Source organism: Corapipo altera, unplaced genomic scaffold, assembly GCF_003945725.1.
Source record: "Corapipo altera isolate COAL_440 unplaced genomic scaffold, ASM394572v1 22b, whole genome shotgun sequence".
In the NCBI taxonomy this organism is placed as follows: Eukaryota; Metazoa; Chordata; class Aves; order Passeriformes; family Pipridae; genus Corapipo; species Corapipo altera.
Window position 1 is genome coordinate 22,515,262 of NW_020884876.1, and position 72,089 is coordinate 22,587,350.

Genomic DNA, 72,089 nt, shown 5'->3' on the forward strand with positions numbered 1-72,089 from the left:
GAGGAAGACGTGATAGTGGCCAGGGTCCCGGTACAAAAGGGCTTCTGCATCTTTATACATGACTATTGCAGCAGTTGCCTCAAAAGTCAAGTTCCAAAGTCTTGAAATTGCAGGATATTTAGGATCCCTAAGGCTGGTAAAAAGGGACTAAGGCTTTTCACTGGTCTGAATCCAGTCCACCTTAGTACTGAGGAGTGCCTGAAAGTTAATCCCATGATGAATGGTCTTCACAAAGTTGGCTGGTTCTGGTCCACATCAAAATTGGCATTAAACAGCAGTCTCAATAAAAGATCAGAGCCAACTTAGGCTATCACCCTTGCAGATTGTGTTTGGGGTGCATTCCTGAGGCTCTGGGGGAGGCTTCTAATGCCACTAACTTCTTTCCTTTTCACATGCACAGAGATAAAGATGGCAAGTTATCAGAGAATGAAGCAATAACACCAAGTGTGTCCTGAAGACTAATGGAACAGTGTAGGCATCACCCTGAAATAACAAGATAAAATTACTCTCAATAAGACAAAACCACAATAAATGTTAAGAAGGCATAGGCTTCCCCTAATTAATCCCATTCTGAATAACTTTTTATTTTTTCTATAATTTTTTAAAATGTTTTCATTCTGAAAGAGTGAAAAATTTTTGCCTGAAAGATAAACCTCTGCAAAGCTGCAAGTTTCTGCAAAAGTGACTTAAAATTAGATGTGTCATGCAGTTCTATGAGTAGAGAACATTGCATCGCCTGTGTCCATTTTGAATTAGCATGAATCATTCCTCACTTGCTTACAATAAATATGGCTTTAGAGAATTGAAATGTAAACTTTAATAAAGTCAAGATTTACTGAACTAAACAAATTCATTTTCTCCCTTGATCTTTAAAATTGCCCATAGTTTTCTTACTTTGGACTTGTCAAGCTTTTCTCCCACTATGTTTTACAGCTTAATATATCACAAGTTAATTTCATTTTTAAAAGTCAGAGTACACCAATTTAAGGTCAATACTAAGTTTGCTACATACCCAGAAATTCTGATAATTTAAAAAGTTTTTTTGGTGAAGAAAATTTAGCCTAAAAAACCTCAAGGATTCAACTATTTTAGTTCAACACACTTGCATGTAAAGCCTGAGAATAACATCTTGGCAACCAATTTAAAAACATAGTGAAGCCATGGTTAATATTTCTATACAAACAAGCAGCAACCTTCATAACAGTCATTTAAATGTGCACAAAAAGGAGAACATGGCTTTTACTGGTTTGTGGGAACGTATAACTAAAACAATACATAAAAACTTACTGTATTCAAGGTTGGATCTACCTGTGAGCTACAGCAGATAATCCTCATTAGAACAGATTCTCTGAGTGGAGAACAAGAACCCCATATCTGCAATGCTGAGCCAACACATTATGCACTGTGACTTCATGAAACCAGTGGATCTGTCAACACACATGATATCAGTCAACTGAAACCAGAACTGTGCATTCTCTTCTCTTAAAGAAAGAGGGACATCAGGGATTTTGTTTGTTTGTTTGTTTTATTTTATAAATCAATAGCTTTATAAACATACAAATAAACCAAATATATTATATTTGTGTTGAAATATCATTTCAAGGTTTTACATTAAAGATTATTTTGAATTTAGAGCTGAATTTAGGAAACATTTAAAAGTCCAAACAGTATAATTACAAATAATAGGTTTCGCAATCTTATTCTTTAAAGAATACTGTCAACTTAAAATTAGATCCTTGGACTTAAGAAAAGCAAAGTAAACAAAAATCCAGGATAGAATAATAAACTAATTTTTAAGGAGTCTGAAACATCTTTATTTAGTCAGATTTCAAAGTTACAAATCTTTATTTCCTTTGATTGGGGAAACTTCCAACTAAATGTTGACTGTCATTCAACACACTACTTGGATTTTAAGCTCACAAACATACTTCAACAGAGAAACTCAAAGTGCAGGGATTAAAGTCTTTTTACTGTGTAACTCTTATGGAAACAAAATGCTTTTCTAAACTGGGGCCTTTACAGCTGGACTCTCTTCCCATCAAAATACACAAGATCAATGAATTGAAGGACGGGAATCCAAACTAGATTCTTTTAACAATGTTAATTAAATTAAACTATACTGAACTTAAAATCAAATCTACCAAATACTAATGATTCAACACGGTGGTTTCCTCCTCCTGAGCACAGTTTAGTGTGCCAACATTTCTAAACCATTTCTCTTTCCGTGGAAATACCCTTGTTGCCACTCACACAGGAGAATGAGTCTTCATAGCTGTTGGTTCCAACTAACCTCTGGAAATGCCTATTTTACAAGTTTATTCTGAATTCAGAATGAATGTGATTAGAAAACAGACTCAACAATTCAAAACCACCTGCAAAAATCACTTTAGAAGACAAAGACAACCATCTACACAGCAGAGGATTATAATTTTTGTAATTCTGACACCTTGGACTCAATGTTCTTACCATTTACACCAACATAAATCAGAACTAGCTTCACAAAGTTACTCAAGTGTGTTACTGTTTTAGATAAGAGGTAAGAGCCTTTCAATACTCTTTCCCATGTTGGCTTACAGAGCTGGTATAAAAATTACAGCATCCCATACGTTTCTGGGAGGATTCAAAAAACCCCAGAAAAGCAGGATAGCAAACACACAAATTAATAATATTTGCCACTATTAACCAGCTAATGAATTACAAGGAACACTAGTGGTAGGCACTGTAGCAGAGTTTAAAGGAGGTGTCCAATAGTTACAGTAGTAGGCTTCAAAGACAGAGAACTGAGAGGTACCATACAAATAATAAAAACATTATTAGTAATTTAGCTGATTTCCAGATGTCTTCTAAAATGTTCTGAAAATGGCACAGGAATTCAAGACAAGTGCTGAAAATCACTTAACATCACAGAATATTCTGAGTTGGAAAGGACCCACAATGATCATAGAGTCCAACTATTACGTGAATGGCCCTACGGGGATCAAAACCACAACCTTGGCATTCTTAGCACCATGCTCTGACCAACTGAGCTAATCTTATGTTAAACAGTTAAGCTACAACTCTGTATACAACAGAGTTTTATAAGAGAGTTAGTTTTTAGTAAATAACTGGAAGGGAACAGTAGCTGTTAGAAAGACAGTTACAAGAAAAATTGGTTTAGTTTTCCAATTGTTCCCTTGAATTTAACAGGCAGCAAAAATCAGCTGAGTGGAAGTCAGTCCAAACTGAGGTGGTTTTTTTGGTTTTTTGACCCACTCCTCCTGTTCTTTTGGAACAGCAACTGGCTGCACTTCTGTCCTCTCACTGTCCTACATAAAGGACCAGGTTTTGATGCCAGACACACTTTTGTGAGGCCAGGACAGCTCCAGTACCTTCCTCTTCACAGGGCTGAAAGGAGACACAGACCCACCTCCTCGGTCCAGAGACAATCCTGTTACGCTCTGAGGGACCAGTGTATACTGGGAAATAAAATGGAAGAATCACCTTTTCCCTCAAATGTTGCCCACCATTAATAACATATGCCCACAAATCATCCTACAGCACACCAAACCCGAGAAATGCAAGATCCCATTTGGTGCTTGCTCACGGAAGCAGATACAAGAACATCTCAGGTGAAGTCCAGGAAGTTACACTGGCCTGTCAGCAGCACTGAGGAGAGGAATATAGTGTCCATGAACAGTATTTTAATAAAAACATTAATTTTGAACTAATTTTTCTGCATCATCTTCCATTTCTGTTTCTCTGTAGCTGCCCTTGTGACCCATTTTCTAGGCAGTTTCTAGACTCTGTGTGTGTGTGTGAAGACCACTACTCACAACAAGCTCCATTAAGAAAATATTTATCACTCATAAATCACTCACTTGTCTATTTTCCCCTCAGTGTCCTTGTAACAGGCAGTTAATGAAATTAGCAGCAGTGATGTTTATAGAGTATTCATTGCCAACACATTGCTCATAGTAACTCTTCCAAGCAGAGATGACAGGGAAGGAGTGGCAAGGACTTCTCTAGTTGGTTTTGATTTGTGGGGTTTTTTTCAAAAGCAAATTTTCGTGAAAAAATGAGTATTGTTTCAGTGTTTTGTGAGTTCCCATTCTCTGCTGACTTCCTTCTTTTCCCACTCAAACCCAGGCTGCTTCTAGTCTGGCTGCATCAGCAGGCTGGCTGGGGTAAGAGTGCAGGGCTCCCTTTCCAGCAGGGGCTTGGGATGGATGCTCCAGGGAATCTGGGGAGGGCCCTTCGCCACTCCCAGGGGCTGGCATGATTTCTGACCAACAGGAACGTCTTTCTGATGTCCTTGTTCTCTCTTCTCTTCTGTCAAAGTCTCTGCTTCTTTGTCATATGTTATAGGCTGTTCTTCCGCTGGAGGAAAGATGGATATGTATTACTGAAAGCCATTTGAGAAGATTCACCACAATTAAGCTAAAAGAAAAGTAATGACAGCTTTGAGAGAAGAAAGCTATGAAAGAAAGCACAGAATCAGGTCCAGAAAATTGCAATACCAACTCATGTCAAAGAACATAAAAACAAGCAAAGTCAAGAACTTGCTTCTGATTTTAAGAAATTACTTGTCCTAGGTTTTTGTGGTTTTCCCTTTTAATTCGTAACAGGGAAAGGCATGCCCATAACAGGAAGACTACCCACCTGGCACAATTAAAGTCCCCACTTCAAAGTCAAAGGATCTTGGAATTATTCTCTGGCATGGTATAAGAACTTCCTTTAACATGTTACCAAAAATCCAGATTAATCACCAGTCTTTTTGTCTAAGGTGGTTGAATCACTTTTGCTAAAATTTTCAGGTAAAAATCAGACACCTATCATGGGAAATTTCTGTTCCAATAGCTGCATCTGATAAAACTATAAATGAAAACAGAGTCTCCTAACAGGAAACATCAGTCTTCCTGTGCTGGACAGTACAGTTCTAAACATGTTCACAATATTAGTCCAACTAAGTAAATGTGAGGCATATTTTCTACTGATGAATAAAGGGACTACCCAATGTTTAAGGACAGGATTGGGAATTTTGAAAATCTTGCAAGATGTCTGCCCATTCAAGTATCCTCAAACATTTGTCTTTGTGTATTTCTAAGTGACTGAGGCAAACTGGCTTCTCCAGTAACTTCTGCACTAAGGAGATATATATGGTAAATAAGATAAAGGGTTAAGGATATCAGTCTTTCTCCATCAGTTTTCATCATTTGAGCATTAAGTGATTCAGTTGCCACCTATAAGGCAATATTTCCTAAAATTCAGAATGGTCCACCTGGTAACTTGTGGGCCATGGAAGCCTGTTGTGTGCTTCATGCTACCTGCTGTCTCTGGGCGAGGGATGGGAGGCACATCTTGTTCATTCATCTCATTTTTGTTTAAGCACCAAACACAACCCAAGCAGTCAAACATCTATTTAACACAAAAAGCAGAACTGCAGTTGCTGCCGCAGGAGTCGTCCTGGACTGCTCATACATTTTCAGTTATCCTGCCTGAATTAATAAGGGTTGTCAAAGTATACTGTTTCGCAGATATACATTACCCAACAGTAAAATGGGCTTAACTTCACTTGCAAACCTGTGAAGGTCTACATGGATGCAAAAATCCAATATTATTCTATCACAAGAGGTATCTGGCTTCTTCTGAGTGTGAAAGCACTATTGTAGTGTGGTTTCTCATGACTAATCTGCAAAGTGAAGGACTGAATAGTCCTTAACAGCAATACAAACATAGCACCTGCTGTGCACAGCAGCTTTAAACAGGCTAGAAATAAAATTTTGATTTCTCCATCTCCTTTATCTGCCATTGGTCCTGCTGGTACAAGGTGAGGAGAGACCTAATAAGGTAGGTAATCCTACTCACCAGATTCTGAAGGACAGGCAGGATGAGGATCTGCTGTCTCACACTCAATTAGATCAACCACTTTAGTCTCCAGAGAACTGTTACACTCCTTAACAACCGCAAACTGCAAATACATACAATATGCACAAAATATGCAGAGCCCAAATTAATATAAAATGCACTGGTTTTCTGAAACCCAAGAGGCAAACTGGAAGGGCCACACACCCAACCACAGAACAGGGAAAAAGGTCATCCTGGCTTCTGGGATAGCCCTTCCCCTGCAGATAATTAAACATTTGAGTTGATGACAACCTCAGTCTTTCTTTGGAAAGCACACAGTCCCAGTCCAGTAAAGAACTACCAACTCTCTTGCCTTGCAAATCAACACTTCCAGGTGCAAGAACAAAAGCTCATGAAAATCAACCCTCTCCATAGTACTGAGGGCCATTTTTAAAGTATTAAAAAGATCTGCAGGAATCCAGACAGCAGGAAATCATCAAACAGAGGGAAAGAAGTGAGTTTCCCTTTCTGGCTCTCAACACCACCTGGGGGTGTGTGGTTCCATCATCCCACAGTGACCGTGAAATCAGAAGATGAGACCCTCTGGGGAAACATGCTGAAAAGACCAGGGGGAAAACAGAAAAAACAGAGGTAAAGGAAAGCAATGTGAAGCACTATGCTGAAATTGTACAGGGAGAAAGAGGAAAACCCAGTAAAGGGGTGATGTTTAAAGAACAGAGACAAGGAAGAGAAAATATCTGTAAATAAGATGTTCCAACAGAAGACAGATTTGGGGGTCCTGGTGGATAACTGGTGGATTTATGTGGATAGTGTATAGATGTAGCAGGTATGCCTATTTAGGCGTCAGTTCATTTACATAAAATCTGTAGGCTTACATCTGCTAACCCACATATGACAGACTGAGCTCTGCAAAATATCTGTGCAGCACAAAACACTTGGATGAAAAGTCTGTGAACAGCACCAAAATCCAGGCACATGCAGGAGTTTACCGAGGCTTATATATCAGTAGGACTACCCTGGCTTATGGAACTTCAATATGAACCTGGAAAATATATGTAGGCGTACCCCTTGCTAAAGGTACTCTCACCCGGCAGAACAGAAGTGAACGGAAAAGTGAATGACACCTGGAAAATTTATAGGTATAGTTTCAGTATCACAGTACCTAACACTTGATATGTGTGATAGCACAAAAGCTCTACATTAACCCAGATGGACAAGAACAAGAAAGTCTTTTCACTCTCTCTCACCAGCCTCACAAAGGAGCAGTAGCGCTGTGGACTACCAAATGAGTGAAATTCATGAGTTCTTCACAGTTACTGCATACACATCATCCAGTCCCAATATGAAGTCCTTCATTAAGATCATTAATATTGAGTAGATCAATAGCACCCAAAAACTATTTCAGCACCTTAGGAGTTGAGGACATATAGAGTTTTCTGTCCCCGATGTAGTATAATCTCTTTTTTTACATAAAGCTCTCCAGTAATCCACTTGCCGTGAACAGTAGAAACGGACAACTTCCCTGCTTCCACTGTTTTTTGGCAACTCTACAGTTTCTAACCTGACTGCATTCATGCATGAAGCCCTGGTGAACTTAACAATTAATGGCTATATCAGCACAGAGAAAATCACATGCATGAAACCAGAGGAATCCATTACTGTGTAAGCAGCAATAATCAGCAAGGGGTCAGTGATTTCCTCTTCCAGTCTGACACAAGCCATTTGCAGTAAATTACTTTATTAATGGATTTGATATCTTCCAGTGCATGCTGAAATAAAACACGAGTGTGTAATAGATGACTAGGTTAGATTTGTTTTTGTTGGTTCAGTCCATTGCTTAGCTGTTTAACTACCCCTATATTCAGCAAAAATGTCACTGGCAACTCGCATTAACTACAGGGTCAACAGCAGGTGGGGACAGAGCTGATGGGCATCAGGCCTCCTAAAGCACTGCTCCCAGGCAACAAGCTGTTCTCAGACCCAACAAATGTTTCTGATTTTCCCAACCTCAGGTATTTTGCAAGCTGTGGATATTGCCTCTGCTGTGAACAAATGATGACATTGCCATGATTCAGCACATTTGCTATCCAGTACCTGGAGGAAAAATACTGATAATAAAAGATCCACCAGAGTATGCAGTTGAGACCAGCTAAGGAACAATACGTCATAATCAGGGTCAAGTCAATTCAGCGCTACTGACATATGTTTGATAGTGTCTTCCAGTGGCTACCCAGTCACAATTCCTGCCAGAAACTACCTAAACTGCTTGTGAGGCCATTCTGAAAAAGGAATCTCAGACCAGGCATAGAAGTGGCCACAGATGCAAGTTATGTCACTTGTCAGCTTCAAGTTCCAATTGCAATCACCCAGCAGTGTAATGTCATTCTAATGCCAGTGAGAATCATGACCTTAGACCAGATTTTATGGGGCCAAATGCAGCTTAAAAAATGACAAAAGAAAGAGTCGTGTACAACCAGAGCATGGTGGCATTTTTACCTACACCAGTGTAAAGTTAGTATTTCATATATCCTTCCAAACTATCCAGTAAAATCTTGGTTGTTTTTCTCTGCAAGGTAGCAGCTTCTAATACAGAACATTTAATTTTATCAACCTCCAAAATAAAGTTCAACATCTCATGTAGCACAAACAGTACTTGGCTTCCAAGAAGCCTTTTTTACAGAGGGCATACTTTCCTGTGAAAATAACTCTGTGATATGCCATGTCATCACATTGCCATTTCCTTAATTTAGAACACAGTTCCCCAACTGTTGTATTCAAAGCTAACAATAACACTGGCTAATGGTTGCAATACATCCAGGCAGCTGTGAACTTTGAGGGATAACAATGAGGTAAGATGAACTAGGGTTCACAGCAAAGCACTTGATGACTCTAGCAGTTATTTAATGTATTTAAGATGTGAATTATTTGATGGATAATCTCAAGTGGATCCCTAACACTCTTTGATCCTTCCTGATTCCCTTTCCACTCCACATTAATATAGTTACCAGAGACTTGTTGCTAGTAGGTGTCACGTTCTCATTGTCAGCACGGCTGCTGGCATCTCTTATCGCTTCTGCATAGAGATTCTTCTTATACAAATTTTGACTTCTGCAACAGAACAAAAGATGAAGTAAATTATTTTGCTTTGGGAAGAACAGAAGATGCTTTTTTTCACATGTTATTCTGTCAGTATTTACAGAAGGGACATATATTTTTTTTCTTTTATTAGTTTGAAAGGCTGCATTACTCTTACCACAATTTCAATTACCACACAGTGGTTAAAACAAACAGCTTGTCAAAAACAAAAGTCAGTAAGAAGTGAACAAATATTTGTTCTAATGTGCCATCTGTAAAGGATCATTCATTAGAATGAACAATAGGCCTCATAATTTTAACTAGAGCCTTCCATTTTCTTATATTATTCTATCTATAACACATTCTTCTTATAAAGATTTGTTTCAGCCAATACAATGAAGAGCATTTGTGAGTGAAGCTCAGAAATAAAAATTGGACTGTCTTTCTGTACACTATTGGTAGTTACAGTTACGAAAGTCGCTTCTGTATTCATCTGCACCATTCATGAAAAGCAACAGTTTCAGATGTTACTGTGAAATAGACAAACTGAAAGTCTCAAAAAGTTTGGAACTAAGACCTTCCAGAAAAAATGCATGACCAACAGAATTAGTGCAAAGGAAAAAAGCCATGAGTACAATTTGGAGATGGCAAAGGTGAGAACAGTAAGCTCTAAATGGCTAGTTTCAGAAATTCAAAAATTGTTATTTTTCCAGTTAGACAGCAATCACTTATAAGGCAGTATTAAAAGCCCATATAGGCCCAAATATAAAATTTTGTTTTACCCTGCTTGAGATCCAAATCAATACATCTTTACTCAGTTTGCAAACATGTTTTTTGTCCTCCTAAGAGACAGCTAACAAAATTAATATTACACTCTTCAGACTCTGGAAGTCTTAGGTTACAATATCCTTTTACTTGATCTATTTTTAATAAAATATCATAGACATGCACCAAAGAAAACAGGAATTCTCCTTTTCTTTAGGAATTTTCCTTTTCTGTCTATATAACTTTTATATACTAACTGGGAAAGGGCATACGTCATAATTATCATATGTTGCTCCCTTCATGAAAATACTATGTAAATGTATTTTGCTTTTTTACTGGAAATATGAAAGGCCTGTTTCCAGCCTTGATATCCTCCCAGATTCTCTATAACATATTTCTGTATATTCAAATGTAAAAAAAAAGGTAATTTTCTCCTGTAGAGGATAAGACAGGGACTGTTAATATGAAACCAAACAGGTGTCGGATCTGACGGTGTATCTACAGAGCAGAATGCTGAGAAATAGGGCAAATTAGTCCATTTTGACTTTTTCTGACATCGTGGCAAGGCTGCTGTTCATGTTTTGCTGCTTGGATTCTGCATTGCAGCTCGCAGTGCTTACAAAATTTGTTACTCAAGAATTGTAAAATCCATTGCACAGAGCTCACACACAGGCACAGTCTTGACAGGGTGCTCGGCTCAAGAGGATCACTAATTCTGCATCTTACTGTAGAGTGCCCAGAGTAACAGATGCCAGATAGACTTGGTGGGCATGGGTGTCTTCGGGTTCAACTGAGCACAAGCAGATGGGGCAGTGGAATCTAGTTAACTGAGCACGGGCAAGAGGCAGAGAATTTCTCAATCCTAATCCCAGTCCTACTGTCTATTTCTGTGTAGCCTTGGCCAGTTGAGGTGGAAGAATTGTCAGTGTTAAATCTGTGATTCAGATTTATTTTTTTAGGTGGGGGGAAGTGTTATTTCCTTGCCTCCCAAGGAAGATAAGAAACTTTGTGTATTATGCAGTCAGACTACCTAAATCTAATATTAAGAAAAACATGATGCTGTTCTGCAGACAATAGTCATTGAACAAATCAACATAATAATTCAGTAATACTCAGCCTTCAGTTCACACATTTTTCAAATTGGCAGATGCGGACCTCCAGCTTCATTTCCTTCAATTAAAGGGAGATAGTCATCTCCATTTTACAGGGGAAAGAATAGGACTATTACAGACTTAATCACTACATTTCAAAATATAGTAGATTATGTGAAAAAGTGATATAGGAATTTCAACCCAAATACTGGCTTCCAGACTCCAGTTAAATAGGGATTTTAGATCAGTGGTTTAATTTTGATCTAGTTATGCTAGTAAAAGCTGCAGTTCAAATTCAGTCGAGCGTGTAATTAAAAAGTTGTTGTTGTGGTAAATAGTTGTATTGATCAAAAGCATTTAGCAAGAAAGAAGCATAAATCTGGAAGAGAGAGGAAGGAAGAAATTTTATATCTTCACACCTTAAAATGAGTCATATTCTGGCTATTTGTCATGATGGAATATATGAAATATATGGGAAATATAAGAATCTCACAATTTTTCTGTTCTATATGTATCCACTGATTCAAATGTGAATTACAGGTTATGAGAACAAACCACGCTGCATTTAGCTTTAATTCTGAACCTCTATCACTAGTTAATAGAATATAAGAAACATTGGCAGCTTCTCTACTTTTATGGACTAAATATGTCAAGAACCATTAATTAAGAATGAAAAACATTAGCTTCCATAGTTAACTTCTTTTGTCGCTTAACTTTTTATGTCTAGGAAAGTCTAATTTTAAAATTGATCTAAACCACAAACAAAAATCCTACCACAGATGGCAGGTCAGCATGCAGCAGGAGACTCTTGATTTGGTTGCCGTCTGGCTTTTTTAGTGTTTACTTTTAAATATAAATATGCATTTAAGCAAGCCTCAGAGAACAGCTGCCTGCCAAGGTCATGGCCAAAAGACTGTAACTTATTAAATGCTTAATACTTTCCAGTCTAAGGGACATCGATGACATTTAATTTCACATCAGAGCGGGTTCTTAAATAGTGACTGTAGGGATTCTTTTATCACAAGAAGAAACCCAAACCTGCACAATTTATAACAGCCATGGAAAATGCCAGGGAGTACTTTTACAACAGATGTGCTTAGGTTCACATCCCCGATTTTACTCTTTCTACTGCCAGGAAAATTGTTTTCATGTTCATTGGTAGAATAATCAGTGTGGAAGTTTGCTTTGGAAGGTTAATAAGCTACTTTTCTCAATGGCAAGGAAACTTTCAGGTGCCACTCTACACTGAACAAAAGCAAACTAATGAGATAGGTGGCAGTTAAGAGCCAAACCCTATCATGACAGTTTCAGACATCCAGAGCTCTTAAGGGAAACCAAGGAAGAAGCAGATAGCATGTTCCTGAACTCTCTCATCAACAAAAATTATGGCTCTTCTGCAAACCTAATGAGGTCTATTCCTCTTCCCTCCAGACCCATGTTGCTCACTAACACCAATGTGGGTCCTGCAGGCAAGGACGTGCCAGAACTTTCTGCATTGTTCATACAACCAATAACTGCAAAGCAAAATAATAGAGAGCTTGATATGGTGCTTTCCATCAGCTGAGGAACAGCTCACGTTCTTCACCATGAGCACTCTGTGAAAGTCAGCAGCAACTCAGCCCCTGTGCCGCATGATCACAGCACGTGTTTGGAAGCACTACCTGTGGCAGTAGGCAGCCAGGAACCCCAGAAGCAGCAGAAGGACCAGCACAGCTACACACACTGTGATGGTGATATTCCGCATCTTCACCCGCTCGGCATGCTGCTGCTCCCACCACTCCAGGTCACTGAACTGGCACCGCTCCCCAACGTAGCCCGTCACACAGCTGCCAAAGGAAATGAGCACACTTTGTAACTGGTGGCAGTGGAAAAACCCCACATCATCACTTCAGTGACCTTGCATATTGATTTACCACTGGCAACTGCTATAGAAATATCTGGTTGAATTTAGTAGCTGTGAAGACAAAAAGACTTTGAAGGAATGCTGTCAAAACCAGTATAATTCAGTATTACAAGTATTTTTTTTTACTGTCATTGAATCACCTACAGAATTATACAGAGAGATTACAATTTTCAGATTCCAATGGGTAAAAAATAGGAAAAAAATAATTTTCTCTTAAATCCTACTGTATGGTTAGTGTTTCCCTAAGATTTTCCATTTAACTGCTTCCAGCAGCAAGCTCTCTTTTCTTTCAAGTAGGCAATATAGGACTTACTCATATTTTCAGAGTGATTTGGTTAAAGGAATTGAATTTTAATCTTAATCTTTAAAATGAAAGGTAAATTAAAGTGTTTCTAAAAATCCCTCATATGGGTTAGAAATATCCTTGAAATTTAGTTTTACTACAAGGTTCTTCTGTAGGTAGTTTTTGTTTATCTGTTTGATTTTACCATTGTAAAACACAACATAGAAATATCTTATCAATGCATCAAACCCTCAAATTAAAATTACTAGAAAGTGAGGAATACATCAAAAAGAATTCCAGCCTAGTTTTACTGTGCAAGACGAGACACATAAATAATAAATGGAAAAAAATTAAAAGTCTACTAAATTTGTAACAATCTCTCAGCAACATGGGCTCAACTCCCAATTAGACAGTTCTTACTGGTCTAATTTTACTTAAGTTCAGGGGCTAGTCAAACAAGCAAGAGAAACAGGATTTAACCAGCAGCAGCTTTTACCTAATATTCTGAAATTATTATGTCTGCATTCATTATTAAATCAGGCACAAGTACTCTCATTCTGTCACAATTTAGAATGCATACGTGCTGCAAGGCAGAAAAAAGGCTAAGTTTTTAACATTAGATCACGATGAATTCCAAATATGATGGAAGATCTACTTTCTACTGTAAGATCTTTTATTAATAAAAATACAAATCACATTTGGTATGTGATTTCTGCTAGATATTTTTGCTAAATAACATTTTTCTATTACTTCCTTTTGCTGGTTAGTATATGAGAGCCTACATGAATGAATGCTGCCATCTAGTGAGAATTCAGCAAGGTCAGAAGCCAGCAAGGTCCACATACAAAGCCTGGCCCCCAAGAGCATGGCTAAGTATGGTCACTCCTTAATTTTTTTAACTGCTTCCACTTCTAGAACTGAATAATATGTACGTTTGGATTCTTATTATGCACTAACACCTAACAAATAAAAGAAAAGAATATGTGATCCAATTTGAAAGTCCTGCAGTTTTGTACTCTTTAGTTTCAATAGAAGAAATGAGATGAAAAAAAAAGGAGACAGTTTTCAATGCCTCTAAAATTTACACTAAAAATTCACAACAGATACTTGGGATGACCATGAGTCCATCTCATGTAATGTCTTTGGTGAGCTTAGGAAATCCATGGCACAAAGCACCTACTTCATTCCCTTGTATGTACATGGGATACATTCTTTTCATATTTTTGCAGGTACAGAGGTCTGTAGGCAATGGAGAGCACTCATATTTAAAAATAAGAAAGCCTAGGATGTGCCATTGCTTGCAGGAATGGACTGGCACAGGGGTTCCTGCAGTGCAGTACAAGGAAGACCTGGGGGAGTGGTGGGTCAAAGAAACTCTTCAGCACAATGCTTGCTCTCCTCACTCCAGAGTTATACCAGGACCACCTGAATTACTGAGACACAGAGGGAGATTTGCCTACTATGGAACAGCATCCATCTCCTGCACAGGTCCTCATTTACCAGATGAGACCTGAGGGGAGGAGGCAGGCATTGGATTTGTCCCCCATTTATGCTTGATTTTGAAGAAAGATACAGTACAGATTCAAATATAGTCAAGTTACAGACTTGAACAGCAGCATTAAAGGTTTTGAAGAAATGATTAGCCCATAGGACTAGGCTGCCACATTGAACAGGCTAAGGCTGATTTCCAGAGAGTTGAAATGATTCTGCTTCCTTTTATCAGGCCTGCAGTTGGGGAACCTAGACTTAGGCCTCACAAAAATATTGAGGGGAGAAGTAGGTCTCATTTTTGAGGTCTCATTTCTACCCTCCCTGATTTTAAGAAGGCTGTTATGTTGTATCCTTTCTGCCGAGGACCATGACTCTTCAAACTGTAAGGGAAGATGCTGACACCACTTCTGGTCTCCTGTCTCAATCAGAGAAGAAAAGTCAGAGATGTCCTCTTCCACCCCACTGAATGCTACACATGAGCAGCAAGACCAACAGCACAATACGTACAGGAGAGACAGCAAGCACCTCTTTTATAATGCCATGAGCACTAATCACTTAATAGCTTACCTCCCATTTCCAAAGTAAAGAATCAAGTCCGTAGGGAGCAAATCCAATCCTACTATTAGTTGCAATGGGTGTGAACAGAATGGCCAGGTACTGAAACTTACAGTGATCACTTATAGAAAAGAGGAAAGTCTAATTCTATTTGCTAGCATGAACAGATAATATGGACATACTCTTCACTGCCTGCACTTAATTAAGGGTAGCACCATAAGGATGCCATTCATTAGAACAAAACCTACAAATTTCTGTACTTACTTGCAGGCATAGTCTTGTAGATCAGAAACATAATTACACACTCCACCATGAAGGCAATATGACTCGTACGAAGGAGGGCATCCTACAATATCACCTTGCACAGCGTGTGTAGAGTATTCATTGCTGACAACAGTTGGGGGAACAGTAGTTTCTGAAACAGAGGATTTCACAAGGACATCTCAAGCTTTTGGCCCCATTGGCAATGTGGTCTTACAAAAGAGTTCCAGAACTTCAAGGTACAAAAGTAGGTAAAAATATCTAATTTCAATTAATTATTTGTGTTTTAACTATTTGCTTATGTTGCTATCAAATTCAAACACACATAAATTGAGATCAAATTACTAAATATGCGTGATTTTAGATTTGCAATGAAAGAGCCACAGACTGAGTTCTGTCTATTTAGACGTGTGAGTCCAGTTCTGAGGAGAAACTGCATTAATTGTCTAGATGTTTACACTCAAATGATTTTTGCTACTTACGCAGCTGTGGGGTATGGTAAATCTCTACCATGCATGAAGTACCAGTCAGAGGGCTAGCTCACATACAGATAGCAACATAACTGGGGAAGCAGGGACCCCTACGGACCCAGTTCTCTAAAGGATTCTGTAGCTTGCTCTGAATCACACACGCTGTCATCTACACAGCTATCCAAACTAGCTGGTTTTAAAAGTAGCACTAATACCTCTGCACAGCATGACCTACAGTGCAGACATACTCTTACAGAAAAGGAGTGTTTTCTTGCCTACATTGATGCTGTATCAAATCTATAGGTCAGAACAGAACAGATACATGGCAAAGAATTTCTGGCACTATGGCTTAGAAGAAACACACCTAATTGCTTTCACACTATTATGGGATCAGTTTTATGCTGCACACCATTTGTATTGCAACATGACCTTCAATGACATTTGTTTTTTAAAATTTCATTTGCGGGAGGCCTGCCGTGGCAAAGAGCATGAGTGGAAAGGGATGAGTGAACCCCAGGTGTGTGTGCATTCTGCAAAGAAAATTGCATCTTGCTAAAATTGCTAAGGGAGTAAAACCAGCGTGTTAACACCTACGAAGACATGCAATCAGGCTGACAGATGAGGGACCTAGAAAGCATTACTTCCGAGTCATGCATCATTTAAAATCATCATTTTCTGAGTGACATCTGAAACTACTGAAAGCTTAAGTAACTGAAAAGATGTTCTATTTAAGAAAGCCATAATTTCCTTCTGTTTTTCTGCAGGAATAGATCTGTGACAATCACACAGTGTCCCTCCATCATCAGACAGCCACTTGATTTGGAGTAAAATTCACCCTGACTAGGGGGGATGACACAGAGTAAGACAATGAGTCGCTTAGCTCCACATTTTCCAAGAATGCTGCTGCCACAATGAGGCGCTGAAATGAGGGTCAGATAGTCACTAGCGCTGAAACTTCTGCAGCTCCCTTCAGCAAACAGGTAATCAGATTTTCTAAAGAGTTTCAGAGCCCTTTTGAAAAATTAGTGACTGGATCTGAAAGACAAGTTTTTTCTGAAGAATCAAGTGGGACTTAAATAATGTGCAGTTTCTGTGCTAGACTTCTGCAGTGGGAAGGAAGGCACAGAGCATTTGAAAAATGACACAGACTGAAATTACCTCCGAAAATATTACTTCCAAGGAGCATTTACTTCTGGTTTTGATTGTAAAGGCCATTAGATAGATTGGTTGTTACATTCAGACACTGAACCTTAATGTAGATATTTCCAAGCTAAACTCAGATCTAGTCTCCTTAGTCCACCTCAAAACAGCCTCCTAAAGCAATGTTAGATGCATCCACAATCTGGTCAGTATGTCACTGTACAGGGATATCTTGGTTTCCAAGTATAACGATTTATCCAAGAACACTGTTCTTAATGAAGGGCCACTTCATTTTATTTGCTCACTCCATTTACTCACTGCAACTGATGCCAGTTCCAGAAGCATGATCAGCACACGAGCAAGTGAAGTTTCCTTCTGTATTTGTGCAGGTCATGTTCTCTCCACAGGTGTGGGACCCCGTCTTGCACTCATCAATATCTGTCACCCAAACAGTCTGCAGTTAGAAGAATGAAATGACTCAGAGCATCAGTTAAAAGGACAGCAGAAGGGTTTGGGGGTGGGGAGCTGCCCCCTGTACTATCCACTTAGTTCAACCTAAACAAAAAGTTTACGCAGAAGGAAAGGGTCTAGAAACCTACATATTTATTCAGTTTGTGTGAACACTTCAGTGAGTGAGGATCTGAATTACTGTGAAGAGGCTCCCCGATTACAAGAGTTTCCATGCTCAGAGCCAGTGTTAGGCTCATATATACCTCTCACCTCCACCCTACTGCATACCCTCACCCTGCCTCCACGCCTTCTCTAGCAAAGCCCACGGCAGTAGCTCCTGCCAGGCTGGCACCTGCGTGTTCCTAGACACCTAAGCACGCCCCTCAAAGGTGGGACCTTTGAAAGCGTTCGCATACCAGAGTTTGTCAGCCTCTGATTCATTTTATGAACTGTCAGCAGAATATATGTGCCAGATCTACTTTGAGGAATCACAGATCTACTACCCCAGTTTTTGTGAAATGATTGCTTAAACCACTGGGACTTTTTCTACAGTAAAATTAACATGATAGGTCTCAAAACAGTATAGAAATGGAATGCAGGAATGCATTGTGAATGCAGGAAGGCATCTAAAATTGAAGTACTAAGGCACACCAGTTTCTGGGTTTCATAATACATTTCAAGTCATCAAACACAAAATAAGTTCCAGTTCTGTTTACATCATAATAATATTGTAGTTTTTATAAAATGCTGTGAATCTTACTATTTTCTGGATTTCAAGACTTCAGGAAGATAATAGATTGTTTTTCAATAATAGTGGAAGGTAACACAATCCTTCTAGCTGTGCAACTATACCACAGACAGAAAGATTCCAGGGCTGCCTGAAGGCATGCCTTCTGTAGGGTGCTGGGAAAGAAAGAGGAGTTTGTCACTTCTGTGTGCACTTTCATCTCCACTTCCAAACATTCTCAAAGACATGACCTCTGTCTCTGACCATTGTAGGCAAAAGGCTTTCTTGAATCTTCTGCCTCTGATACTTTCCAAATCCTGTCAATAATAATGATATTGTTCTTAATTTTTTAGCCATCCTAACCAGTGTTGAAGAACCAAAGTCCAGCAAAGATTATATAAGAATTGGTTCAAATATAATGGCTCTGAATTAGGTCATAAGGGAAAAAAGGAAAAAAGGAAAAAAGGAAAAAAGGAAAGGACAGAAGAGAAGCCAAGACTCTCATAAAGCTCTGAACAAACTGTGTGCTAATCAAATACTGGAGAGATAAGGCTTCCTGTTCATATTTACCACTAAAATGGATTAAGAATTTAAGAGATGTAAAGGAATGAACTAGAGACCTGGCATTAGAGCTGGATGGGAAAATCAGTGGGTCTGATTATTAACAGGACTCTAAATGTACTCAAGTTGTCAGTGTCACACCTTGAGCCTCATGCCTATTAAACAGACCTGGAATTATTTGATGAGTATTATGACACACTCAATACCTGCTTTCGTTTATATTCATGGCAACGATTTCCAATAAAGCTCTACTGCTTCACCTCCACTTCCCTCCTCCCCTTCACTGTTCCTCTCTCTCTTTCTATAACTACTAAAAAGAGCGCAAACAATGAGAGAAGATATTCACTGACAACTACAGGCTTTGCATATTGATCAGTTCCTGAGGTTACCACACTTCAAACAGGGAGGAAAAAATCAAAAAGGCAGAAATGATAGATGTCAGCTGTCTGGAGAAGCCACTGTTAGTATCCATGCCCCTACCAAATTATTCAAAATGAACCAGAACAGCTCAGACGACAGCTTCACAGCTTGTTGGAAGGCTAGCCCAAATCATAAGATATGTCTCTTGCTCATTCATCCTGTCCCAGCCTTCCAGACACAGTGCAGCCCTCACACATGCCCATACCATAGCAATGGACTCCATCCCCAGTATAGCCCTCCAGGCATTTACAGACATAGCTCCCTTCCGTATTGATGCAGCCCGACACATTTCGATCACAGTGGTCCATATTTACAGCACACTCATCAACATCTGTGAGATAAAACAAGGAGACAGGACACATGGGTCATGAAACCATCAAGGAAATCAATTAAGAGAAACATCTACATCGTGAATCTCCCTCAGACTGTGCTGTCACTTGTCATTTATGCATCTGAAGCAAATCAAAAGAGAAGGACTTTGTGGTCTTTTTTGGTATGAAATTCAAGGGGGATGTTCTAAAGAACCTAAGAGAGTCAACTGGAGACCTAGAGGCTCCACAAATACCACTTTCTTTTAAAAAAAAATCTGTTTGAAAGAAATTCAAAACAAAGTCTTACATTAAAGAATCATAAAATCCTTCAGGATGGAATAGACCTTTAAGATCACTGAGAAAATTTGTTTTGTGAAAGAACACATAAGCTTACAATTTTTTTCCCTTTCTATTGCAACATAAACTCCTCTAGTCTTCATGCTTATCCATCAAATGGTATTTTTTTCTCTTTCTAACACCTTTGTCTCCTGCCCTTTATGAGAGGACAAAGTTCTTCCATTTATGTTGCATGCAAGTCCAAAAATTTAAAGACCACCCTAAGCAATGTGTTGCATGGTTGTTAGTCTCTAATGCTGGAAAGAAAAAAGAGCATCACTTTTATATAAACATAACATCAGGAATCCTAATTTTTTAAGAGATTCCTTAATACAAACTTCTAAATTATACATCATCTATCATGTCTATGGACATGATATTAGGCGATTTTTAAAAAAGAATACATGATGCTTTTATTCCTAGTATCCCCATTATGTCTTGTTAATATCATTAGGATTAACTCTCATGACTCAGGGGCAAATCAGGCATGTGACAATTAGCCATTTCAACTCACTGCTCTCTGCTCATCATCCCTTTCATACTATTGACCTTTCTGTCATGGCTCACACAGCAGAGCTGCCAATGTGAAAGAAGATAGATTTTCTTCCTCTCCCACAGTCGACAGTTTTCCGAAAGTTATATTAATGTCTTTTGTTACCATAGCATGAGTTCCCCTTCCTGATAAATCCTTTCAAACACTGGCACACAGCACCATCTTCCAGCAAAACACACTCTGCATTGACGTAACATTCGAGTGCAGTGCAGTCATCTTGATCTGTAGCATAGACAAAGCAAAAAAAAACCCCAATCCACTAGATGTATTTGGAAAGATCAAAAGAGGTACTGTGTATATATCAAAGAAAAAACAAAACAAAACCAACCCCCTCCCAACTAAACAAACAAAAAACTAAGGAAACCAGAACATACAGTCAAAGTTTGAAACTTAGCTCTCCAGGATTATTGATGACAAGCCAAAACAATCATTAGGGCTGTTCACTTTGTCTAGATGGAGTTGACATGTCATTTAGTGTAAGGATTTCTGAATAATGTATTCAAAACCTAGAAAATTTAATGATCTAGTGTCATCAAACATAGGTAGAATTCAATGGTTTTACTTCAGCTTTGTTCAGAGGTATTTAATAGACTTGAAAAATCTAAGGGAGAGACTTTTCCAAGTGTTCCAAATTAGAATGTTTATTCTCTAGACCAGGATAATATTATCAATTTTTTTTGACATAGCAAAGGAACATGGAGACAAACAAAAAAAGCAGTCCTGCCTGGCATAACTGCACAGACCCAACTTCTTGTAAGAACGTTAAGAGCATGAATGCCACCAGTCTTGACACTGAGTTTTTCTTAATTTAAGGTCTATGATTTCTTTCTGTTCTATAAACCTGTTCCAAGACTCACAGTAAATATAAGGAAGACAATCATCAGACTCTACCTGATACCATGATTTCAGCCATCAAAAAAATTATTTTCTGCTTTTGCCCACTGTCCATATCCTTAGAAATCCCATTGCTCTGTGTGCTCTGGAGCACGATCTCTGGTGGTGGCATTGGCACTACCTCCTTGTGCATAGAGACACTTCCTGAAAATTACAAGAAAAAAGTGACACAGACTATTTAAATCTACTGAATTAACCTTCTGATTTTCTATCCCTTGTCTACTTTCCAATAATCATGGTGGTTTCCTTTTAAAATAAACATCAGTATCCTCCCAGACTTGCCTGTTTCTGACCTCAAGTCATTCCTAAAACCACTCACTGGTGGGTTTCCCCAAAAGCAAAAGAGGAGGAATGTGACATATTGCTCACAATAGTTGTCAGCACTGCACACTTCTCTTTCACTGCTAAAATGCCAAGGGAAAAAATTACTGTGGTCAGACTTGTCCCAAGACAACACCCCATCATTCCTTATGTTAGAGCAAGGGGAATTTTTTCAATACTATCTGTCAGGATCCTCAAAGGTTTAAGGAGGGTCTTTTTTGGAACTGGAAGATTGTACCTTCTGTTGAGTTGGAAGAATCCAGAGCATGACAGGTTTTTCCATCTTGAGTTTTCCCAAATCCTGGATGGCACTTGCAATGTACAATTCCAAAATTGTTTTCACAGATCTGATCACAGCCTCCATTCTGATAAAGGCAAGGATTTGCCCCTAATGCAGAAAAACAGGAAACTTAACAAGCTACTTCTTTAGTCAACATCTTCATGTAGATGTGCAAAGCTGGGAAAAGGAATAAGGACTGACAAAAACTAGAACACTTTTTTAAATTCTTTATTTAACAACAGATCCATATAGTAAAGCATAGATATTATCACTTAGTCTCGGGCAGGAAATCACATTTGCATACTCTGTATCTAATATATGTACCACATTTGTTATTATTTTATTCACTTTATTATTTCTCCTTTAATATTTAGAGTCCTAACATTCCCTGAAAGAACATTACAAGAGCATAGGGAACCTGTGATTACCTTCTCTCAATCCTAGTCTATTAAATTATTTTTTCTCTTACAGGAGAATTGTTCCAAAGAGAAAATCAAATTATTTGATCCAAAACTAATGGATATTACAAAATCTTTCTCCATGGCATTTGTTATTATTTGTGTGTGTGAGGAGTGCTAATAAACTAGGATAAATAGGAATTTAAAGACTGCGGCCTCGTGGCAATTGACCAGCATCTATTCTTGGGCATGAACATAAATTTACAAAAACTGTCAGCATTCCTGGGACACATGCCCAGATGATGCTTTCAATAAATGCCAGTCTGACTATGCAAGGCTTTTAAAAGAGATGATTTCTGAGAACATAATCATCTCCCCAAGGACATCTATTCTACCGACATCAGTGAACAAGAAGAGGCTGGAAGGGAATGACTGCTTAGTTTTTCCAGTATACCTGGTTTCGCCAAAGGATGCACTACAACCATTGATGAGGGTCTCAGCATGCTGCCTCGAAGACGTACCCTGTTTTGGCCGGTCTTCTTATCCACCCTCATTAGTGATGGCCTAGCCCAGTCAGAAAACCAAAGGTGGTCCTCAAACACCGCTACAGCAAAAGGGTGGCCTACAAAGACATTAGATTTATCATTTCCACCTCTGCAGAACATACACAAGAAACCATGTAAACAAAAGAATTGTCTTCATAAAGGTCAACTTCTAACATTGGGCATAGCCATAGCCAGTTCTTCACTTTGTTTGCTCAGGGGCAGGGATAAGTGTCTGTGAACGATGGACCATGGGCACATGTTACTTATGCTCTTAGTGAAGGAGGTTACGACAATTGCCTGGCTCAGTACAGTCTGTATACTTCAGGTGATCTCCAAAAAGATGAAGTTCGCAAAATCCTTCTACCTCAGACACTGTTATTTCTTGAGGCAGCATAGGGACCAGCCTTTCAGAATTGAAGTGACTCCCTCCTCTGCCAGTAAGTGGCCCAGCACAGAGCTGCTGAGGTACACAGCTCCTTTTTCAGTCTTCACACAACAAGGAAGAGAGGAACTCATGTCATCTGTCATCTTGCATAAGTGTACTGATACAGAGCAGCCTGGGAGTTACAGACACTGTATCCACAGATCCACATTAGGACCCCAAACCCAGTGTGTGGTCTCTGCAAGCGCCAAAAGTACACACAAGTGCAATACAGTGGGCCACATGTGCATGTAGCCAGCTAACTAACAGAAACAGCTAACACAAACCACAGGAGGCAATGGATCATCCGGGTAGCTTCCTCTTTTTTCACTGATGACAACAGTATGCTAGACAACAGCTTCAACCTTACATGACTAGCAGTAGGTGTGAGAAATTCCACCCCAAGTGGAACAGGAACTTTTCCTTGGTAGCACATTATCCTTTCTAGGAAAACTCAGATCCCCAGAGATAAGCGCAGCAATTCAGGATCCAAAGGACACTTTCATATATAAGAGCAGACATAAAGATCTTTACAAAATGATTCTGACTCTTTTTAATATCTCTCTCATGATAGAAAATTGTCATTAGTCCATATAGGACTAAACATTCTTTCTGTACACTTAGAAATCTCCTGATTTCAAATTAGACTTTGGGCAAGCTTTTTGCAATGGAATGTAAGAACACATACTATTCTTCCGTGGATGTCCACTAGGTTTCAGAGTGGGTGCTTCCTGGCTTAAGCAGGTTTGCTTGGTGCTGATCCTTCCTCACAGTCTGCATGCGCACAACACTGTACTGCTGCAGTCTGAGCCTCTCTGAAAGGTATGTTTTGTAGGCACCTGATTTTTATGATCTGTGTTTTTGCTTTTTGATGTAGACCTCAACTGGGTGATGTTTAATTTCAGTAATGAAATTGGGATCCCAAAATGTATTAGTTTAAAAAAAATAAAAATAAAAAAAATCAAAGCTAAGCAAACAGGCAAACAAAACAACAGATAAATTAGAACCTTGGAGAAGGAGTATGTGTTGGTATATCTAAAATACACCTTGCAAATAAACTGAAAAAACCCACTCCTATATAAAAAAAAATTCTAAGACACTGTTTAAGTGTTCTTATGTGCTAAGTTGAAGAGCATGTTGTTGACACTTCACTACCTCCACTGAACCATGCTTAATCACCGGCCTTGGTTCTTAGCTTTTCTTTCCATTGAATTTGAGCAACTAGCCCAAGATCTAGATGCTGTCCCCACCCAAACATTTGCTCATAGTTTTAGGATCTATAGCTTGCACTATCCACAAACAGCACTGTGCTTTGATCAGCAATTCCTTAACCTCTTAATTTACAAATACATTAAAGATTAAAATTAGAAAGGTAGTGTCAATCGATGGAGATAGCAAGAACAAAAAAAAAAAAAAATTAATAATCTCATGAACCTTTCCCAGAGCAGTGCAAACCTAAATGGTTACATAAACAACAGGAGTGGTTGTGTTCGTTGCCTTGGGCAGGTGCTAACGGGCTGTTTTACTTACAGCTGAAAATGGCGTTAGCAGAAGAGAAGTAATTTACCTATTTTGCATGCAGCAGTGCTGAATGAGCTCTCAGTACCGGAGCACTAGAGGGAGCTGCTGTAATAAAAATTCATGTTACAGCAGAACGCCTATGAAGAGGTGCCACCTTCCCATCCTCCAGTGTACAGCTGTCCAAGAAAAAAAGCTGAATTCTGGTCTAACTAAAAGCATTAGCAAAACATCAGGATATCAAGTCTCTCTGCTTCTCTAAATTCATACCCCTATAGGCCTTCAATTCTTTCACTTCTTTGCATACAGTGTTGATGTCCTTTTCTCCCACCTCCAAACAGCTGTATTACTGCTCCAAGCCTATCTCTTTTCTCATAGCCCATGTTTTTACAGTGCTCCTAGCTTTCCATCTCTGTTTTCTTCCTGTAAGACATTGTCCCATTTCTTGTGGAGGAACGAAGTGAAACTTTGTTCAGGCTTCAAAGTCCTTCTTCGCAGATCAGTTGCAAGGTGAAGTGCACAGCAAAATATGCACAGGAGAGGAAAGAGAGGAAGGCTGGAAAGTCACTCTGCTGAGGCCCTTTGATGTCTTCTGAACTGGAGAACAATGATTCCTCCAAGACCTCACTCTGCTCAAGCCATAACAACTACCAGCAAAGTGTATAAATCATTTTTCATTTGATATCTAATGTGTTTAGAATCATTCCAGTGTTCGACATTGCAGATGCAAGTTTGCTGCTCTAGAACCTTAACAATAAAGATTAACTGTCTTTCAGTTTATGTCTAAATAACTCACTGATATAATAAACACAGCAAAACCTGAATTAAACTAAGCAGCCATGCATGAAACAAGTAAATCACATTTTAAAATTTTTCCTTATTTTCATTTTTCTGTGAAGGCAGAGAAGTGCTCTGTGCAATGCAAAGCAGCTGATTAGTAAAAGCAGACAATGTTAGAAAGACATACTTTTGCTAAACTGGATAAAGGTCAGCTGGGTAACAGAATAAAGAATGAAAGTGAGGCCATTAACCTCAACAGAGTTGTATGGGATCTACAGCACAGCTGCTGGCCAGTAATTTCCATGCACATATGCAAGTACACACACAGATTGACAGGTAATTATCAACGCCAAAACCTCACCTACATCATTCTGTGCAAGAATTTGACGACCAGAACCATCCAGATTTGCGCTCTCAACCACTGACTGCTTAGCATCACACCAGTACACTTTGTCTGCTAAGTAGTCAAGAGCTATTCCACTGGGCCACACCAGACCAGTGCTGGCTATAACTCGACGATCGATGCCTTCTAATGAAGAGCTGTCAATCCTGGGATTGACCCCCATGTCAGTCCAGAATAATCTCCTTTGGAAAACAAAATGAATACGGGAAGTCAGTAAGCAAATGTTTGTCCTCCTCTCCATGGAGTTCTTTCAAAGCAGAAAGGTCAGATCAGAGCAATACAGCCCCAAGTCACAGGAGAAAAAGTGAATGCTTCAAGCAAACATATTGGCTTCTGGTCTTTTCACACTTGCCATAAGACTCCAGGTGATTACACTGGGACTTATGCAGAATCCTCTGTTCACTGGCACAAAACCTTTGAAAAACAACTCCCACCTATGCTAATTGCCAGATCTTTATATCTGCTTTTTGATTTTCCACATGACAGCTGATAGTGGTTTAGCAAACCCAGACAATAGAAGACAATGCATTAGCCAGCACCTTGTCTAAAAGATGGCGTAATAATACACAAATGGAACCAAAATTACCCACTACCCATGGAAAACAAGCAAGAGTACACAGGTTATTTTGGCTTTAAAAAATAAGCCAGTATATTTTCTTCTTTTAATAAAATCATGATTTTCAGGATCTCACTCTAAACTCCTGTGTGTTACTCACTGGATGCTTACTGTTTTTCAACAAACAGAGAGTGCTAGATGGCAACTTAAAAACGAGGATACCAAAATCACGAATTACTTCTGAAATTCGAGCTCTAGTCTTCCTAGGGATAAGTTGCCTCTGTCAGGTTTACTGAAATAACCCACAGATTCATTTAGCTTTATTTACTGAAGTAGTTTTGCTGTAGCCAATGCAGGGATCAGTATTTTCAATAGTCTTAATTGTGTTTCAAATCTCTCTTCAATATTTACAGCTATGGACATTGCCATAATATCTGTTCATCCTTTCACCATTAACCTTCTAAAAATGAAGATTTTAGTGATGTTTTCTTTTCCCTTTTCCCTTGTACCCTTTGCATCTACCAGTAATTCTAAAAACAATCCCCCAGAACCTACTCATTCTACAGAGTTTTCCTGCAAAATGTCTCTATCATGTTCAACCTCTATTGAAAAATTCTTTCAGGTCTTTTATGTCCAAAGGGAAACTAACAAAACACCGTCCCCAACTTTGCTGCATTCCTTGATTCATGGGTACTTAGTTATAGCAGGATATGAACATCAAAAAAATAATTTAAAAAATCAACATATTTAAAATGCTCCTACTACAGACATATTGACTGAAATCCATGGACTTTGCCATTGATTAAGATGGACAGAATTGCATCAAGAGTTTAAACACACAAATCTCCTGTGATCATCTCGACACTAGTTAAGAAGTTATAAGGTGCATTTAAATCAACAAATCTCCACAACAGTAGATTAGGTTTAGTTTCCTAAGAAACTGAACCATGGCCAAAAAACTACTTTGTAAGTACTATTGGTTAAAAGTGACTACCTTCTTTACACTAATAGATACGGAACCATCGAAGTTTGTAGTGTGGTCCTTACAAACTGTCAGAGTGACTTTAGTTGCTCATGAAGCTTTAGCTTAAACTGCATACAATATCATTAATGCTTCTGGTATTTTCTTTTAAATCTGTATGAGAAATGAACATGTCTCGACTCAAAAGAGAAATCCAGTAATGAAACAATGAAGTTCACAGAGCTCTGCAATGCAATGACTAACCTACAAGGAGACTAATGCACATTTTGACTCTCAAAAGGGCAAGGCTGGCATGGTCATTTTTAAAAAACCTCCCTAAGTATTTCATGATTAACTGCATTTTTCACTCCTTACTTAGCAAATGGGTGAATGGCAATCCCTCGGGGCTGGGAGATATCCTCCCAGATGATCATTTTTCTTTGCATTCCATTCAGATTGCTCCTTTCAATGCACGCCTTCCTGCAATACATAGGGCACAGTTAAGTCCTCCCTGCTATCTTTTTAATTACCTTCTCAGGCAGAATGTACTAAGATTTTACATCAATTTAGTTTAGCTGTAATAAATAAATTTACAATGACAGAAAATAATCCCGCTGATGTGGGGAGTCCAGTTGTTTTATCAACCAGTAATTCAAGTTACAGCCTCATTATTTGGTCCAAGGCATGATGATAAAATACCTGCTGCTCTGCAGAAGACATTAAGTTCGCCTTTGGGCAAATAATGAGTTGGAAGTATGATCACTAACAGATAAATGTTAGCTCTAAAGGGATTCAGGAGGAAAACCAGCTCCTAACCAAATGCCATTATCAAATGTATAAAGAATTTTTCTAAATAGTACTTTTATGCAGCATTTTTCATCCAGAAATCCCCAATCATTTTACATCTATTTTTCAGGAAAGAATGAGGCTAAAGTTCTTAAGATCACTCATAAAATATGTGGCCAAGTCAAGTATAGAATCTAGTTTGCCAGTCTTCAAATTCAGCCTTTTTCCAGAAAACTAATTTTATTGCTGCAATCTTCACTTTGCCAAACAAAAATCAGCCTCTACCTGAAAGCCTACAGCCTTCCGTGCCTATCTAAAATTTCAAAGAAAGGCCACACAGAGATGGAAGGAGAAATATATTCCTTCAAATATGCAATACAAACAGATAAATGCAATGATTGAAAAGAAAGTTGCCAATTCCATTTCTCAGATTCCCCCTGGACTGTTGTCTTATAGAGACAAACACCATAATTTTCTATTTCACAAGAAACATTGGCATATTTCTACAGGAGCATGATCATGTAGACAAGATTGCACCTATTAGCAAGGAAGTGGACTAGCAGCATATTTATAAGGGAGAAGGAGGGTGATCTGAACATTCAAAATTACTTTCTATTGCCTAATGAATTATGGATTATACTGAAACATCATGACCACTCTTCAAGGAGTCTTCACTGTGTGTTTTGATCTGGCACTGCCTTTTCAGCAAAGGTCAGTTTTGTTTCTCTCAGCATGTAATTTTAGGTATCAGCTGAAATTAAAGTCATATTGTCATTCCTCTTTTAGCAGAGATAATTGACAAAGACCCTCCAATAGTTTAAAGGGGCATGATTCTAGCTGCCAACAACATTGACTTCTGCCCAAGACATACTCGATACATTAATATTCTTTTTTAAATGTATATATAAAGATATACCTATATATGCACACACACACAGAGTGTATGTATATAAATGAGTGTAAACATATATTCACATGCACATGCGCACATGCGTATATGTATATATGTGGTACATGCTTTAGATTCCTTGCAACTGAGTCCAAAGCCTTGCTTCTTGGAAAGACAAAGATAAAAATACAATAACAGACTCAAAGGGAACTTCCAGCATTTCAGTTTTGAAGAACTTTCCAACTGTATATACTTGAGATTAAAACTAACCAATCAGAATGTGAAGCACTACTGAATTAGAGTGATATCTCAGCTATTTCTGTATCACCAGTCATTTATTCCAAATATTTTATGGCATGCTTCAACATAAATTCACTGTGGAGCATGTACCCTCTGTCTGTCCAATACAATTTTCGGTTAATCCAGTCCACAGCGAGGCCTTCGGGTGTATCTATAGCTTCATGAACAACTTTTTCACGATTTGAGCCATCCAGATTAGCTCGTTCTATCCATTTCAAGGCAGTGTGAGCAAAGTAAATCTGTAAACAAATAACAGGTGAGGTGTTATTAGTTCCCATCTCACTTTCTACTCTACTCCCCTTGTCTAATAGTTGCACTTCTAAACCAACTTTTCATCTTGAAAGTTTCCTAAACTGCTTATTTACAAAAAGCTGCACAGGTAACCTGTGATCCCTGACAAAATAAAAAGGCACTTTGTCCTTCAACCAAGATGACTTCTACAGGCAGCTTGTGCTTAGCTGTAAATCCTAGTTGCCCTATATAGAGCCCTCTGAATATCCTGTGGTTTTGTTTCAGCAAGCAGCTCCCTCATATGAAGCACAGCCAAGGAAGCAAAAAGAAATGTTATTTTACTGGCTGCTCATACTGAAAAGGGAGAAGCAGAGAGAAGATAGTAGCAACCTGTGTGTGTCAAGGAGCTGGGAAGGGGAAAAGGAGTTATATAATTTGCTCATATTTTTTTCTTTCTTTCAGCCTGCAGTTACCTTAATTTTTTACCAGGTGTCTATTCTGTAAGGCTCTAAAATTTTCAGAAGAGGCTTCTCAGTTTTGGGCTGAAAGAAAAGTTCTCTGCTGGTGGGGAAACTAGGCTTGTGGTTTCCAAGGATGAGGAAAGAAAATTTGTCTTGTATTCAATACCCAGAGGGAGCTATACACTGTATGGCAGAACCATATGAAAAACAATACTGAGGCTTTCCTTGGAAATGGTAACAGCAAAACAAATACCTTTGTTTTGATGCTAACCAAAAGGTCAAACAAAACAGGGGGGACCCTCTAGCATTAAACCAGTTAGTTTAATACCATGGGAGCACAAAGGGATGCTTCCTTGCTACTCTGCTCTGCACTGACCAGACTGCTGCAGCCTGGCAACCCTCTTGCATGTCCCCTTACCTCTGTACTGCCCACCCCAATGCCACGCTGAGCTCCCCACAGGAAGAGAACACGGGTGCACACCCAGTGTCACTGGCATAGCTGATTTACATTTGGCACAGCACAGAACAACTGCCAGTTCTCCAGCAGGGCCCTATTTCAGGAGCAAGTGGCAATGTTCCAGAAGCGCCTGAAATGCTCCTCCTGTAAATGCAGATCTGGTAACATTTACATTTGTTTGGCCATATCCATCTGGGCCTTGAGATGCTTCCAACAGCTTAACTGAGTTCATCATTAACTTTCACTGTACCAACCAGTATTTCTTTGCAACACTTTTAGATGTAAATAAATCTCATCACAGGCAAATATAACTATCTGCCAGAGAAGGTTTAGCAAAGCACAGCTGAACTCCTATTATTCCCAACTCTGAAGGCAAGGAATAGGGTGGAAAGATACAGCCACACAGACAAACAGTTCTTTCTGCAGAGAAGACTCCTGTTTCCCAACAGCAATATCTTACACATGAGGAATATATTTTGTAAGAGTAATAAACTCAGTGGGCATTCAGCAGTTTTGCTGAATAATGTCAGGACACGGGAGGTAATCTGTGTTAAGATTACTCCTACATTTAGTAGGGATTGTGGGATTTAGCTGTACAGAAAAAAAAGATGCTATTGCTTTTACCTCTACACAGCAAAAAAACCCCACAATGTATTTCCAGAAAACAACACTGCAATCTTAATGGAGAAAATTTATCAATCACACAATAGTTCTTTGAAATTGAAATCATGCCCAAAGTGAATTTAGAAATCCGGATTCTCTGTGAATTATGATTGTCAATGTACAAAGCACATTCAATTAGTGAGTAAAAGATGAAACTGTTCAGTTAGTTTTTGGCAGCTTGTAGCTATTGTGCTCCTAGACAGGCAATAGAACAACGAGCAGCACTACGTGTAATCCAGATTGCTGACAGCAGAAAGGTTAAGGCACATGAAAGCTCAAGCCATTTGTCCTTGCAACACTTCGAAATCCTCTCATTTTTAATGCCTTACCTTATTTTCCACTGGATCAGAGTCCAGTGCTAAGACTATTCCCATCTGCCAGTCAAGTAAACTTGTATAATCTGTTCCATCAAAACTGATCTGGCGGATATCTTGGCCATTTGCAAACAACAAAAATGGCTTAGGACCTGTTGATTAAAATTTGCCAGTATGTTAATTGCACTAGATTCAAAGTGTTCTCTAACTTGCATTACTACCTAGGTAGCATTGAAAGTAGGTAATGGTAAAAGACAAAATAAGGAACAGAAGCACAGAGAAATTATGGCAATTTTCCTACATTCCACTTGCCTCAGAAATTGAAGATAAATGTGAATATAAGTTTTCAGCATCAGCCTCAAAATTTTTGATAAAGGCAGTGACTAGCCCCACTGTGTTTCACACTGAGTGACTTAGCCTCAAAATCATCTCTCTGCATTTCACAGCATCACCATAAATGCCAGAATACTCGACTTTTGCACATGAGAATTCTTTCACACTAAAAGTAAGAAAAATGTTGTCCTCCAAAAAATAAAGCTTTTCCCTTATTCCTGAAAAAAATCACAAACTTCTTTTCCTCCTCTCTCTTGGGCAATTGCATATACCTTACTGCTCACCGTGGTCTGCCCTTTTCTTAGAAGGAATAGAAGGGTCTGAAACCCAAATGTGCACAGCAAACACCTGGGCTTCCTGGGGTTAGTGGAGGAGAAATATCCTTGTAGGAAAAGTCCTTCAACAGGCTATTTCCTGTCCTCTTTTCCAAATGTAGGGACCTCAGCCCCAGTTCTGTAAAACTGGGCAGAAACTATGCCCACATTTATTTGAGGGCACAAAAACCTGCATATTCAGGATGGACCTCTGCAGTGTGGGAGCCCAGAGTGAAATGTTGAAGTTGGATCATAAATTGAACCCTCTGTGAGGGAGACTGAACTATATAGTGGTACTTGTTCTGGTTTATTTCCAAAACAGGTTATCTTTCCTAACAACTAATACTTCAGAAGTTTCACAAAGTAACCTAAAACCAGTGCAAAAAGGGATCCTAGTTTTACCATCCACTTTAAAAGACTCAAAAATGATTTTGCTTTTATTGGCAGAAATATACAGGCACACCAAGACACCAACCTATAGCTGTGCAGTGCTTTCTGTCTCGCTGAAGCTTATATCCAGGAAAACAAGCACACTCCCAGGAGGATGGGCTTAAAGAAGAGCACATCTGACTGCAGCCACCATTATCTGGAGATGTACAACCTTAAACAGAGCATTTGTAAAATTTTATTGTGCCGTTCTAAAAAAAAATAAAATACAACATAATCAGAGATATAAGAGAATGATTCACTCTGCTCAGGATTTCTACAGTCCAAATCATCACAGTGACTGGTAGATTTACCAAAAGGCCTCCTGCTGAAAGCAGAAGTCCAGTGAAGAGATAACAAATTAGTAGTAACTTGTTACTGAGTTTTTCCTGAAAATTTACAACACAAGATAGGGGATGGAAGGGTGGGACACATGAAGAGAGAGGTCTTCCATGTGTTCATTGTTTCATTTTTCTCCCATACAAATATCATCCCATCTACAGCAGAGTAATACATTTTATCAGACTGTGCACACCATGCAAAGAAACAGCAAATTAATGCAATTCTCTCCCCAGAACTTAATTATGCTAGGATGGAAAATTGATACTTTCTGATACAGCAAACCAAGATTTCATATAAAAAGAAACTATTCTTTTCTTATTTTTTCTATTATATTCTCAATGCCAACCTGAGCTTACTCAGTGGAGTGTCCCTAGCAAAACAGCAATAATGACTGAAAGTTTGCATATAGTAGAGTCCATGTATGAAAGGGATTAAAGGGGAAAGGGTTTTTTTTTCAAGGCAGGAGGCTGGCAGTAATGGAGCTATCTTGATCCCTAAGACTAAAAAGACATACTTGAAAAATTACAGTCCTTTGAATTTGGAAAAATGCTAGAATGGAGAATGACATATTAGTGAACATAGCAGCTTCAAGTATTCTGACTACAAAAATTCCATTTTTGGGTAAGTGACTGTGAACGTGGGCTGCATGATGTCAAAAAGTCATCTTCAGATTTCAACCAAACCTTAATTTTGTACATATATTTCCCCTCAAATATAAACTTTAGATGTCCCTTGCAATAATAATCTGTAACATGCCTTGATCTGTGCTGACAACAGAGGAATTTGGCCTGCAAACACTGGATGCTGCCACTAATAAAAATCTATTAAAAAATGAAGATGAATATTGTTCATCTCAGCACTCAAAGCACCTGACATTCTACTGCCTCCTATCTTGTACAACATTTACAGCTGTGTAAAATGAATGTAAAATGCCTTCATTCACTTCTGGCTCTCAGTGCTAAGAATAAACAGAGTTTGGCAGTCACTACAGCTAGAAAAAAATGTTACTTACCCGTGCATGCTTTGCCATCCACTTTGAGTATAGATCCTTCTGGACAAAAGCAAACAGGGCCTTTAGATGTTTGAAGGCAACCATGGCTACATTCGGTGTCATTACTTGTACAGGAAATTAGCTCTACAGTAATTTAAAAAGAGGAAAAAAATATAAAATGATGATAAAAATTTTTACTAAGCCCTCAGAAAGAGATATTAACACTTTCTTAAATAGCAAAAGAAGGGGGGAAAAAATGAAATAAATGAAATAAATAAATAAATAATACGCCTCTGCAGTGTTTCTGAGGTTTGTTTTCCTTTGTTTCTCTTTTTTTCCAAGTTTTTTTTCCACACCCTCTCCTAATCACAGCACAGGAGAAAGCCAAAATTGCTGAGTCCTGAAGCCATTACACTTATCAGACATTTTCCAAAATTCTATGAGGAGGTGTTATCAAAATAGAGGTAATTTTGAAAACTTTCTTTCTTACAGTTCATCAAAAATAGATCGGGTTTTGAAAACTACAAGGAATTTATACTGAAAGAATAAGTATAAAACACAAAGTGAATGAGGAAAAACTACTTTCCTACTACTCCAGGTGTAACAGAGCTAGAATCAATGAAAGCAGGAGATGAACCTTCCTGAAACAAAACTATATTCCTTAGTGTCAATTTTAGAAGCTGTAAGGGCAAAACCATCTGAGGACCAGGCAATAGCTTTCCTTTACTTTCCATTAGAATTGTTGCAGTGCCAACATTTTTTTGAGTATTTCTTTCACGCAATTTCACAGGATATGCTCCTTCCACCTTCCATATTGCAGTGTTCCATCTCATTATCCCAGTTCTGGTGCCATATGGCAACACCCACTGGAAGACCGGAACTAAGGAAAGTTTCCCACAGCTGCTTCTTTGAATCAGCTGCATACACTGGCTTAAATGGTGCATATCTTTTGCAAATATTGCTTCTCCAGGGCAACTCCAATCTGGACTGGACTCTTGTAACTGCTTAAGCACAGAGAATACGGTCAAGAAACTATCTTGAGTTTCTTTCTGACCAGAGCTTGTGGCTTTAGATGAAGAGCTTTGTAAAGGACTTGAAGAAAAAAGCATCAAAATATCTCTCTCTCTCAAGTTGTGTAGTTGGTGATACATCTGCCTTGTGCTGCAGTAGTTAAGAAGTTACACTGTCTGTGCTGCATCCCTAACCCGTGTTGGAAAAACTGTCTAATTTGAGCCACTAGAAATGTAGGCATATAGTTCAAGATGGCCATCCAAAGTAGGACAGAGTTGCATGGTGTCTAAGTGTTGTTTTGGACACAAAAGGATATCCCACCTCCCAACAGCCTCTGGCTGCAGCACTCACAAGTTGTCTGTCACAGCTTGCTGCCTTCTGCAGCTGTCACACACACCCTGGACCCCCACATTTGGGTCACTGAAAACTGCTCCTGGCTCCCACTTAGTAGAGAGGAAGAAGTGATTCTTGGAAGTCTAAAAGAGGTAGACTGACTGACTACTAGAGTAGTGATATTTAATATACCCTAGGTCCTGATCCTGCCATGATCCAGACCGAACTCACTGGTGCGCACTGGCACTCCTACTTGGAGCTTATACCAGTATTTTATTTCCAAGGAAACAAGGTAGAAGGACCTTTGTCTACGCATAAGTTTTTCTTCAAAAGTGACTGGGAATATCCCAAAACTTCAAAACTTGGATCCTTTTCACACTTGGTGTTCTAGACTTAATTTAGAAAGCCTAATTTGTAGGTTGAGTATACACATTTAATTCCATTAATGTCATACACATTAGCAATGCTATCGGTCCTGAGCTGAAAAGAAAAAAGATGATGCTATAAGTTGCTCATTCAGAGAGTGGGAAAATTCTTGTGCAGGATAACCAAAGTGAGTAAAATTCAGAGACCATATTTAAAAAGCTATAACTGCTTATCCACCTGGAACATGTCACAGAGCCTAACGTGAGCGAAGAGGTCTCTCTGGAGATCTGAATTTCCCCCCACCACCACCCTGAAGAGGCCTATATGATTACTCACGTGTAACTTACACTTCCTTAAACATGACATCTGAAATTGGTTCACCCAGTTTAAGTTGATCCTACTTACATAATAAGGGATCAGAAGTGAGCAACACAACATACAAAACTTTCAGCAGTTCCAGTGTTAAATGAGGACTCCCTCCAATGTGATGCCTCAAGTGTTTATGTATTACGGCTCCTTACCATGACAGGTTTTCCTATCAGGCAGCAGAACAAAACCTCTCGGGCAGGTGCAGTAATAGGAACCAGGGATGTTCACACAGCCCAAAGTACAGCCATGATTCCAAAAGCCGCATTCATTAATATCTGCCAAAAGAAACACTTGTTGCATCTGAATAACATCAACCTGTGTCAGGGAGTAGAAACAAAGAAACACTCTGCAAGAAGTACGTCTTTTTTTGCATTCATTTTACAAAAATATGTTTTTTCCTAATATATTACAAAAACACAAGTTTGCAGACCTCCTTCAAATCAGCATTAAGAAACTTCTAGCAAAACTTACTCAGGCTGCATGTGTCCAGCATAGGTGCCTAAATAACTTCCAAAAGTTCTGCCTTTCTGTACAGATTTTAATGCCATTTAAATCCTGCATCCAAAAAAATTCATAAGACACCTTCTTCAGACAAAAATTCTTTTAAAAAATTGGGCTTAGACATGACTTAAGTAGAAATCTCAAAACACAGAAGTGTATTAGAAGTCAAAATTCAGAAAGCAATCCTCGAGAATTTCCTGAGAATTAGAATGCTGCTGCTCAGGCAGGTTTATAAATCCTGTAAGCTAGGAATTTTGATGCCTTTACATCTTATAAAATCTGGTCATGTAGTGAAAAAGATGCTTCCAAAAGTATTGTCTATTATCAATAGTCATTTTAGATTTTTAATAATACAATCCAGATTAAAACAATTAGAAGTATGTTAAGAATTGGCGATATATCTGTTTTCATTTTTATTTAAAAATTAAATTAGCTTATAGAAGCATGTCTACTTATCTGAAGCTGCTTTACCTACTCAGGCTAAGATCAAAATTTCTCGAAGAATGGCACCGGTGACACATTCATAAGTCTCTTTTAGACTGTTTCACAACACGGAAGGACACAAAACTTAAATGGCACAACTGGAATTTTTAAAATCTCGTTGTGTTTTTTCATACTCAATAAGTAAAAGAACAGAAGAATTTTCTTTCATCTGGTGGAATAAAGCTGATGAGAGATTCACATATTACCTTCACAAAACTGTTTATTTCTACTTAAAATAAAGCCAGTAGGACATTTACACCGATGAGTCCTTGAGTCTGGCCTGCAGATTCTTCTTCTGCATTTTTCTTTACTCAAATCACAGATTCCTTTTTCTGAAAGAACAAATAGAGTGTAAGCATAATGGAGTTCTTACCATATCAACCTTCAAGTAGAATGATGATCACGGATGTATTTTCTTCTCAACATCTGCTTGCTCAACCTGAGGAACTTCTTATCAACAGAAAATAACTTCTATTATTTTCTGTTGCTAAAATCGGGCCAAAAAAATCACTGTAAAAATGAAAGTCCTTGGAAGACTAAGAGTAGGTCTGTGCAAACGATCATTTCCAGCTCTACATCAGCACAAGCAGATCTAGAGAGTCTGAAGTAAGGGATGGTTTGATTTGGGTGCATACCTATAGTGACTATGAAAGGGAAAACTGTGTAGCAGGTTTCACGTGCCACCAGACCTGCATAGTAGTATATATTGCTCCATAAAATGCTCAGAAATAAGAGAACGACAGAGAGAGCACACATGCAAAAAAAAAAAAAAAAAAAGAGAGACGAGAGAGATTTTTAAAAGACAGATAGTCTATGAAGACTGAGAATTATTACCACATTATTACATTATTTAACAAAAAGAATAGCTGGACAGATCATAATGACCATATGTTTCATTTGGACAAAAAATAGTAGCACGGTCTAGAGAATCTTTGTACTGGAATGGATCTGTGAGAAATACTAATTTTATAAATGCTGAACTCAGATATAAAACACAGAATCTTTCTGATTTCCAAGAAGATATTCTCAAAGTTTCTTCAAAGAAAGCAGAAAAAAGTGCCCAACAGATCCCTGTAAGCCTTCCTACTTCTGCTTCAGAGAAAAAGCTGCTCAAGTATCCTTTATCATGGGAAGGAAGTGTACTGAATATCATTAATCTGTTAGAAAAGATACTTTAAAGAATTCCAGAGGCAGTCTTTGAGATTTTGAGGCAATTAAGATATTTTATTAGCCATTAATAAAAGTGTGATGCTGCCATACCAAAGTTGTTCAGTGGGGTTACAGCAAACCCATAGCTGAATTAATGCTCTTCTCTGTACTTATGGGCACTGATCAATCCAGGGAAATCATTTGAAAGAGAAAGGGAAGAGGGTACATGAGGAATTTCAGTAGCAAAGTAAATAATTCAAATTGCAGTAAAAAAATCAAATCATCTCACTTGCACACTTCTCATTAGTTCCCTTTTCATCTGAAGGAATGCACTAGTTATCTGCTTTAAAGAAGGCTTGATAATTCACAGCAGACGCTACACTGCAACATACGTTTTCTTAGCTCGTACAGAGCATCCAATTAGTCTAGGTATGCTTTTATCTCCTCGTTTCTCTGTTGTAAGATCAGCTATAAATCTCATTTGAACTCCAGGCTCATTAGTCCTCCTTTCATCCCCGTTCTTGCACTGGATAAGCCAAGCAACATACATGCAAAATCCAAAAGTTCATCTGGATTCAGCCTGTTAAGCTTCTTTCTACTCCATCACTTCCCAGACATTTTTACAAGAAGTTATTTGGAATTTAAAGAAAGGCCTACTGTTGACAACACTTACTGTCATACAGAAATTTACTGAACATTGGAAATATAGAGGTATATACTGCAAGGCATTTGAAAATGCTGGTATATATATTATACATATATGTATATATATATCTGCGTGTGGTTTATATATAAATAAAAGTGGGGAAAGCCTTTTTGCAGTGGAAAGATAAACACCAGAGCGCAGAATACTCTGGTGGAAGAAGTGGAGTTAATCTTTGGAGAGAAGAATAAAAGCTAAGTGCCCACAGTCAATGAAAATTTTCAATGAAATTATGCTGCACATTCTTGTGGAGAGGACATGTAACACAACCGACAGTCCCTGAGGTTCAAGAGACTATCTTTCTTGGTCATGGTCTCTTCCTCTCTATCTTCCTGCATAGGTAAACATTGTGACAGACACCCAAGGAGACCTCATAAGACCTTCTGAATCTCAGTGTAACAACCCTGTGATGTGTGGAGATGCTGCTGTCTGCACCACAAACATATCCTGCCCTAGTTACTCTGTATGAGAGCACCAGATTTGTCAGTGTTTCTGTTTGCCAGGATGACCATTTTCCTCAAAGTAAGCACACAACAGATATTGTCTCTGAATTGATGCTCCCTGTCCTTATAAGTGTAAACTTGATTTCCAGGAACACTTTCTCTTCTGATCTCAACAGCTCTTTGCACTGAAAACAAAGCACTGGAAAGGGAAAATTCCCTTGAAGTTTTGATTTTTCCACTCAGATCAGTCTTCAAAATGAGAGATGGCATGGTACCATATGAAGCTGTTGGCTGGCATGCAAAAAGACAAGGTCTGTTTTATAGTAGATATTTTAAAATAGTTCAAGAGCGATATTTACAGTTTCATTTTCATTACAAACAAAAATGAACACTACATTCTCCTCATGTCTTTATATCACTTCAGCCTCTGGGAACCCCTGGACATCTTCCCTTGGGAGTTCTGCAACCATTGCTCAACAAAGAAATGCCTCTATGCTGTTTTCCTGTCTTTCTTATTCAAGTAAAACTGGTGACAAAAGCTATTCCACTGAAGCAAGAGTGCTCTGTCTGCTTTCCAAAGAGTAGAGAACAAGACATTATTTCCCCTGGACATCCCTCACTTCCTACTGTCTCAGCAGGAAGCCTCAAGGGAGGTTAGCTCTTGATAGTCAACTACCTTCATTTTTGGATCCACAGCGAAAGGTAGCAAGATGACCAACTCATATTGGAATTGATATCAATTAAAGAGACTTGAGGTTCTTATTCCATAGCTATTATAGCAACTTCAAGTCTTTCTAAGACAGACTGACTCTTAATTGAGCCATTTCACAGCAAAGGTGAGACATCCACAGTATCACTTGTAGGACATACTTCGTGCTTAAAATCCTTCAATGCCCTAATAATCAGAGGTGTTTAAATGCATATTAGATTAACACTTTCAGAATTAAGCAGACATTTTATAAAGATAATATAGGTGGAGGATTAAAAAGCTGTGTGCTTTTTGCATTTAGCAGGACAGCATAAAAATACCTTTGTATAAACAGAAGGATGAGAAGGAGAAAGCCACATGTATATAGAATAATGAAATCAGTGGTTCATGTTTGGTACACCTCCAGCCTGATACTCAGCTGGATTTACACACACCAAATGGAACTGTGGATCACTGAAGTTAAAGGAAACTTTTTCCTTTACTTCAATTAAGCATGGAATTTTGCCAAAGAAAATTATTATTGTAGAGAATCAGAATGTATGACATAGTTATTCTCACACATACAACTGCACCATTTCATTTTACTTACCCAAATCCTGAGAATCAGTTCTTGCACCTGGCTGTTTAAAAGGATGTACTATTTTTATCTCCACCGGTGGAAAAAATGATGGCTTCAGGCTAATTGTGACTACAATTTTTCCAGTATATTTGTTGGCTCTCCATATCATGCCAGATTTCAACTCTGAGTAGTACAGGTGCTCAGCGAAGAGAGACATACCAAGTAATTGATGTCTATAACAAGAGAAGATAACATAAAGTGGTACATTACTATATATTTACTCACTCAAACATTTTCTGAGCATCTAGTTCAGTCAAATTCACTGTAAATAACCTTTCTTTGCATTCTTATATATATATGTAGTATTATCTTCTATATACGAGAATCAGATGAGGTGCAGAGGCATTCTCAAAATAATGCAGCACTCATAACCCTGCAAATTTGCAAAAAATAAACACAAAATGGATAACCTGCATTTCTCACAGGTTTTATGAGCTATTGTTCAGGACTGACTCAATTGGAAGAGAAAGTTCAGGTATAACCCCACTTCTGGTGAACCCAGTAACTAAAACAGACGCTTTGTTGAAGGATGTAGGTCAGATAAGTTCCACCTCTTCCCAATACGCAGTGCCTGCTCTGACAATTCTGACTGTCCAAGGAAATCAAGGTGGAATGGAGAAGTAAGAGCAGGGTGTTCTGAAATCCATCTTCTGCTGCTTCTCCTATTGCAGGAATGTAATTTCCATTCACTGGTCAGTTATAGCAGCTAGCAGAAACCACAAAAAGGCCCAGTTTTAAATAAGAGAGAGAGTAGAAAAGATACTGAAAGAAGTGATTCTGTCTTCCACTTTCCAGCACATAATCCAGGTGGAAAACTGAGAATCTAGTTTTCCCAGGCTAAAGGGAAAGTGTTGATGCCCTAGTGAACAACAACCCACTTAAGGGAGAAAGGGGAAGAGGATAAGGAAAAATCCAATGTGATTGCTGTCAATGTAGGGAGAAACCAGCTTTGTGTTCATCATATGCAAATGGAGTGCTGCATGTTTATATCAGCAGGCCAGCGAAACCACATATTTTTCTCATTCTGCTGTTGGCAATCCCTACTACACATGTGCCAATCCAGCCCTACCAACAGACACCACAGTGACACAAGGTAACCTTTCCCGAGCACCTCACTGAACACATGACCAGCACAGAGCACCTGCAGCCCTGCACAGCATGGAAGTCAAAAGCACACGGTCTAACAGCCCCCTCAGCTGGTGCTTAGCCCCAGCATTGGGGATCAGAGGGAGACAATTCTCTTATACAGGACAGTTTCCAACACATCTGCTGATGCTTGCTGGAGAGGCTGAGCACAGAGCTGAGCCTCCCCACCCAGCAGCTAAGGATGACAACAGACTCAGAGGAGGAAGAGAAAGACCTGATCTAGTTCAGTCTCTTCAGCACAGCTCAGACACCTGAGCTCACCCACTGTGACCTTGGATAAATCATTTAATCTCTCCTTTTGGCTCTTCTATCTGCAGAAAAAGGCCACTAATAAACACTCAGAGAGGATTTCTAAGGATTAAGTTGTTATCATTTGCTAAAAGCTTGGAAGATGGAGAGTATTGAGAGGCAGTGTTATCCTTACAACTGTGACTTTTTTCATTTTCCTATGATTAATTTTAGATTTACAGTTACATGCCATTTGCACTACACTTCATACTCCTCATGTTATGAACTGACACAATAAAAGGAAGAATGAGGAAGAGAACTTAATAGCACCCCTGAAATGAGTGTTTTATTTCTGACAAGCTGAGGAAAACTCACCGAACAGAACTTTTGAGCAAACGAACATCTCTGCCATCATAGTCACATGATCCAATATGGGAAATCTCTTTCCGGTGATCGTGTTGGATCCAGTAGAGCCTTGTGTCAACCAAATCTAGTGAGATGGCCTTTATTTTTTCTGTGGTTCTTAAAACATTTATCATATCACTTCCACTGAGGGACACCCGGTGTATGCTGGAAACTGTACCATCTGAAGACCAAAATAACAGCCTGCAGGTAAGAGAGGCATGTTAAGAAAACAAAACACAAAACCACAAAACTTACATTTGCACAACCACATCACTTCTATGCACTCCTTGTGTAGTTGCTCCTGTGTACAAAATTTCTCAGTGTGGTACTAGAACTACTAGTACTACTAGAGATACTAGAATTCTCTCATGTAGGTCAAGCAGGAATCAGCCCAGCTTAACCACTACTGTCTGTATCTCTGCTTTGTTCAGCCATGCACTCAGACAGGAAAACTGGAATAACCTCTCAAGTCTATGGGGAACACCTGCAAACTTGAGAAGAGGGAGGTCTTTGAGGCAGATCCGCATTGCCCTCTGCCCCAGGGGAGGAATCTACCTCTGGAATTTCTAGTTGAACACACCACTTAAGTACTTAACTTAAAAACAATTTCTATTGTTCTCATTTCTATCTTTCTGCTGCTAATAGCAGCCAGACTATGCTGTTATTAAATTATAACACAGTCAAAATACAGCTCCAATACTCAAACCAGTTATGCACTGAAGCTAATTGTATGTCAAGATATTCGTAGATCAGAACTCAGATTTACTGATGTGATTAGGGTAACAGCAGTTCTTCCAAAATATCAACTTATCCCTAATTCATGTGTATTTTATTTTTTAATGTTTGGGTTTAGATTCTTTCTAGGGTTTCTTGTGGACAAAAATTCTGAGAAACATCATTGTTTTGACCTATCATCATAAAATTGCAGGATTTATATGCACAAAACAATGTAGCATAAAACCACCTTTACTGTGTTTATGTTTATAATTTTTTTAAGGGCCCCAAATATATTAGATCTGGCAAAGGACTATATTAAACCAGTAGAAAGAATCAGCCTCTGCCTCACAGCTTTTCCTCACTGTTACATAGTCTATAGTAGTGACAGGTATTAATGTATAAGTGAAAACACATTTCCAGAAGGTCAGCCCAATTTTATTCTGCCATATTTAAACAGTTTATTAATATTTACTTGCATTTCCCTAGCACCTGTTATTTAAGAAATGTCACTACTCTGAAAGTTTGGACAAATGTAAGGATTCACTTTTTACAGATAGGAAAACTAAGAAACAAAGGAAGCTACAGTCTCTGTGCACAGTTTTTGCAAATCAGTGTAGGAATAGGATATGTTAAGAATAAGTAGAAAGACAGAAGAAAAATTAAGATTAGAAAACAGCTTGAGTAATTCCCAGCCTTTATTGTATTTGCCATCTTTAATCTTAATCCTTAATTTTTGGCATTTCTAAACACCATTAAAAATGTAAAACAATCTATAGCAATAATTATATTATTGCTCCTAAAATAAAAATCCTATCACTGGTAATAGCCAGACACATATTCTAAGAAAAACTCTGTTATTAGTGTATCACATTGACCTTCATTACTTGAGAGTTGCACATGTTTGGAGAAAGACATTGCTAATGTCAGATTTAGTCCTCGTTTAGGCCTGTGCATGTAAACATACTGGGGATTTTCTTTCACTTCACAATAAAAATAGAGCCCTCAATAGTTTTCATACAAGCAAGTTGCCATAGGCCATAAAAATGATGTTAGATTTCTTGGACTCTACTTTCTTTACAGTTTATTAATGTCTTAGTGGTCTCCCTGTTAGCACATGAGTACAACTTTTATGCACAGTGAATCACACCTAGGTAAATATCCACACTTGAGTCTCCCCAAACTTTTACATACATTCAGCAAATACATCCCTATAATGCCATTTGTAACATGTGTTTCAATGGCGTTTGAGAGTGGGTGTGAGGACTGTGAATATTTCCAAGATAGATAAATGCTACATTGAAAAGTAAATCAGGAAAAAAAAATACACAGGCTGATATCCAGGCCATAAATCCCACTCAAATGGCAAGAGTCTGAAGAATATTAGCAATGCTATCACCATGGGCGCATACCTGAAGGGCTGTGATATTGGCATCATGGAGATATGGTAGGATGGCTCCTACGACTGGAGTGTTGGAATGTAAGGATACAGGATCTTTAGGAAGGACAGACAGGGGAGACTGACTCTGTGTCAGTGACCAGCTGGAGTGCATGGAGCTCAAACTGGGGATGGATGAGGAGCCAATGCAGAGTTTATGGGTCAGGATTAAAAGGCGTAGAGGGTCAGGTTACATTATAGCTACAAGCTACCTGACTGGGAAGACTGAGTGGATGTGGTCCTCTATAGGCAAATAGGAGAAGCCTCACATCCACAAGCCCCAGTCCTCATGGGGGACTTCAGGAACCCTGATATCTGTTGGAGGGACAACACAGCAGGGCATAAGCAATCAAGGAGGTTCCTGGAATATATTGATGATAACTTCCTACTCCAAGGGACAGAGGAGGAGGAAGAGTGTTCTATGTCATCTACCTGGATTTGTGTAAAGCATTTGACACTATCCAGCATGACATACTTCTCTCTAAACTGGAGAGACATGGATTTAACAGATGGAACACTCAGTTGATAAGGAATTAGCTGAATGGTTGCACTCAGAGAGCTGTAGTCAATAGCTCAATGTCCAAGTGGAGACCAGTGGCAAGTGGCGTTTCTCAGGGATTGGTATTGGGACCCTCTTCATCAGCATAATGGACAGTGGGATTGAGTGCACCCTCAGATAACTTGCTGACAACAAACACCAAGCTGTGTGGTGCAGTCAACACGCTGTAGGGAAGGGATACCATCCAGAGGGACCTTGATAGTCTTGAGAGGTGAGCTTGTGTGAACCTGATGAAGTTCAACAAGGCCAAGTGCAAGGTCTTACACCTGGGTCAGGACAATCCCAAGCACAAATACAGTCTGGGCAGAGAGTGGGTAGAGAGCAGCCCTGAGGAGAAGGACTTGGGATGCTGGTGAATAAGAAGCTCGACGAGACTCAGCAATGTACACTTACAGCCCTGAAAGCCAGCCATGTCCTCGGTTGCATGAAAAGAAGTGTGACCAGGAGGTCAAGGGACATGATTCTCCCCCTCTGCTCTTTTGAGACTCCACCTAAGAAGAACATAGACTTATTGGACTGATCCCAGAGGAGGGCCACAGAGATGATCAGAGGTCTCTTATGAAGAAAGGCTAAGAGATTTCGGGTTGTTCAGCCTGGAAAAGAGAAGGCTCAAGGGAAACCTTATAGCATCCTTCCAGTAGCTAAAGGGAGCTTACAGGAAGGGCGGAGAGGGACTTTTTGCAAGGACATGTTGTGACAGGACAAGGAAGAATGGTTTTAAACTGAAAGAGGGTGGCTTTAGATTGAATGTTAGGAAGAAATTCTTTATTGAGAGGGTGGTGAGACACTGGAACACATTGTCCAGAGAAGCTGTGGATGCTCATCCCTGGAAGTGTTCCAAAACCAGATTGTACGGGACTTTGAGTGACCTGGTCTAGTGAAGGGTTTCCCTGCCCATGGCAGAGGGGTTGACTAGGTGATCTTTTTGTCCCCTTACAATCCATTTCTGTGATTCCATGAAACTGCAATCATAGTACCTTGCATATTTGGAGTCCATTTCAATGAAATTACTAATCCATTTAAAATTACCTTTGTTCAGCATCAGTGATAATCCTTGTGGGATGACCAACATCTCTTAGAAGAACTCGGCGTTTCTTCCCATTCATGTCTGTCACTTCTATGGTTCCTTTCTGTCTATTGGCCCAGAGAATGTCTTGATTTATCCAGTCAATAGCAAACCCTGAAATGCCTTTGTCTATGTAGCATAGTCTCTGTAAACAACAACAAAAAAAAAGAGTTGACAAGAGGTATCCTGATGACTACTCCAAACTTGGCTTTCATTATAGGGAATAAAATGCCAGAGTGAAACTTGCTATTTCATTCCTTTGCTTGCTTCATTTTCTTTCGGACCTGTAGCTATTTCTTATTCTTTCATCACTTTCATTTGGTCTTTGTACTTACACATACTCCCTCTGAACAGAGAGACACCCTGCAAAAGGAGAAACTATTTTGTTCAAGAAATACACTGGAGTAATCTTTTCACTACAACTTTTTGCATTTCACACACTATGAAGCGCCCAGACCTGTACTGTTACATGTGGAAGACTTCCTAACACACTGTTGCTGGTCTCTGCTCCTTAAAAGTCAGTGAAAATACATCAATGAAGACTCCGCATGAGTAGACGAACACAGGCAATCTCTCTCAAACAAAAGAAGGCCCTTACACCATTAAAGTTCAGCCACAACAGCCTGTCTGCCCTTCTTAATCAGATGCAATGAACTGTATAGTTTTTTCTGAACAAAGGATGAAGTGCCAAAAGAAGCATTTATGCAACCATAGAAACCAATGAAAGGTTTGAGAAAAAAATGAGTAGGAATTGAAGCACATTCTTCTCATAGCATTTGTGTCAGCTTTTGTTACAATAACCTTGAGGACAAAGTTCCATAATGCCAGAGATTAATTTAAAACTGATAGAAGCATTAATGTCTACAAAGCCTTAGTTTGTCTGAATTGTCTTTCCTTCATTTTTGACTCTCGTCACTTGATCCACAGAAAATACTGAATGTACTAAATGTGAATGCCAGTAAAACAGCCTAGATTCAAGATCAGAACTATTACAACAGCAAAAATAAAGTCCTAATCATTTAACAGTAAAGGCAGAATTGTACCTAAAGAGCAGGTGGTTTCCACAGAGGGTTTTAAGCCCATTAACTTGAAGAATTCCAGAGAACTGAGTACTCTACCTCTTGTTTTGTGCCATTCAGGTGAATTCTTTGAAGTAGTCTCCTTTCAGAGTCCACCCAATACACTTTCTCTTCTACATAATGAAAATCCATAAGTGTTGATGGACCAGTATCAGCAACCAATCTTTCATGATTGGTCCCTTCGGTGTCAATTCTAAAGATGGCATTTCCATGGCTAAAAAGCAGGAATGGTGCAGGGTCTGGTGTGGAGAAAACAAAAAGAGACCAATTAATTGATAAGAATTGCATTTTTGCTGCATTAAGTTCTCATCAGTAATATACTAGTCAAAGAGAAACTTCAGGATCTACCTACCTCATATTTTAACAATAGCTTTCTATTACAGAGATAGGTGTATCACAGAGAACCAATAAGATATAAATGTAATGATCCTTTCATATGTAATATTGAAAATTAGGTCAAAAATCTGAGTTAGGAAAGTGAGACTGCAATGGTTGTTACCACTAATCCCAAATCCTACAGCCTAGTCAGAGGTCAGAACAATCACTGCATGCTTTCCAGTTGAGGTTGGAAGAGTTTTGTCATGGATGTGTCTCCAGGTGGAAGACCACTTCAAATTATTGTGCTATAGCAAGAATTTATCACATAGAGATGGCCTGGAGTCTCACTTTAACTATTTACTTTATTTACTTTAACTATTTAACTATTAACTTTAACAAAAAGGAAAATTAAAGATTCCAATACAGGGCAAAGGAAGAAGCTAAACATTGTAGATGTTTCTTATGCTGCAGAGGGCTGAAGGAAAACAAAAGACTTGTACTTAAAACTCAGCAGCATCAACTCCTTCCAGACAAAAACTGTATTCATACTGAGAGAAGGGTAACTTAAAATATATTAAAATAAAACGTGCTCCAATTATGCCCCAAATTCTAGAAAACCAATTAAGGTTGAAAGTGATGAGCAACTAGGATGGTCCCAATACCCTTGACGCATCCTTAAACCAGGAGATATGCATAGAAATACAATTAGTGTGGCATAATGATTGGGGCTGCTGATTACACCACTCCAAGTTTTATCAAATCCTTTTTTATTTTTAGGGTATCACCATAGAGCACCATATCACCAAGTCTGCCCTATCACCAGTTTTCTTGCACATAAATTTTTGAAAATTAAATTGGTTTTATTGACCAGGTTCATATCTTTTTTAACTAAATATCTTTACTGTTAGCATGAAACCCGATGCTTTAAACTCAACAAGTAGCACTTTACAAATATTAGACAGATGCTCTGCCTTCATCATAGTTGCAAAGTTGTTTGACAACTCCTTTCAAAGCAGAGGATTGAGACCAATTTTGATTTCTTCAAGTGAACAAAGTTCTGACAAGCACCCGAGATGTAATTTTCTTTTGTTCCCAGAGGGGAACCCAATGAAGATGGTCAACACATTGTTTCTATACTAACAGAGTGGTTTGTATCTCAAGTTTAAAGCTATCACCCAATTATAGCAGTTGCTTCTAGGATTTTAATGACTCCCTTTTTTCTGCTGTTATTTGCTGTTATATGCAACCCCATGTGACCATATTTGAATTATGAAGATTTGCTTCACATAAATGGTAAATGAACAGTAAAGTGTAGTGAGGTTGATTTATCTAGGGAATTTGGCAGCTGCAGTGCCTGCATTTTTGCCAATTAGTTGATCAAGAGCATTTATGCACTTTGGTTTTGTCCTTTACATTCTCTGAATTTCCTATCAGGTGACTATGAATGAGGGCTGTCAGTGGAACAGGAACTGAAATAAATTTTTTTTATTGCAGATTTGCGGTTTAATGATCAGGTAAACAATATCTGCACCAAAGAGCTTCCTATCTTTAAAACACAACGGTATTTCACTTGGTGCATCCCCCAGAAGGGTTTATACCTAGCATAAAAGCTCCTTATCCATCACCGTATTTCCATCAGTCACTTTCTACTGTTGCTATAAATATTAGTAATAACGTGTTAAAAAGTTGAAGTCCTCCAATATGAAGGTAGGATTGTTTTTTGAAAGATACCTGTGCATAAATGGTGCAGTTAAGTAACATGTTTGTTTTCACCTCTCTTCAGCTCAGAAGTGAAGAGTTCACAAAAGATCTGATTTTTAAAAATAGGAACATTCTATTTAAGGGACCAGAGATGTTTAGGCAGGACTATAAAAAATCCAGTTTGGGTTTTGTGAGTCACATGTAGCTGATAATTATGAAGATTCTAGGGGTAACTGAAGTAATTGTGTTGGTGGCAGTTTGGGAGATATACAGAATATTTTTGGTTATGTTCATGGTCCCAAAGGCTACCTGCATAGGGACTCAAGTCTATCTCCTACTTCTTGGGTCAGAAAAATGCCTTATCACATCCATCTCTGCATTAGCAAGAGTCCCAGGTAAATATTAGTCAAAAAAAAAGAAAACCTGAGATTCTGGATCAGGAGGGAGTTGTGGCATATCCCAGACATGAGTCAAAGCCAGGTGTTTGGGAAACCAAAGTGGAGAGGTGGGAGGTGTACTCCAGACCACTCCCACCTCATACTCTAGATGCAAATATAGAGTTAAACCAATCAGTAAAATCCAGCTTGATTTTTTTCCTAGGGTAGCATTAGTTGAGGGCAAAATGAAAGTTATTCAAAAGCCACAACTGTGAATATTTTTCTCTTAGAAGAGCTAAAACCTGTTAAATTTAAATGCATCTTGCACATTTAAAAATCAATTTATTTTTAAATAGCTAAGGACAGAGCAAGGGAGAGAAATAACATATAGTAGCACTCATGTTTTTTAAGACACTGCTGATGGATGAAACCAAAAATAAGGGCTTCCTGCTTACAGTTTCACAGCACTGTCCCTAAAACCTAGACACACTGGAAAGACATCAACACCACTAGACTGAAAGAGGCTAAGGTAGTAAAATCTTTTGTACTGCCACGTCTTCCTGGAAGTAGTTAGAATGGGATAAGGGAGTTTACAGTTCTGAGCACACAGAGAAGGCTAAACAGGAGTTAATTGTTTAGTTTTATTTGTTTCCATATTTTCATTCATCTTTTCACCACCATACTTTTCATTCTTCACCATCACTCTTCTGTGGCACCCACTTTTGGCCTTGCCACTTATCCACACAGAGTAGAAGAGACAGGGTTTTTTATCAGTGAACCAGAGCACCCCAGTCGCTGTCCAGCAGGGACCAGCAGGCATGGTTCACTTTGAAAAATAAAGCTAACTAAATCTCTAAAGCTCTTTTTCAGTCATCAAAAAAGAAAGTGACCTTACCATTCACATAGCAAGACCGTTTGTCAATATCCAAAGAGTAGCCAGGCAAACAAGAGCAGACGTAGGATCCTGGAATATTGATACAGGTTTGGCCGCAGGTTCCCAAACCACCTTCAAGGCACTCATCAATATCTGAAACAGGCATTTGAAAAAGATCAGGAAAATTCAGCTTGGAAGAGCAGCATGAGCAAGGAGAAAGAGTACCTTTGACATAGTTATCTAATAATAAATTGGTCACAAAATTTAATATCCCATCATTTAAAAAGCAAGATGAGGATGGTTGTATTCCTTCATGCATTGGTTTCTGAATTATTGTTTTGTCCATTGTCATGCTCGCACTGACTCTGGAGAGCGTTGGGGTTTTTTTGAGTTTTCTTTGACATCTAGGGAAATTACCCTTCTCCCTTGTGTTTGGGCACTCTGGTCTCTAATTGCCCAAACACAGGGAACAGACTTGTCTTGATTTGTGTTAGTATTTGCTATGCAAATGCTGCTTGCAGCTGCTTCCGTCAATCTTTATCCCTTTATCAACAATAATAATTTTGCCAACAAATTAACAGACTTTGCAAAACAGCAAAGCGGCAGACTGCCACAGCACTGAGTTCAATGTTGAGCTCATTTTGGTTTGAGTCAAATCTCAAACACAGATACAAAACACTAAAACTCCCACTGTATTCTGACAGCAACAAGCCCAAACAAGGCAACAAGCAAACTAATTAGAAACTGGACTTTTAACTGGCAGATTAAGCTAGAGCCTTCAGAAATTAAAAGATATTTGATGTATTTATGGTGTTTTATCAGGGTTGAGGCACTAACTGTTAATTAAGTCCTAAATTAAGGAACTTATTTTTTTAAAAAAAATATTACTACTGAGGAGCATTGTTTACAGTAAGGGGAAAAGAAATTAATCCCTTTGGCAGTACCACGGATAATTGTCCCACAAAATTGAGATAAATTTTAGTGCCTACTGAAAACAGATGCAGCTTTCCAAGGTACTTGACATCTGGCAGTACCATATGCTGGTATATTTCTTGTATACTTTCTTCAACTGTTGTGAGGGCTGCTATAAGGAGCAGCTGCTTCCTTGCCCAAGTACTATTAGATGTCAGTGGCTTTTGTTCTGGGTTTTATCAGCTGACTTTGCATATGCAGGAATAAAAGAATCAACAAATTTTGTTTTAACGAGACACATTTGATTAAGTCACTAAAGGACATTGATTCATAACCAAAACTAGGACTGTGAGTGTCATGTGAGAATTCTCTTATAAAGAAGGGCAGAAATGGCACCTTAACTACAAGGAAGAGCAATTTAATCAACTCACCAAACTTTAAAAGAAACTTTCTCAGTAACTTAGGGAGAGCTAACCAGCTAGATCTCTGATATGCCATGGTTCTGAGTCCTGTACCATTTAACTGCTTTAAGAAACTATATGTAGCTGAAGTGTTTAGGGGTTTCTTCTCTGTCAAGTATCAAAGTTGTTAAAAAATAATGTAAATGCTTTACAGTCACCTAATGTGTCTGTACAGACTAGGGAAAGTTTCATATTTTTTTAGAGTTTTCCCACAACCTTATGTTCCAAATAGCAGATGAACTAATTTGGCAATGCAAGAAATGTAGTCAGAGCACATGCAACCGATTTCTGTTTAATGGATTACGAAGGTAAAGCAGAAATATTTTCAGCAATGTAATTCCACAAAGTACTCTAATTCTAAGCCACAATTTTCTTCAAACAGTCATTTTTCAGGAGAATATTTTCCCTCATGTACTAGGATTGTACATTCCATTCTCCACAGCATTAAAGGAGTAACTCCTCCAAATCCTCTCTAAAAAGGTTTGACTGGCTTAGAAGCGTTAATGGGCTACAGAAACCACAAGCTCCAGGTCACCATTTTAAAACTAGATATTCCTAGCAAACATTGTCTGGATGGCATTAAAACTAAAGGCCTCTCTGATAGCCCATATGGGGGGGCTTTGGTGACCTCAGATCATTGTCCAGCTGCTGTCAGTGCTAGACACAAAGACTGGTTGTCTCTCTCTTGCTGAGCACTGGTTTTCAACTCACGTACCTGACTGATTAAGCCAGAGAGTTAACCTGATCTAGTCACCAGTGCCACAGCAGGTGCAAGACTGTGTTGATAAAGGCTATAATGTAGTTTATGTTAGTCAAAATACTTTTATGACAGTAGTAGCTTTTAAATGAACTTGATGTTATTCCTCTGTGGAAATCACGAGTTCGGGTGACAAAGGCAACTGTGTAGATGTAAGATTGCTAAAGAGAGAAGTTGTTTGATTAAGCTGCGTGAAACACTGCTGAGCTATTATTCAAATACAATAAAGAGCACATTAAATAAGAATAAAAAAAGATAGGCCTGACTTACAGATTGTATATGGAACTGCTTTCCCTGAGAAGGATTTGTGTTCATACTGCATAGAAAGCTGACCTCTTACCATGTTAGGGCATGAAAATTCAAATCAAAACACCTATAAACACAGGAAAAAATACTGACGTGGGGGAAAAAAATTACTTCTGTAAATGCCAGTGGTCAGTTTATATTGGCATGCTGTTTGTATTTCTCAGATATAGGTCGTTAAAGGAACTCAAAAAATTAGAAGGTGTATACAACAAGGATAAAAAGCCTGATTTGAATGTATGGAAAAGTGCTTTTCTGTGAGACACTTAAAGAGCTCAGAATGCTTAGAATATCAGAAAGAAATTTGGAAGAAGATTGATCACCATAAATAAATACCTTTACAAAGAAAAAGTAGCATATTTTCTAAAAGATACTCTAATCAGGAACCATTAAACAATGACTGATGGCTCAGAACTGAAGCCAGGAAATTCAAATTCAGACATTAAATTCAAATTTTAACAGGAAGGGAATTCGCTAAGGGAACTAGCTATCCAGAAAAACCCTGAAGGCATGAAAAACATCACAGAATACTCTAAAGTCAGGATCAGACAGGGAAGACATGCTTTAACCAAGCACAGGTTACTGAGCTACATACTAAGGTAAGAGGACAATGACCTTTTATTTACAGGATGGATTTTCCAGCTTTATATGAGTGTACAAAACAGGAAAGAGCATACTCATTGATGAGGCTACAAGAATTTACACTATCTCCCCAGTAACTGTACTTGAAGAGAAGATTTCAGGGTTATTGACCTGTCCATTTTCATCACCAAAACTCACATAATCAAGCAAATCCCACACATACTGAAAAGCAAGCCATCCCTCTAGCTGAAGAACAGCAATCATGGAGGAATAATAACTGCCCAATGAAAGGCCAGGGACACAGTGGCAGGTCGGCCACAGGAGAATGCCGCTTCCAGTGGTAAACAGGAGGAACCAAGAGACACAGTGCTGTTGTGAAACACACAGCAGCACTGTGAATGTTTGGCTTTTATGGAATCTACAACAGAAGGGGATCCTATGCTTAACACACTCTCTTCTTTGCTTAAAGTACAAACAAACAAACAAACCCCAACCCAATCAACCAAAAACACCAACCCCAAAACAAACGAAGAAAAGAAACAGAACAAAGCTCTTTCTTAAGATTTAAGAGAACTTGATCACAAAACCATCCATCAGGTGTAACTAGCAGTACTTTCATCTGCACTTTTAGTGCCAAAGGAAAGCATGGAGTTGCATCCTGCTGTAGCTGTTTTACGTGTCCTAGCAACCACATCCCCCAGTGGGAACTTTACCCTGTGAAAGAAATCGGCTTAGTGAACACAAAAGCTGTCTGCAGTGCCCTGACAGTCAGCCCTGAAAGAAAGAATGAGGTTCTGCTTAGTTCTCAAAGGCTTCTTTATGCAAAAAATGCCTTGAGAATCAGCAAAAACGATGAATCATGTCATCACAATGTTGGCAGCTCTCAATGACTTTGCATACAAATGTACTACTTTATTGAGAGTCCTGAGAAAGGCTCTGGTTGCAGAAGGTTGAACCATTAGTATGCCTGTCAGGGATACAGAGAAACCACAGTGAGCTAGAACTTGCATTTCATTATGACCCCAAATACTTACATTATATACATATATATGTGCAGATACATCCACTCAAATAACCTCACACAAATTTAGTTCCCGTCAAGTTGTACTGGAGATTAATTCAATCCACTATATCTAGCACCACCATAATCTTTTCAACAAAGTTGAAAGTGAAATTTTATCTGGGTGACGAAAAAAGTAGCCCATCCCTTTTATCTATTTTGTTTAAAGCACACAGCTCAAAGAACAGAAAATAGCTAGAAATGGAAAAAGATACTCCAGCTATCAGCAGACCACAATAAAACAGATGATGCATAGTTCAGTATCTTTTCTCTCCACTTTTAAATGAGGCTTAAAATACAACCTTATCACTCACAATTTTTGAGAGGAGAGAGGTGGTGAAGTGCTCCCATACTATGGTAAGAAATACAATATGAATACAATAAGGTGGTTATCAACTCCTGGACTCTTTCAGCCCAGAGCCACAGAGATGATCATATCACAGATATGACAGCAAGAGTAAGCTCATTATTTATCAAGTATAAAATAGAATCAAATTTAGAATTTAAACAGAATTTAGAAACCACTCGTAGATATCTCAAAGAGAAAGGGCAAAAAAGATCTCCAGGAACTACAATATCTTTTTTTTTTACTTCTGGACTCCAATCTCAAGTGTTTGCTCACTAGAATGAAAAAAAAAAAAGGTTTTATCTTCAAAATAAATTCCATGAGTAAATTAGTAACTACAGTATGGACCTCTACTTCTCGGATCATGCAAATTTCAACAGACTATTATTGGCTTGCCTTTCAAAGACCAAGTTCATGAGGCATCCATCAAATGCTGTCATCCAGCTCCCTTTAAAATCAGATTTCAAATTAGATACTAGAAAGTAATCAGTTTGTTTTTAAAGAGAATAACTGCTATTTTCCACTGAAGAAAACAATGAGTCTTGTAGTATTAGTTATTGGTCCTGGAGTCTGCCCCTTAGCCCTTTTCAGTATTAAGCATCATGTGATGTGTGATGCCATTTCTGTCCTTTCTTGTAATATATTTGCCTCTTTCCTATTTTGATCTGAGTTTTCACAGCTGAAGACAGTATTTTTCCACATTCAGCTGGATCCAATTTCCAGATAATTCAATGTGAACCTTCTCATGAATTGGTCTCTGGGTTCAGACCCATGCTCAAGAATTCCTGAATACTATTTGGTAAAAATACCAGCATCTTTCCCCAAGGCAGTATTATGTGACGTGAGCTAGCTGGAAGACAACTACTGAAAACAAGGAAACAAACACGCCTTGACTGCAGCTCTTCTGAGACACAGAGGGAAACAGTGGCAACTTATCAGGTTTATCCCTGCCACAACAAGGGGAGAAAAGGCAGTTCCCCATTTCACTGGCTCTTACTGCTCCTTATGAGATGCTTGCAAAGAAAGGAGAGCTGTGAACTAATAAGGTTTTGGCATTTCATATTTCTCAGAATACAGCCAAGAAGTTTTAACAGCATATCTTCAGAAGGCTGTATGGAGCAAAGTGAAGCCAGAATTTAGCTAATTAGGGTAAATTTAAAGATGTAAAACAAAGAGTAATAACTTAATATTACTCATCTCCAGTGCTCCGTGGCAGGAGAGAGGTGAACAGTAAGAAAGAAAAGAGGAAAACTTGAGACACAGAAAGAAGTATCTGATCAAAAGAGCTGACCTAGATAGCTGCAGTTGTCACCTTCAGTTGCAGGCTCTAGCTCTGTTGGAATGTGCAGCATGTTAGTCCTGATGAAGTGACAAGGACTGAGCAGTTAATGTCAGGATCTGGTAGAGATGTGCAGAGTTTAAGAACCTATGATTAGGCAAAACTTCAGTACTGTGGGTTTTGGTTTGCGTTCTTCCAAGACTTTGTTACAACACTGTTGGTTTTTTTAAAAATAACTATCTTTCTTCACTTTTAAAACTTACGTAGTGAGTATTTAATGTCAGCCCTGAAACCAAAGTACACCTCCAGTGTTGCAGTATCCAGAAGACAATATACTTACCTAGGGTAGCCCAAGACTAACAGGCATTAGTATCTACTCTAAAATTGATAATGCAAGGGGCTGTTCTAGGGTCTTCTTCAGATAAACAGTGCCATGTGGAAAACTTTTTTGGTCTTGAGTAGGGAAAGAGTCTATACAACATGACAGAATAAAAAATACTGTTGTTAAAGTAGTATTTCAGGAGGGCACAGGCAACAGATTCCAACAGGTACAGGCCCATCCCCTGGTGTACCTTGTATGCTTACATTGTCAAATATGTTGGAAATCAAAGCTCTCCTGGGATCAACTATGCATATGTTTTTTCTTTGTAGGCTCCTTTGTAGGTCAGACCATTTTTCTTCAGAGGTAGAAGGATCTGTGTTTTTACTGGGGTCTAACGAGGCAAGTTATTTAAAGGTGACTGAGTCCCCAGTCCTGATATCAGCTTAAAATAAATTATTAATTAAAAATGGCAATGTCAAAAAATGTAGAAATGCTTTCAATTCTACCATAACTTGTCAATAAATTGATGCATTCATTCACCAGACTAGAAACAACAGTGTTGTTCTGACCTTGTGATCTCTTCTCTCATGCTTTCTCTCCTGTAAACCTTGCTGTCGTAGGACACAGCCCCTCTGAAAAGTCTCTCCTCTCTTGACATACAAAGTCAGGATTCAAATAATCTCTCTTAAAATAACTGTATAAAACTGTGTGACATTTAGGGTTAGATTTCATTATACTTCCACAGGATGAGGAGGTCTTTGATCTTTGAATATCCAGAGAAATAAAAGGAACTAATTAAGAAGTGAGCTATTTAGCAATGTAAGAAGAGCACAGCCCAGACCTTTGTCTGTAGTGGTAGTTTGGAAAACAAATCTAGAAAAGCCTACACACTTTCTGGTAAGTCACCGGTAACAGAGAGCAGACACCTCCTCAATTCAGGGTAGTCCTTATGGCTGGCAGGTTGCCACCAGTCACAGATGATTAAGAATATTTTACAATTGGTATATCTATTACAGCTCACCCAGAATGGTGGCCAAGCCACGATCAGCTTGCTGTCATTGTTCAGAAGTCAGTGGTATGAGTCACATCTCCCACTCACCACTTTTATCCCCAGTATTACCTTCAAAGCCTGCGTCCAGCTTCCTCCCACTTGCTTTCACTGCACCCTCTGTCTCACATAGTTATTGAACCAGAATGTCATACGTCCAGTCTTCTGGTCAGAACACCAGTTGTGTATCCAGTACACAGAGGAAAGAGCCAGGGAAACCCCGTACACCAAAGCATCCTTCAGTCTTACAGTTCATGTCAGAATTTCACCTTTGCTTAATCCCCTGTAATGCAGTGGTCTGTAATTGAAAAATTACCCTAAGAAATCTCATTTTTCACTTATTCTATGTCATGGAATTGCTCAGAGTATGTCATAGTAATGTTAGCTTTTATGCAGAAGATTTCTTCTATTACTATTTTTTTGAGAGTTTGCTGAGCTACTGGCCAATCTGTTTTGGTGCTTTACCTAGAGTCCTCCATTCATACAGCAGCTAATTTTCAACAGAAAAGACATGCAGGTCAGGTTATGTCTAGATTAATGAAATAGCAATGTGCATCAATATGCGAAATATGTTCACGAAATAAAAAAATATGTCTTTGCAGCACTTTGCATGTTAATATTTAGAGCCCTTTTTTGGCTCTAAACAATAACCAATCAACACCCTTCATCTCAGCAGGATTCTCCCGTTATACATGAGCTCTTAATTGGGCAATTCCGTAATATAGAAGTCATAACTAATGAACATCCTAATTACCTTGTGGAAGCAAAGTACCTATTAATGAATAGTATCATCTGTAGGAGAGGCTGTGTAAAGTGCAACAGCTGCTAAGGATATGGTATATACACTGCATATATTTCAGACTGAGGTTTCAGACAACCAGGTCTAGTCTGGTCCCACGAACTGAACAGCCATTAACGGCAGAGAGGGTAGATGCTCTTCTACAGGAACACCCCCTGGTTTAAGTTTGCCTAAAGGGAATGCACTTTGTGTATTTTGAGTGCTTTTCAATGTGAAGCAAGCATAGTAAGAGGTGGTAATATGGAGATCGATTTCAGAAGTATGCTTCTTATTTAAATTGAAGCATCAGTGTGGAAGCACCCTAGGTGTGTTTGGCTCTGAGATAAACCTTCAGTCAGGTTTATAATTTGTACACAAAAAATTCCTAGGTCCTCCTCTCTCAATATGACATCATTTAACATGCATACTTCTATTTTCTGCTTACAAGACGGTATTTCTTGGCAGAATGCACAGAGGAGGCACCTGTTATTACATCACTAGAATCACGACAAGAACTGAGTCAGAGCCCAAGAGCCAAGAGAAGCCCAAGGAATCTAAGGCAAAAGCATTAAATCCAAGTATTATGTCTGTTTGCTTGAATCCTTACAGAGCATTTCCTTATCTCCTTACTGCAAAACCCACAACTTCATTGGCTCTGGATTTCTTAAAAAAATTGGACCTCAAGGTAGCAGGGGAGGGAGAAGGGTTCTGTCATTTTTTGTCTTGAACTTTGTAAAGAATAGGAACCTGCATTTTACGTGCTCCAAATCGCTGGATGTGATTATAGTAATATCAGTGTCATACATTTCACCCAGACTTCAGTACTACAATATCAAGTACATCTGCAATTTATGTATTGTATGAGATATACTAATATGAACACATCTACATGCACCAATCAGCATAGGAAGAATAGTTTTTGAAGTTATCTAACTCACATCTAAGTGTGTACTAATGCATAATCAATAAAATACTCTTTCTATATGCATATAGAAATAAAAAACCACACCTGTACACAAATTTTACATATATAGAAGCATGAATACATGCATGCACATGTACTGAAACTACAGAGACACTGAAAGCTACAGCAAGTTTTGTGCACTAGAGAACAGTTCAGATTTCTTAATGATCATATGAAAATGTATCCTGCTTTCTAATACTTAAACTGACAGACAAGTGCTGATTTCTGGGAAAAAAAAATGAGCTCTGTTCATTTTGAGAAGCAACAGATATTGAGAAGCTGATTTATCAGTTCTGCCAGTACAACACACAAGCAACCTGTAAAAAAACTCTTTGAAAATTATAAAGCTAAATTGAGAGAAGACAAATGCAGTTTTCTTTATCTGAGAATGTTCAGCAACTTACCTATACAAACCGAGTTTTCAGGCTTTAATCTGTATCCATTAGGACAGTTCCAGTGCTGCAGAGCTGAGAGGTTGACAAAACCAATTTTAAAAACCACAGGCAAAAAAGCAACAAGGAAGGGAAACATAATCTTGAGGGGTTTTTTGAGCTGTCACTAGAGAAAAACTAGCTTATATTCAGTCATATCCAGGACAAGATGAACATGTGCAATCCCAAAAGGTTTCTGCAATCTCCCACTTTACACTCAGACATCTTATCACAATTCCAAGTTTTATCTTTGCCTTGCTGTTCTTGTCGCTTTAGACCTTACTGCATCTGACTACAACCTTGAATAAATTCCTGGGAGATTTCTTCCCTGCACACATCAGGGCGTTTTTGCTCTCTCTCTTTCGTTTCTTTTTTTTTCTCTTTTGGAAGCCAAGTATGAAATGCCTGACCCTCCTGCCACAAATTTAACACAGCTTAAAAGCAATGCTCGCAAGGATCATTGCAAATTTCCTTGCAACAAGCAAAGCTGCTGTTTAAGTCCTAAAAATTGGAAAACTCTTCACCACATCTCTCAGTGGAGTACAGGCGGCAAGATCTCCAGGTACTGTCCTTCTCGGAAACGCAGTTGCTTTTTACATTCAAACTTGGACGGACTCCTCTTTTCTTTTTAAAGCTCTGCTTGCCCCACCTCTTCTCTTTTTAGTACCACTTGAGTGAACCCTGTGTTTGCAAATAGTAATGTGGTCAGTTCCTTACTACAGGGAACTGAGCCAGCATGCAGATATCCAGCCACCCGTTATAGATACAGTCTCTTTAGAAAAGCAGCCCCTCCTGCTTGAGAAGTACCTGTGGCTTTCAGCTAAGTTTTTTTCCTCAGGGATTTTAAGTAGGTTTATATGATTCCTGTTCAATCATGATTAGTTGCATTCATTTTAATATCATCATGTGTTGTACCACCAGAAACAAATTTTGTCATCAAAATATTTCATGCAAAAAGGAGGAGGTGGGGGGGAAGAACCCCTCTGGTTTCTCTGATATATTTCAACTGGAAACTCAAATCAGCTTAAGGTCAAGTTCAAATCTAGGGTATGTGTTTGTAATTCCAAAGTTGAAAACATCTCTCTCAGGTCTCATTTTGGCCTTTGTGTATTTCCAGGGAAATACCTGCTGTCAGAGACCAGGGCAACATTTTCTGACCCTGCATGTCTCACAGACGTTGCAGTCATTTGTATGTACACTAGTGCTGCACAACTCTACTGTTGAGATGCAATGCTCTTTTGCACCTGTTCCACTGAGGTATAAAAACTAGACAAATTACCAGTGCATTAAGCTCATAATTCTTCAGTATTGAAAAAAATCTCCTTTTTCCCAGTCCATCAACCTAGATCAGCAAAGCTCTAGAGCACAAGCGTAAGTTTGTGCTTATAAGAGTTGCTGTATTTTGAATGTCCTGAGATTTAAGCAGGTGTTTAAATGGTTGACTGAGCCAGCCTTTGTTGAGCTAACTGCTGTAAAGCATTCTAGGTTTGTCACTTTTTTCTTTCCTTTGATTTTTTTAAATTTTATTTCTGCAGCATTGTGCTAGAATAAATACTAACACAACAGTTGGGTACAGCAACAGCATCAGATGGTAACCTACAGCTGTACAAGTTCCATCTGTGGGAATTCTCCTTTCCTCCCTTTCTCTCCCCATACTTATCTGAATCAATAAGAGTCCAGACTTGCACTGTCAGAAAATAGGAAGCATGAAACCTGTTATAAATTGGGCCACTCTCCAATAAAGTAACTGTTTCTTGATGTTTCTGTCTGCATGCAGGCACATCCAGGTCACTCAGTCTTCACTGCTACAGCTAATGCAACTAGTTAAATCCAGACTGACAAATGGCAGTCACATTTCCATACACTCTGTTCAGAACCTAGTCTCTACCCGCATACTATAAAATACAATAACAGTGATGTAAATTATGCAGAGCCAGACTCATGCCAAACACCATTTGCTTCTCCAAATAGTCCCCTGGAATATAAAAGGGCAAACAATGTGAAAGCACAGTATAATGCCATCCCATCTAAGATTACAGGGCCCTGCCCAAGAAATGTGTTATGTTCCACATGAACATCTTTTACTAATTGTGCAGTCATTGGTTCCTCCTCACACAATTTTCATCACTGTTCAAGCTGGGAGCAGGCAACCTAACCAGTTTAAAAGGAATGTGTCACTTCTTTGTGAGCAGCCACCAGCAGAGTGTTTGCCAGACCATAAGAGTGGTCATCCAAGCACATCCCTGACCTATTCTAGGGCAGACTCAGACAAACTCACTGAAGGAGACAAAATGAAAAAGCTCTACCTTTCCTTTTAAACCCAGAAACAATTTCTATCTGACTCACTTTCTTTTAGCCTCTCATTTACACACATTATCTTTTCTGAACATCTCCCTCAATCTTTCCCCCACTCCATTTCCACTTTTTGCCTTTACACAAAATACGGTCAAAGGCACATCCCAGAATTTCTTTTTCTTTTTTTTCTCCAAAGTAAAAGTGAATACAGAACTGTCTGACATCAATATCGCAATGATCTTTTCTGAAAGAGATCCCTTCAGTCAGCTAAAGAGTAGTTAATAAAGTCATTCATTTTACTACCCTAGAAGTACAAGAATGGCTAAAAACAGGAAGAAAAATCTCTTAATAGTGGGATTACATTTTTTTTACCCTCAAAACCCAAATATAACTCAGATCAGAACCAGCTACCAGATACACAATATGATATTACATGATCTAGGACTAAGGATGTAAATATCCATTTGGAAGTGGATAGAAGAAGTCATCTGCACTTACATCAAACCATGAAGTTCTCAATAAAGTATGAAATGCATCAGGCTGTGCTACACCTACACTTTTCAAACTATTTTTCACCAAGTCATTCAGCATAACATACAGAATAATTCCTTTAAATTTCCAGTCATTTAGCATTTGAGAAGTTGTTCAAATGTGTTTTTACAAAGTGGACTGTTGTGCTCACCTACAGGTATTAAGTACAGTAATTTACATTGGTCTAGCACTGATATGATATATTAGACAAGAATAGCACAGCAGTCTCATTTGTAGGGCTCACTGCCAAATCAGTCCAAAAAAATTATACCAGTTCATCAAATGTGAAGAACATAGTTGAATTTGACCTGCTGAATTGCGAGACTGATGAACTAACAACAAATAAAGATTTTCTTCCTTTCTTTTGGATTTAACACTATCTTGGCTAGCTTTGGAAGGCTTTCTTTGCCTAAGATGGTAAAGACCAGCTCATGATTCAAATGGAGCGGGTCTTCTCCCCTACCTTGCTGTTATCTAGTTCAAGGATAGTATATTCTGGCTGCTTCTAAACTTTGAAGGAAACAGAGCCCTCTCACAGTTTCCCATGGCTTTCAGTATCTATATTGTATTAATTAGCACATTCTTTAAATCATGGTTTTGTTTATAAACTTGCTTATTACACATTACACTAGCTTGTCAGCACTTGGACTCCTTTTTCTGTCAGCCTCTGAAAGTCTAATTCTGGCCTTAGTCATGTTCTAATCTGGTTAAAGTTATATTTATATATAGTCATCATAATTCCAATTACCACCAATACAGGTTAATCATTAAATGTGAGAGTTCACTGATATAGCAAAGGAAATGTGTGGTGGTTATCTCTAGTACAAATAGCACAGAGCAGAGAGGAACACTCAGATCCCACAAAACAGCTTCCAGAACCTCTCCTATGGCCCAAGGAAATCTGCCAGCCCCTGGGACTACATGCTGATGTATATGTCATTCTGACAGAAAAAGTGTCACCACCAGAGCAGTAGCTGATCGACATAAGCAACTTCTGAGATGATCCTGAGGATTCTGACAGCCTTTGGGAAAAAACACCCAGCACTGGTGAATGTCATGCCTTACATCTACTTCCTGAAGCCTGATCTGAGGGCTGGTGTTGGGATAACTGACTGATCACCATACTTCCTGTGACAGGACAGTGCTTAATTCAGTACTGTTAACATAATTTCAGCAGGTTCAGCCTGCATCGTCTATAATTCTGACGAAGGAGACATTATGCAATACTAAATTGCCTGTCAGACCGAGCAGGGTGAGGTACAGCATGAGAGAGTGGCATATTCCAGTGGTCTCTCAAAGCCAGGAATGCCTGAAATCTCCTCCTGAGGAATGATGGCCATTCTAGCTTTGTCCTCAAGGATGTTACTCATCACTTCAACAGTTTGGAGATGATACTTGGCTAGCAGAATGTTTTAATTTAATTTATTAGTAAAATTAATCAAAGAGTGGGGCTTTAAATCATGAAAGCTTTTGAAAACCTAGTGTTATTGTAAGTAATCTCTTTCCAGTTGTCTGTTTGTTTCACAGCAGCAATTACAACAAACATCCATGGGGGGTTTTTTTGGTAGTCTGAGTCCCATATTTTTTCCTGCAACAGTTACCTTTTTTTTCCTATTCCAAACTGATCTTAAGTAAAAGAAAAAGAAAAAAAACATGTTTAAACCATACTTTTAACCATATCTGTTACTATCTTTTTTAAGCAGTTTTAAATTTAACATTTTAACAGGCACCGTTCACCAGCTGCTATACAGTGAACACTTATTTCATCAGCTAGACCACACTGCAATCCACAGAAGGATCCAGAAAGAAAGTCAGATATACTCTCCCTTGTATCCAGATAGCCAGAACAAGAGCGAAACATTCTGGCGAAGCCACAAAACACATTACTGACTTATGACATTTATCAATGTTAGATGACTACATTAAGCCTCTATGTTAACAGACACAAAGGAGTAGCATGTTGAAACAGTCAGTTGGCTCTCTGAAGGGGAGACAAAACTGGTGATAAAGCTAGTCATTTGTTACCATTAATAAGGTCTTTGCAGCTTGCTATGTGAGAACATTTAAGAAAGGATCTTAGTAACATTACTTCACTATCAGGGCCAAAAAATGTATATTCTCCATCTCTTTTCACTGTTTCCATTCCAAGAGTAGCTCTGTTTCCCTCACAGCAAAACGATTGCTAGTGCATGTTCTAGAACAGCTGCTGTAGCAGAACAAAGGCTGAAATCTGATTTCACTGCTTTTTAGAGTTCCTGAGCAGTCACCATTTACAGTGATACCAGTAAAAGATTAGGAGTTTATCTGTTAGTCCACAGGTTCTTATTTGAAATTCATCCATAACAGATATTGTAATTTTTACTTTTTTTATCCTGTTAGTTTTAGTCTGGGAAGGTGAATAATTAAAATTACTTTTTAAGTCAACTTTTTTCTCCTCATCTCAGACCTTTTCAGATTTCATTCTTCTTGTGACCATGATGCTCTTTAGAAAATAAACACCAAGAAAAACATGGTTTTGTTTTATGGCTGTTTTGCTGGCTACATGGAAGAGAATCACTGCATTTACCAATTCAATTCACTTTGTCCAGTTAACCCCATTTCACCTGATACATCTATTACACCAGTGTGGCATACCTACAGAAACACATATCTGCATAAGCTTATCTCAAAGGCAGAATCAAAAAGGTGGACAATAAATAGAAGTAGAAGAAGAAACAGGCATTATTATAGTCAGCTTTCCACAGCAAAAGCACCTGAGGTGAACTCAAAAGTTTGGAACTACCAGAGGTGTTTTCAGTGCCCAGTACTGAGCTCCTGCAAGCAGGCTGCAGGATGCTCCCAGTTGCTGCCAGACTCAAACACTCTGAAGGAGGTGATGATCTCCTGAGTACGTTGCAAGCCGCATTTTCTTTGTGGAAGTTTGTTATTTTCCTGTACATGGCCATGCAGTCGGTGCCAGAGGGATTCATCAATAACTTGGTGGGCAACCAAGAGCAGGTGTAATAAAATACATGGCAAACTGCTGGGAATGTTCATTTTCCTACAATTTGTAGAACAGATTCAAGAGATCTCCAGAAGCAACTTTGTCCTGATTAAAATATATTTGAGCATTGAGGATCTCCTGAACAATTTGCTCAGAGCCCTCTGAAAGTAAGCTTGCACTGGAAGTGCAAGATTTTGACGTAATGTCATTTCCGGTGTGAGGCAATTTTACAGGTGCAGTACAGAACTAAAGCAAAACAATATATGCAGGTCAGACCCCACCCACAGTGGCCATAAGAATCCTGGATGTGGATTTTTTATACTGTATCAGGAAGCATTTGGCACAGAAAGTGGCAAGTGATCAGCAAGGGGCTCTGCCATGGAGGAGGCAGCTTGACCTGACACCACCTCAGAGAGCCTCACAGCTGCAGGCAGTGCAATGCCAGAGCCTATCACAGACCCAAATGAGTGATATCCCAGAACTTGGCATCCAAACCTTGCAGCTACCAAACACACCCTGCTTGAGGCCACAGCTGTCAATTCTCCATGTAAACAGGGATAAGGAGAGAAGAGCAGTAGGGAAAAAGGCAGGCATACTAAGCACAAGCAATAGCCCAAATTATGTTTAGCTTTTAGGTAATGCGTCAAAGCTTCAAATTGATGCCATATTGCTGGTGAATACAGAGGCTCAGGTCAGATTCAACTGACAGTGGTTATTTCAGAAAGGGGAGAAACAGTTTCTTGCTGCAATCATTTTGCCTCTGGAGCCCTGTAAAACACTACTGCTTTACAGGAATTCCCTGAGATTACCTGCAGGAGTCAGAAACAGTATTATTCCTGTGGTAGTTTCGAAGAAAACAGAATGACCTAACTAAGGGTTGTTCCCAGGGACTGATCAAGCAAGTGCATTAAGCATTAAAGACGAGGAAAAACCACTTTGTAACAGAGCAGCATACAAGCGATTGTATAACCAACAAACAAACAGCGAGCAAAGTGCTCACTAATGCTCACATACATTCTTACAAAATGTCACCTTGGCTGCTTGCAGCAAGTAATGTCTGCCCAACTGAAGGGTGAATGAACAGATTCCTGGAAACTATAGCTAACTCCTTTGGAGTTGCCGGCACGTATTGGCGGGCATAGCCTTTGCCTTACACAAGGCTAGGAAAAGCAACAGTGATTAGACTTGTAAAATAAAATGTCTATGAATGCATAGACAAATTCTGTGGATGCTATAGCCATATGCACAGTGTATTAAAAGATTACTTCATTCCATCTATATCCCTGGTACAGATCTCCTGCATGACCTTGGCATACAGCACAAAAGGGCCAATAGTTCCTGTTGCATAAAGGAGGGTTATTTAATTTAATAGCTGTTATAAAGTGTACTGAGACTCTTGGATGTAAGGTCATATTCAAAATTGCAAAGTAATTGTTAATTTATTCCTGCTAAGATCACATAGAGAGAACAAATTAGGTCACAAAATAGAAGGAAAAAAGAAAATTATCTGGAATTGTACACTGGCTGCATTGGAAATAAAACCCCAATCTTCTTCCCATGTGGTGTTGCAAAGCACTGGAAAATTTTAAGTATCATTTGTTATTTTCAAAATGAAACATATGTTTATTTCTATACAAGAAGGCACAGTAAAAATATGTTTCCTTCGAAGGAGATATGTTAATATTTTTACTGTTTTTATGCCAAAACTCATTGAACTATACTGTAGAAACTTTTATTTTTCAAAGTGTAAGCTAAATTTTTTATAATAAAATTCCTATTAGTGATAGGTGATAAAATACAGAGAAGGCTTCTGTGACTTTACTAGAACTAGAGTCAACCATCAGTAGGAATACACCAGCTAGCTTAAAGTAATAAGAGAGCATTTCTGAGGCTCACTGACCGATACACTATATAAAAAATGCTTCACACTCTTGTCACTTCACAAGTCACCAAACTAAAATCACGATAATAATGAACACAGTAGCTAATCCAAAATCACCATCTATGAGATGCACACACACCCCCATTATAGCATCTTTATTTAAAAATAGAGTATTTCAGGGCCATTCTGTATAATATTACAACTGGGCATTAGGACAAAATTCTAAAAAGGAGCATCCACCCAAATCCTCCTCAGCAATGCCCGTGGGAGAGGGTTTAATGTACCTCCTGGGCAGTGCTTTGAAAATTAGCCAGAGGTGCCCAGTTTTCCAAAATGAAATAAGACTCTAGTAAGCGGAGAGGGGCATAGGAAATCTATTCTGAGAGTCTGCATGTGTTTCCCAATGGTAAAGAGACTTCTCCATTTGCATGTTTGCGTTTGACTGCCTTATTTAGAACTGGGCTGGCAAGCAAGGCAGAACATGTCATAAGAATAAACCTAACTATCTAAAATATCTGGGGCAAACAGTAAAATTCTAATACAATTTATATATCTCTAGAGAGACTTACAGAAGAACCTATCTCATATATGTTGGCACAGAAGTCAAAGACACTCATTCCTGCATATCTTCTCAATGCTCACAGCCATTAATTGCTGCAAAACCAAGGGCAGGGACGCTCCTCAAATGTTGCTGCATCACAGGCTTATCTTCACGTTCCAGGATGAAATACCCAGAGTAACAACTCTTTGCTTCCATACATGAAGGAGGAACTGATCCTGAACTCACTGAAGTCAGCATCAAATTCCACTGACTACATGAAAAACATTGGACTAGGCCTATCTTAAGGAAACGACAGATTCTTGTCTTAACAATCAACACAGCCTAAATAAATATATTTCTTTTTTATCCCACAGAAATCAAAAGAGATTAGGTCCTTTGGTAAGAGAATATCTCTATCATAGGCTCTCCAGGGCCTACTCAAGTATTTTTTTAAAACATATATAATTTAAATTAGGCCTGATAGTACGAAATAAGAGAAAAAATAAAAAATATTTCTAAGATCTTAGAAAACATTAGTAAACACAACAGCAAAATAAGAGAACAATCTGATTAAGGCTTCAGGATATGGTTTTCATGCCATGCACTTCTACACCTGTCCCAAACACAAGTTGCCACTGCATGAGCATATGACACAGACATTTCTTTTCCCAATCTAAAGTCTACAAGAGGTTCCAGCAGCAAACATTAACTAGCAATTGACATTAGCTTTCCTTCTCCTCTACTGCCAAGAACAGGCACCTATCCACTACTATCAATAAAGAAATGATACCTTCAAAAATTATCAGTTATTAAAGATTCTTCAAGTCATAGTGTTCTGTGGATCAAGTATTCAGCTACTACTAATGCTTTTGTAATAAGATGAAAAACAATCTATTAAGTGCAGAACAATTCAAGACAGGAAAGTGTTATAAGCATTTAAGGCTGAATGGTTTGCCTATACTGCTGCATGGCTATTGAGAATTTTTGCTACAGCTGCACCCACTACAAATAAATGACAACATTCTTCTTTCACATCACTCTGGTTTTACCAGGATCCATATACTGTTTAATTCAGACAGACGTGCAAGCAGGAAAATACTGCCATATCTTACCTTCATGTGTTTAATATAGATTAATTTACCATGAGAACTTACCTCCAAAGTTGTCCAGATTTCTCCCGACAGACCCACTGAAGTTTTCATAGAAGTAATGTCACTATTCAGTAGCTTAGGGTGGGAAAAAAAGTCTTTTTGATACAGCAAAGCTCTTGGAAGTCAGTATTCAGACAATGTGGTTAGGGCTTGAAGTAACACTCTTGAGATTGGAGCGCTGAACCCAAAGCAATTTTCTGTGACCAGCTGAATTGCAGAGTTACCAAGAAGCAGTATTTCTACAAAACTAGAAAAAGGAGTCAGCCAGCACCAAAGAAGGAATTGTTATGCTACACTGTGAATGACAGTCACTTTTGCTTTCTGCAGCATCATTACTTAGGCAGTGTATATGTTAAGTTCTGTGACTGGAGACTTTATGGCAGCTGGCAGGGCTGTTTCTCATAAACTGCTGAACTTTGAGGATAGTGGAACTGCTATGAAACTCCTGCACATAGACAAAAAGCTCCTCTCTCTTGCAGAAAAGTGCTGGGCAGAACACAGGTCCCTGATGGCTATTGAGGCCAATTCAAAAAATCATGGATAGTTTTCATTTGTCTGTGGTCATCAGTGGTTACTTATACACACCTGATTCATACAGTGACAAAAGGAGACCATTCAGTTGCATCTCCACAGGCTCCTTTACTATGCTGAAAATCTCAGTCATCTATGGTTTTCTGAATAGACAGTCAGTCAGCCTTACAGACTTTTCTGGTATAATATTTTTTGGGATAGATTCAAAACATTAATAAAGGGCACTTTTTCTATTACTATTTTATCAATACCACAAGTGGCTTATGATCTACCTGCCACATTGCTGAAATTATCAAGATGTGGAAGCATCTTCTGAATCTCTTGCATTCCCAACCTCTCACCAGACACTCTCGCTATTTATGCAAACTTATTCTTGGTGTCTGAACACTGCCTGAAACAACGTGTGACAGGATTCATCTCACTGTAACTGGAGTACCACCCCACTAAATCTTGAGCTATTGGCATTTGCTGAAATGGCTGTGGGCTCAGAAACACTGTCAAATGTCAGTTCCCAAGATGTGGTCAATAAATCTTTTAGAGCATCTTTTCAGAACCTATTCCTATGTTTTATCCCCAGCCCACACAAGGTTGGCATCATGCAGTTCATAAAAAGCATGGCCTTTTGTGGAATTTACTCCAGACATTCAGAGGAAGAAATCTCATCATTTCAGTTATATTTTTAGGTGGTGACATTTGACTTCAACTTCCTCCAGGCCTGTCCCCCTGCCCTTTTGGTGAATCACAAGTTATTTGTACTGTAATGGGCTTCCTATAGCTAAAGTTTTGTCAACTCATTCTGCCCAGAGCTTACTATAACTGGGAAGCATCAGAAAGACATGCAAGGATATGTTTTGAGTATAACAGATCCAACAAAAGTACACCACCTACACATCTTATTTCTCTCTTCTGTTTCAGTATTCTACTCAGTAAGACTGAAAATCATTTAGGCAGCGCTGTCCAAGTTCACTCCAACTATGTTTCTAGCTGGCACCTGTCATCAAATTCTGTTCTAGCTTTTCCCTTTTAACATGTGGCCCATCTAACTTTTACAGTTCGGTTAGCATCTGTTAATGGCAAAGGTGTCAATCCAGTGGCTTCTTTCCTGTGTAGACTCATCAGACTCAGAAAGTCAATCTTTTTCCTTCCTTCAGCCTAAGTCTAGGTTTTTCCCATCCCATCTTGTTGCAAAGCAGTTACCTCAGCTTCTGAATTAATATCAAATATAATGGAAAAAATCATGTACACCAATACAGTCTTTTGTCCCCCAGACCAGATTTCTCTAAACTCTAATGAAGATCTTTCCTGGATCCCTTATTGGAACTGGTGAATTGTCACTATTCTTTCTGCTTGCAGTTCTTACCCATGATTTTATAAGCCCAAGGATAGTGAATGAGTTCCTTCCACTCACGGAACTGTGCACTGTTCAGGAAAGTTTTACTTAATCTTATTTGCAGGTTTTCTGTAGGAATTTCTTCTTTGTTACTCCTGCATTCCCCTCCACCACAGGCTTTTCCTTAGTTTAGAATCTGTGTTTGATCAGGTCCCAAGTTAGTGCTCTCTTTCAAGGCAGACTTGCACACAGATAGTTACACTAAAATTTATTCTTTTTTGTTCCAACCACCAAATTATCATTTATGTTGTGCTTGTAGCAACCACCTTTCTAAATGTTCATCTGCTGATTCTGGGCTTCTCCAGTCTTTTATTTTAAAAAGAGCAATTGTTTAACCATTATTTCTTTTTTTGGCATATTTTTTGGCTGATCACCCCTTAAAAGAACTTTCATTACCATTCTTCTAGTTTCCTTATTATGGTCAATGAGCTCTACGAATCACCATTTTTTAACTCATATCATTTGATTCGGATTTCATTTCTACATGAATCTTCAGTACTGAGAAATTGAAAACTTAATCACCTTGTGACAGGCCAAACTTTTGTCTCTATCAATTCACATTCAGGTAAACTCTAGAGTTAAGTCATTGACAAAGACATGAGAAAAATGTCACTTTTATCTATCAATAAACAAGGGACTTTATTAGTTACCTCTCCTCATGAAGTCCCTGTTACAGTTTGAAAGAAATAGTTCATGTAGCTACTGGACATAATGTCTATTCAATCACTGTGCCTGACAAGAACAAAGACCGTTATTTTTCTGGCTTGAGAAAAACGTTGTTTGCATTGTTTCTGCTCCTGATTACCCGATCCAAAGGGAATGTCTGCTCCTCTGTCAAAGAGAAAAGAATGCTCAAGTAAGCTAAGGAACAAATAAGCAGCACTTTTGTGCATGAAAATATGCCTCTGCCATTCTAGAGAGTTCCTCTCCTAATGCTGAGAAGTAATTTTGCACAATCTTCTACTGAAAAATGCTATGCTCAGATTTTTGGCTGAACTCAGACTGATTGACAAAGAACTCCAAGAATTGAGCGCTTTGGGGATATTGATGCAATCTAGAGACAATGGCAAACACCACAATTGCAAGATGCAGTGCTTAAGTTCATGTGGAAATTAAATCACAGAAGGAGAA

The 72,089-nt window shown here is 38.7% G+C and overlaps 1 protein-coding gene across 2 annotated transcripts; it reads right to left on the reverse strand.

Annotated features, from left to right (window-relative positions):
- Positions 1–1,523: 1,523 nt before the first annotated feature.
- Positions 1,524–60,257, reverse strand: EGF (epidermal growth factor). 2 transcript variants are annotated; one of them, XM_027635939.1, is made up of 25 exons: positions 59,628–60,257; positions 50,433–50,564; positions 47,181–47,380; positions 46,026–46,207; positions 42,256–42,486; positions 40,477–40,679; positions 37,090–37,215; positions 36,052–36,174; positions 33,842–33,964; positions 32,537–32,662; positions 31,430–31,566; positions 29,379–29,527; positions 27,689–27,793; positions 25,755–25,978; positions 22,584–22,751; positions 21,690–21,839; positions 21,128–21,274; positions 20,342–20,458; positions 19,242–19,367; positions 17,197–17,316; positions 15,272–15,422; positions 12,437–12,601; positions 8,850–8,952; positions 5,845–5,947; positions 1,524–4,356 (listed from the first exon to the last, which is right to left on the reverse strand). In XM_027635939.1, exons 1-25 carry the CDS (start codon positions 59,752–59,754, stop codon positions 4,133–4,135), a joined length of 3,762 nt encoding a protein of 1,253 aa, XP_027491740.1. In that variant the 5' UTR covers positions 59,755–60,257; the 3' UTR covers positions 1,524–4,132. The 2 variants fall into 2 exon arrangements, with proteins under 2 accessions (XP_027491740.1, XP_027491741.1); XM_027635940.1 differs by lacking the exon at positions 5,845–5,947 and having other exon boundaries at positions 4,229–4,356.
- Between the last annotated feature and the right edge of the window lie 11,832 nt (positions 60,258–72,089).

Bases quoted from the DNA above. Each gene is read 5' to 3' on its own strand.
- EGF (XM_027635939.1), bottom strand. From the start codon at position 59,754: ATGTTTCCCTTCCTTGTTGCTTTTTTGCCTGTGGTTTTTAAAATTGGT. The intron at 47,381-50,432 runs GTAAGGTCACTT...TCTCCACACCAG, and splicing joins ACGGTCTTGCTATGTGAATG to ACCCTGCACCATTCCTGCTT. The intron at 46,208-47,180 runs GTAGAGTACTCA...TGTTGTTTACAG, and splicing joins TGAATGGCACAAAACAAGAG to AGACTATGCTACATAGACAA.